Source organism: Coregonus clupeaformis, chromosome 27 (assembly GCF_020615455.1).
Source record: "Coregonus clupeaformis isolate EN_2021a chromosome 27, ASM2061545v1, whole genome shotgun sequence".
Taxonomy (NCBI): Eukaryota; Metazoa; Chordata; class Actinopteri; order Salmoniformes; family Salmonidae; genus Coregonus; species Coregonus clupeaformis.
In genome coordinates, this window is record NC_059218.1 from 52,232,784 (window position 1) to 52,301,279 (window position 68,496).

The 68,496-nt window shown below is 42.2% G+C and overlaps 2 protein-coding genes across 5 annotated transcripts; both read left to right on the forward strand.

The window, feature by feature from the left end:
- Window positions 1–19,126: 19,126 nt before the first annotated feature.
- LOC121553487 (adenosine kinase) lies at window positions 19,127–59,662 on the forward strand. 2 transcript variants are annotated; one of them, XM_041866621.1, is made up of 11 exons: window positions 19,127–19,329; window positions 33,732–33,806; window positions 40,917–40,970; window positions 46,913–46,991; window positions 47,125–47,297; window positions 47,460–47,568; window positions 52,961–53,131; window positions 54,561–54,596; window positions 54,676–54,790; window positions 58,187–58,276; window positions 58,405–59,662. In XM_041866621.1, exons 1-11 carry the CDS (start codon window positions 19,223–19,225, stop codon window positions 58,527–58,529), a joined length of 1,134 nt encoding a protein of 377 aa, XP_041722555.1. In that variant the 5' UTR covers window positions 19,127–19,222; the 3' UTR covers window positions 58,530–59,662. The 2 variants fall into 2 exon arrangements, with proteins under 2 accessions (XP_041722555.1, XP_041722556.1); XM_041866622.1 differs by lacking the exon at window positions 19,127–19,329 and adding an exon at window positions 32,007–32,128.
- On the forward strand, window positions 48,705–52,954 carry LOC121553486. Of its 3 annotated transcripts, none has more exons than XM_041866620.2 (3): window positions 48,705–48,990; window positions 49,303–50,093; window positions 50,597–52,954. In XM_041866620.2, the coding sequence occupies exons 2-3, from the start codon at window positions 49,384–49,386 to the stop codon at window positions 51,813–51,815; spliced, it is 1,929 nt and encodes a 642-aa protein (XP_041722554.2). In that variant the 5' UTR covers window positions 48,705–48,990; window positions 49,303–49,383; the 3' UTR covers window positions 51,816–52,954. The 3 variants fall into 3 exon arrangements, with proteins under 3 accessions (XP_041722554.2, XP_041722553.2, XP_041722552.2); XM_041866619.2 differs by having other exon boundaries at window positions 48,705–48,966; window positions 49,231–50,093; XM_041866618.2 differs by having other exon boundaries at window positions 48,705–48,966; window positions 49,470–50,093.
- Window positions 59,663–68,496: the final 8,834 nt, after the last annotated feature.

A 68,496-nucleotide genomic window follows, 5' to 3' on the forward strand; every position in this document is an offset into this window, starting at 1 on the left:
TATCAATAGTTCTAATTCTGTTTTTGTTACACAGATTGCTGCCCCTGAACTGTGAAGAAAGCACAAAGGTTCCTAGAATTCCATAATGGGATACAATTATTTCCTTGAGGGTTGAAATTAAAATGTTATTTGTTATTCTGTTGTTTTTTTTGGCCGCATGAATCACGGTGTGAGTCATGTGTCCAAAGGGGGAATGGTAAGTGCTTGTAGAAAAGAATGGTAGCACCCAAATATACCACGATCACTGCACAAATCTGTGGCCAATGTCTAATTTGTCAAGAACATAATGCAGGAAAGCAAGTTGACCTCTTTGTCTAGCCTACCAGTCCTCTGGGGCCCTTTTGTAAATATGCAAATTGATTTTGTTCACATGCCTTTAAAATAAAATAATATATGTTGGTAATGGTTGACAGCTACTCCAAATGGATTGAAGCCTTACCCACATCAAATGAGGAAGCAAAGACCATTACTAAGTGCCTGTTACAAGACATTGTTCCATAATTTGGTGTACCACAAAGTCTAGATAGCGACAGGAGGACACATTTCAACTCGAAGATTATGAAAGAACTGTGACATGATGCAAGTTAAGAGAAATGTGCATGTACCGTTTCACCCGGAAAGTTCTGGACTTGTAGAACGCAACAATGCGTTCGGGAAAATTAACTGGCAAAAATATGTGCCGAAACATGACTCACCTGGGTGGATGTGCTACCCATAGCCTTGTTTTCAATGCGTTCCACCCCATTCAAGAAAACTGGCCTCAGTCCACATGAGGTACTGATGGCCCGTCCCATGAGGACCTCCTCGTCACCACCAGCTGCAGTCCCTGATCTGCATCTGTTGGATGACACTATGATGAAGTACTGTATAGCTCTGACTAACTGTTTTCGAGCTGTTCACTCACAGGTCTCTGCTGCCCAAACTCCCCCAGACGACCATCCCCATCAGCCTGGAGATTGGGTAATGGCCAGGATGCACGACAGAGGTAAAGAACCTTTGAAAACCATGTGGAAAGGACCACATCAGATCGCCCTCACCACCCCAACGGCGGTAAAGTGCTTAGGGAAAGACACCTGGATACACGCCTCCCGCTGTAAGCAAGCAGCAGAGCCAGAAGAAGATGTTACTCCTTTTACTCCTACAACCCAGTAGGGGCACTCTGCTTACCCTGGGACTCACAGCCATTGTGGCGGTGGGAATCCTCTGGGTGGTAGCAGACTATGAGCATGTGGCTGGTGAACGTGCTAGCAACCTCTCTGCTCCGACAAGGCCCGGCTTCCACAGGGGGAAGCCCAGAAGTAGATGACACCGTTGACCTGAAGAGAAGAAAAAGAGGACATTAACTTTATGGGATTTTCTCCTGGTCAAATACTTTCTTACAATTAGCTAGTAATGTAATGGGTGGAGGGATAAGGTGTTTTATATGAGAAAATGTGATCTTAATAATCCCACCTCTCTACCCAAGCAACCCGTCACCCTGGCCTACTCTCCCCCAGGTTATTTGTGTTATATAGCAAATGGAACCTGTCTCCAGTTGCGGGAAAGTCCTTGTAAGTATAACCTTTCTGTCTACAATAACATAACCCTGCCCTTACTGTTGAGAAATGGAACATTCCACCCTAACATGTCATTTGTAATACATTGTAAACTTAAGAATGTCAGTGTGTATGCTAAAGCTACTTCCTCAGTAAATTGAACTATGTATCTGTTTTGGGGGAAAGCCTACTATTATCTGCCTACGAATTGGTCAGGATCCTGCTATGCTGCCTATGTTCCTGCTATGTGTGCTACCCCAGTACCCCCAAATCACATTTTCTCCCATTTGTATAGGAGGACCATTGTAGCTGGCCCTGCAAAACGTTTTTTTCTCTGCATTAATTCCCAATTATGGCATAAGAACTGTGCTTGATTCTATTCGAGAACTAGCCAATGAAGTAGAAATAATGGTACTACTACTGCCACTGCTTTGGAAGAATTAACTGCTGAACTTGTGGCCCCACGTACCATGGTCTATCAAAATAGATTGGCTTTGGATATTCTCCCAGCGGATAAAGGGTTGTGCAGTGGTGGGGGCAGAATGTTGTACTTACATTTCAGATTCCTCCATTGGGGTTGCTGAGTTTGTTGCCACTATTCTGGCTTAGGAAGGCCACCAAAAATTCAGAAATTGTCACACCCTGGCTCTGGGACTCTATATGTTGAGCCAGGGTGTGTGCATTCTATGTGTTCATTTTCTATGTTGGGTGTTCTAGGTTGTCTATGTCTATGTTTGCATGTGTGACTCCCAATCAGAGGCAACGAGTGTCAGCTGTCGGCTGGTTGTCTCTGATTGGGAGCCATATTTAAACTGTGTGTTTTCTCTTGGGTGTTGTGGGTTTTTGTTCCTTGTCGGTATGTTAACCGTTGGACTTCACGAGTCGTGTTTTGTTTGTATTTAGAAACTTTAATTAAATAAAGTCATGTTTCTTTCACACGCTGCGCCTTGGTCTACTTCGCTACAAGACGATCGTGACAGAAAAACCCACCATACAACGACCAAGCAGCGTGTCCAGGAGCAGGCAGACTGGACATGGGAGGAAGCGCCGGGAAAGGAGATGGAGAGGCTGGCGATGGCCCAGGTGGGCAAAGTGTGGTCCTGGGAGGACATGCTCGGGGGCAAGGGACCTTGGGGTAGGATCAAGGCCCTGGCGAGAGAGGAGCAGCGGCGTCAGCAGTGCCATCGTCGGACGGACGAGAGGCACCCCCAATAATTTTTTAGGGGGGGGCACAGGGCATGGACGACGGGGCTGACGGAGGCAGAGAAGGGGCGTATTCAAAAGGCCACCAGGTTACGGGGGCCACTGGTCAAAGTAGGGAAAGGAGGTTTAGAGGCACGGCGAGAGGTACTGGGGTGTGTTACCAGTCCGGTCCGGCCCGTTCCAGTTCCCGGAGTAGAGCCAGTGGTGTGTGTCCCCAGTACGGTCCGGCCTGTTACGGCCCCTCGCACCAAATGGACGGTGCGCGTCTCCAGCCCGGTCCGGCCTGTTCCTGCCTCTCGCACCAAGCCTACGGTGTGCGTCGCCAGTCCTGCCCGGCCTGTTCCTGCTCCACGCACCAAACCTACGGTGTGCGTCGACAGCCCTGCCCGGCCTGTTCCTGCTCCACGCACCAAGTCTACGGTGTGCGTCGACAGCCCTGCCCGGCCTGTTCCTGCTCCACGCACCAAACCTACGGTGTGCGTCGACAGCCCTGCCCGGCCTATTCCTGCTCCACGCACCAAACCTACGGGGTGCGTCGACAGCCCTGCCCGGCCTGTTCCTGCTCCACGCACCAAGTCTACGGTGTGCGTCGACAGCCCTGCCCGGCCTGTTCCTGCTCCACGCACCAAACCTACGGTGTGCGTCGACAGCCCTGCCCGGCCTATTCCTGCTCCACGCACCAAGCCTACGGTGTGCGTCGCCAGCCCAGTCCGGCCTGTCCCTGCTCCACGCACCAAGCCTACGGTGTGCGTCGCCAGCCCTGCCCGGCCTGTTCCTGCTCCACGCACCAAACCTACGGTGTGCGTCGCCAGCCCTGTCCGGCTTGTCCCTGCTCCACGCACCAAGCCTACGGTGTGCGTCGACAGCCCTGCCCGGCCTGTTCCTGCTCCACGCACCAAGCCTACGGTGTGCGTCGCCAGCCCTGGCCGGCCTGTCCCTGCTCCACGCACCAAGCCTACGGTGTGCGTCGACAGCCCTGCCCGGCCTGTTCCTGCTCCACGCACCAAGCCTACGGTGTGCGTCGCCAGCCCTGTCCGGCCTGTCCCTGCTCCACGCACCAGGCCTACGGTGTGCGTCGTCAGCCCAGCCCGGCCTGTCCCTGCTCCACGCACCAAGCCTACGGTGTGCGTCGTCAGCCTGGTCCAGCCCGTTCCTGCCACTCGCACCCAAGCCAGGGGTGCGAGTCGTCAGCCTGGTCCAACCCGTTCCTGCCACTCGCACCAAGCCAGGGGTGCGAGTCGTCAGCCTGGTTCAGCCCGTTCCTGCTACTCGCACCAAGCCCGGGGTGCGAGTCGTCAGCCTGGTCCAGCCCGTTCCTGCCACTCGCACCAAGCCAGGGGTGCGAGTCGTCAGCCTGGTCCAGCCCGTTCCTGCCACTCACACCAAGCCAGGGGTGCGAGTCGTCAGCCTGGTTCAGCCCGTTCCTGCTACTCGCACCAAGCCCGGGGTGCGAGTCGTCAGCCTGGTAAGACCGGTCAGCTGCTCCACAACGGAGCGTAAGCTATCCGCTCCGTCTATGTCCTGTCCAGATCCAGCCAGCGGGGTCAGACCGGACCAGGGGCGCTACGGGGGTATTATGGAGGGGTGGTGGTCAAGGCCGGAGCCGGAGCCGCCTCCGAGGAGGAATGCCCACCCAGCCCTCCCCCGTTTGGGGGTTTGTTAAGACGCGGTCGCAGTCCGCGCCTTTAGGGGGGGGTACTGTCACACCCTGGCTCTGGGACTCTATATGTTGAGCCAGGGTGTGTGCATTCTATGTGTTCATTTTCTATGTTGGGTGTTCTAGGTTGTCTATGTCTATGTTTGCATGTGTGACTCCCAATCAGAGGCAACGAGTGTCAGCTGTCGGCTGGTTGTCTCTGATTGGGAGCCATATTTAAACTGTGTGTTTTCTCTTGGGTGTTGTGGGTTTTTGTTCCTTGTCGGTATGTTAACCGTTGGACTTCACGAGTCGTGTTTTGTTTGTATTTAGAAACTTTAATTAAATAAAGTCATGTTTCTTTCACACGCTGCGCCTTGGTCTACTTCGCTACAAGACGATCGTGACAGAAATGTCCATCCCCAACTACAACATTTTCCGTCTCGATAGAACTGCCAAAGAGGGTGGGGTTGCAATCTACTGTAGAGAAAGCCTGCAGAGCTCTATCATACTATCCAGGTCTGTGCCCAAACAGTTTGAGCTTCTACTTCTAAAAATCCACCTTTCCAGAAATAAGTCTCTCACTGTTGCCGCTTGCTACAGACCCCCCTCAGCCCCGAGCTGTGCCCTGGACACCATATGTGAACTGATTGCCCCCCATCTATCCTCAGAGTTCGTACTGCTTGGTGACCTAATCTGGGATATGCTTAACACCCCGGCCAACCTACAATCTAAACTAGATGCCCTCAATCTCACACAAATTATCAACGAACCTACCAGGTACAACCCTAAATCTGTAAACATGGGCACCCTCATAGATATCATCCTGACAAATTTACCCTCTAAATAAACCTCCGCTGTCTTCAACCAGGATCTCAGCGATCACTGCCTTATTGCCTGCGTCCGTAATGGGTCCGCGGTCAAACGACCACCCCTCATCACTGTCAAACGCATTTACAAAATAGCCTCCAACACTCTACTCAGAAATTGGATGTAGTCTATCACAGTGCTATCCGTTTTGTCACCAAAGCCCCATATACTACTCACCATTGTGACCTGTACGCTCTTGTTGGCTGGCCCTCACTACATATTTGTTGCCAAACCCACTGGCTCCAGGTCATCTATAAATCACTGCTAGGCAAATCCCCGCCTTATCTTAGCTCACTGGTCACCATAGCAACACCCACCCGTAGTCTGCGCTCCAGCAGGTATATCTCACTGGTCATCCCCAAAGCCAACACCTCCTTTTGCTGCCATTCCTTCCAGTTCTCTGCTGCCAATGACTGGAACGAACTGCAAAAATCTCTGAAGCTGAAGACTCTTATCTCCCTCACTAACTTTAAGCATCAGTTGTCAGAGCAGCTTACCGATCACTGCACCTGTACACAGCCATTCTGAAATTAGCCCACCCAACTACCTCATCCCCATATTGTTATTTATTTTGCTAATTTGCACCCCAGTATCTCTATTTGCACATCATCTTTTGCACATCTATCATTCCAGTGTTAATACGAAATGTTAACTATTTTGCACTATGGCCTATTTATTGCCTTACCTCCATAATTTACTACATTCGCACACACTGTATATATATTTTCTGTTGTATTTTTGACTTTATGTTTTGTTTACCCCATATGTAACTCTGTTGTTTTTATCGCACTGCTTTGCTTTATCTTGGCCAGGTCGCAGTTGTAAATGAGAACTTGTTCTCAACTGGCTTACCTGGTTAAATAAAGGTGAAAGAAATCAGACAGGTGGTTGTTACTGTAAACAAGCAAAATAACGAGTGGGGTTGGGATCTGTTTGCATGGGTGAAAACTAGCCTGGGGAACATTGGAACTCTCGTGGTGCAATGTCTCCTAGGACTGGTTGGACTCCTTTTACTAGCTTTCTGTCTGTTCTCATGCCTGACGACCTCAATGAGGAGATTGTGTGAAACAGCAGTATCTCCTCCCCACCAGATGGTCATGACCACAGAAGTAAACTTGAATGACCTGACGGATCTCGCCACTGTTTCACCCTTTATTGGGGATCCAAATGTCCCTATTGGAGACGATAGTGCCCACTACCATCGAAATGACCCCGATCCCTACGAACTGCCCTTTTCCCCGGATTGTTATTATTAAATGACCTTTTAGGAGTTCCATTCAGACCACCCCTTTCTGTGTAAAATGACAATTTCCCAGAAACCAGAAGGTTTTAAATTCTGTCTGACAACAGCTCAGATATATAATGTATGGTGATGCCTATGGTTACCATGGCATCAAAGGGGGAATTGTGGTGGCAGAATTTGGGGTGAGCTGTTGTAACTTCTCAAGGGATATGTTCTGTGTTGGATTGTGATGTTATGCCTTTCATAGACTCCTGGTATGTCTGCACCTTATACACGAGGCCATTGTGTTCCGGAACGGTTGCTTGTATTGAAAGAACTGTTGTGTAAACAATATGATTGTTTAATCACCTCCCACTATATAAGTAACCATTTATTCTTTGAGTTCTTCCCTGTGAAATCATTGATAGATCTCCCCTGCAGCTGCTTGATTAAAGATTGTTCTATTATACCATTAAATAGTCTCTGCCTTAATCTTTGGATAGAGTTTTCCACAACAGTAGGTCAACTTATCCCTACATGTGGGCAAACCGATTCCCACTATTGGAGACCAGACAGATTCAGTATTATAGGAAAATAGTTATTCCAAATTGAACCCCAACATTTTGTGGATGAGGAGGACAAGATCTTTTACCATTAAGGCTCGGCTGGAAAACAGACAGTCCCTCACAGAGATTTTTGAATAAGGTCTCTTACCTTCTGAATTGTGGCCAGAGGGATGTCTGGGTCCAAGCCAAGCGAAACGGGTCAAAAACTCAAGTTGCTCCCATCAGGGTCACGGCACCAAATGTTGTGGAAAACCCGATCCAAAGATTAGGCAGAGACTTATTTAATAATAGTGAATATTTTAATGCATACAAGCAGCTGCAAGGTAGATCTATCTCTGACTGCAGTCAGGGAAGGAGCTCAAACAGTAAATGGTTACATGTCCCTTACAATATATAGTGGGACGTGATAATACAATCATATTGTTTACACAACAGTTATTTTATACAAGCAGCAGCTCCAGAACACAATGTCCTTGTGTTAGGGTGCAGACCTAACAGGAGTCTATGAAATGAATAACATCACAGTCCAACACAGAACAATAACTTAACCCTTGTGAAGTTACAACAGCTCATCCCAATTCTGCCACAACATGTCTGACCTCATAATTGAAATAATTGTAAGATTGTATTATTTATTTATTTATCATGGACTATGTTGTATGTTTGAGTATTGACAGAAGGACAAGGCCTGCCGTTTTTTGTTTTATGTTAATTAGGCTACCTTTTTAATGTTATGTTGCTTGTTTGTGTTTGCATTGTAGAGAAATGGGTTCAACTAAAAAAGTGTGTTCCATCTCAACCTGCAAGTGGGTAATGAATGTTAGCAGCAAGAACTGCCCAAAACGTGGCTGCAATCAACCATTTAAGCAAAGGCAGACCAACCGGGTGTTGAAATTTAAGGCCCAAAGTGCCCAGTGAAGAAGGTGAGGGAAGGGAGGAACACGTCGCATGTGTTTCACGACTCAACGGTTTGGCCAAGACCCAAGTATTATCCCAGTGCACTTATCTAACCATATTGTATCAGAAGAGTTTAGTCTGATAAGACAATGATTTTTAAAAGTGAAAGTACATTTTTTGTATACAAATGTTTATTTTTAACGTTTTTTTGACCACTAATGGACGGTTTCCTGGGAAACAGATTGAGCCATGTGGTGTAGTTGAAAGCACGCTCAGTGCGATTTTCCATTGAGTAGACTTTTCAGTCTAGGACTAGACTTAATCCGGGAAACCGTAAACCGGCCGTAAGTGTTTAAGCGGTTCATTCTTGTATCTGGTATTATAGAGTGGTCAGTGGAGTCCTGATCCTAGTAGGGACCCAAATGGATGCAACTTTTTGCACTAGGCCAGCACTAACACTGATTCAACTTATCAAGTTTTCATCAAGCCTTTTGATTAGTTGAATCAGGAGTGGTAGAGCTGAGCAAGAACAAAAATGGTCATCCCTTTGGGTCCTTTCTAGCTACGATCAAGATTGAGAAACATTTGTGTACGAGGCAAACAACTTAATTTTATATCTCAGGTTGAGAAGTTGAAGTCTCTGGACCACAGGCCCCTCCTCCTATGGGGGAAATGTGACGAGGGGGTGGGTGGGACAGTACGAGTGCCCCTCCCACACCATACCAGCTGGGGCCCAGGCAGTACTGGACAAAATTAATATTATTTTTGCGATGTTCCTCAAAAGGTATATCATTGTCACATTGAGATGTGCTACACAAATAAATATCTGCTTATCATGAAATAATGGTCACATTAATGGTAACCTACTATTCGAAAGCTCACCCTTTAAAAGGTATTGCCCATGCTACATTATATTAGCTTTATATCCATACAGTTAAAGAATGCAGCATTGCAACTTTCTATCTGACGTATACACACTACCATACACACTACCCAAAGATACCTGGAGGCCAGTGTTTGCAACAACTTAAGTAATAAGTATTGAAGAATAAATAGTGAATCCATTAGATCAACTGTATTAGATAACATAACTGCCTATGGTTTACATTTTTCAATATTGTTTCCACAGGATGGACCCATTTCCAAGGAGGGGGAGATGAGGTAGCAGGAGAGATGGGGAGAGAGAGGAGGCAGGAGGAGAGCAGAGCGAGGAGAAGGCAGGAGTGATGCGGAGAGAGGAGGCAGGAGGATGGCAGACCGAGGAGGTGGAGAGCACAGGAGAGATGGAGAGAAAGGAGGCAGGAAGAGAGCAGAGAGAGGAGGGGGCGGAGATAGCAGTGGCAGGACAGGAGTTTGAGGAAGAGAGGTCAAAAGAGGACCGACCAGAGGGCTTCCAAATAAATTGTTTGTCAGTCATTCAAATGTCAGAGTGTACTGTAGTGGCGTCAGGTTTGTCATTGTTGGGGTGATCTGCTCATTAAATGTTGCATTCTATGGGGACTTGATTGCTTTAGATCCATACAGTTAAAGAATGCAGCATTGCAACTTTCCATCTGACGTATACACACTACCATACACACTACCCAAAGGTACATAGAGGCCAGTGTTTGTAACAACTTAAGTAATAAGTATTGAAGAATAAATAGTGAATCCATTAGATCTACTGTATTAGATAACATAACTGCCTATGGTTTACATTTTTCAATATAAGAGAGGAGGCAGGAGGAGAGTAGAGAGAGGAGGCCACAGGAGAGATGGAAAGAAAGCAGGCAGGAGAAGAGCAGAGATAGCAGTGGGTGAAGAAGAGAGGTCAAGAGAGGACCAGAGGGCTTCCAAGTAAGAAATACCGTACACTATGTACTTTGTGACTGAAAGTAAAAAAATATTTTTACAAAACCGTTTGGCAAGTGATTTGTTAATGGGGGTCTACTTTTAGAAGATCAGCCACAGCCAGTGTGCTCTTACTCAGACCCCAAAACAAAAGTTACTTTCAGTTATCCTGCCTTCTCCCTTAAGGGTGTTAGTTCACTCCCACTGTGCTTAAAAAGCATTGGATTGGTACAAATGGTTTGCTACTTCTTTGAAGTGCTGCTTTTAGTGGCCAGTGTAGTTGTTGTTTTAACTGTGGCTGACAAGTGACGGTTACAGTGTAGCTTCCTAATAACACCATCTAATGGTTTTGAATTATTGAATTGGAGTGAATGAGTGCATAGGTAAGGGAAAAAGGTAGCCTTGAAATTCAAACTGAATCATGCTATCATGTTATGGTTATTAATATTTCGCTTCACTAATTCAGTCTGGCATTCCCATCTGTAATGTGGGCTGTTGTACAAAATGCATTCATAAGCAATTGGCCGCTTCTTGCTTTTATCATCAGACCAATGATGTGAAGTTGTTATTATCTTTAGTTTTAAAATATATTCTAACGGGTTTTGAACGTATGTGAATATGCAAATGTTGTGTTGCGCTGTCTCTGCCTTTAAAGGTAGAGTCAGCGAGATGACAAAGATGCAAAAAGTAAACAGTAGAAGTGTGTAATGCCTTCTCCCGCTCCCCCCCCTCCCTGGCGCTCGAGGGCGCCAGGCTGCCCATCATTAGGCACACCTGTCACTATCGTTACGCGCATCAGTGCTCATTGAACTCACCTGGACTCCTTCCCTTTGTTAATTACCTCCCCTATATCTGTCTGTTCCTCTGGTTGATCCCGGTGTCAGCATTAATGTTGTTTCGTTTCCGTTGTCCAGACGCTGTTGGTGTTTTGTTCCTGTCCGTTTTTTTCATTAAATGTTCACTCCCAGTACTCGCTTCTCGTCTCCCAGCGTCTGTCCTTACAGAAGTGGGTCAATTTCCGCAACAACTAACAGCGTTGAAGCGCAAGGCTTAATTTGTCAGCTGTTTTAGTCCCGTAACTACCACGTTGTGTTAGTGTGACGCGAACCTGTGCAAAGTCTTGCATCGCGATCATTGCAATATAAGTGGTGCTGCTCATGGCAACATCATAACGTGGAGTCTACCTTTAATTGTCCCCCAAGATGAAATCGGAGAGGGGACTGGGGATCTGTCTCCGTCCGTCAATTCGTACGTTAATCACAAGCGATATCTCAGACAGCACTGGCCCGTTTTTGACGAAAATTGGGTGAATGATGCATCTTGACGTAGAGATCCGGCATTTACAAAATTACACTGAAATGTGTTAGTCACACGCAATATCTCAATTGGCCCAAGGGGAGGTGCTGCATCATTCGTGGCGATGACATATTGCCTTGTTATTCAATGTAATGATTACATTTTAGTCATTTAGCAGACGCTCTTATCCAGAGTGCATTCATTTATTTTTTTCATATTGCCCCCCCGTGGGAATCAAACCTACAACCCTGGCGTTGCAAGCGCCATGCTCTACCAACTGAGCTACATGGGACCTGATGATATCAGCAAGTTATCTATTATTTTGTCATTATGTTACGTAGGATGGTGAATGGTAGAGCCATATCTATGTGGGCGAAAATGAGGAGTTATCAGAAGAGAACGGAACAAGGTGTTCTTATAAATCATTGGGGGGGTAATAGGTGAGGAATGCGTTCTCAGTCAAATGACCTGGTAAAATAAGGGTAAACATTTTTTATATATATAAATATACACACACACACTACCAGTCCAAAGTTTTAGAACACCTACTCATAAGGGCAAAAAAAAAAACGGCCTCACTGTCAACTGCGTTGTATGAACATAACAACATTCAACAACTGAGACATAAACTGAACAAGTTCCACAGACATTTGACTAACAGGAATGGAATAATGTGTCCCTGAACAAATGGGGGGTCATCAAGGCAAAGGGTGGCTATTTGAAGAATCTCAAATATAAAATATATTTTGATTTGTTTAACACTGTTTTGGTTACTACATGATTCCATATGTGTTATTTCATAGTTTTTATGTCTTCACTATTATTCTACAATGTACAAATAAAGAAAAACCCTTGAATGAGTAGGTGTGTCCAAACTTTTGACTGGTAGTGTATATATACTGGGATTGATACATACAACAAGCCTTACAGATATCCGATTGGAAATGTAAACACTGAAAAAGACAACATAAATAAAACAAAAATAAACTCAGCAAAAAAAGAAACGTCCCTTTTTCAGGACCCTGTCTTTCAAAGATAATTAGTACAAATCCAAATAACTTCACAGATCTTCATTGTAAAGGGTTTAAACACTGTTTCCCATGCTTGTTCAATGAACCATAAACAATTAATGAACATGCACCTGTGGAACGGTCGTTAAGACACTAACAGTTTACAGACGGTAGGCAATTAAGGTCACAGTTATGACAACTTAGGACACTAAAGAGGCCTTCCTACTGACTCTGAAAAACACCAAAAGAAAGATGCCCAGGGTCCCTGCTCATCTGCGTGAATGTGCCTTAGGCATGCTGCAAGGAGGCAGGAGGACTGCAGATGTGGCCAGGGCAATAAATTGCAATGGCCGTACTGTGAGACACCTAAGATAGCGCTACAGGGAGACAGGACGGACAGCTAATCGTCCTCGCAGTGGCAGACCACGTGTAACAACACCTGCACAGGATCGGTACATCCGAACATCACACCTGCGGGACAGGTACAGGATGGCAACAACAACTGCCCGAGTTACACCAGGAATGCACAATCCCTCCATCAGTGCTCAGACTGTCCGCAATAGGCTGAGAGAGGCTGGACTGAGGGCTTGTAGGCCTGTTGTAAGGCAGGTCCTTACCCGACATCACCGGCAACAACGTCGCCTATGGGCACAAACCCACCGTCACTGGACCAGACAGGACTGGCAAAAAGTGCTCTTCACTGACGAGTCGTGGTTTTGTCTCACCAGGGGTGATGGTTGGATTTGCGTTTATCGTTGAAGGAATGAGCTTTACATCGAGGCATGTACTCTGGAGCGGGATCGATTTGGAGGTGGAGGATCCATCATGGTCTGATTTGGTGTGTCACAGCATCATCGGACTGAGCTTGTTGTCATTGCAGGCAATCTCAACGCTGTGCGTTACAGGGAAAACATCCTCCTCCCTCATGTGGTACCCTTCCTGCAGGCTCATCCTGACATGACCCTCCAGCATGACAATGTCACCAGCCGTACTGCTCGTTCTGTGCGTGATTTCCTGCAAGACAGGAATGTCAGTGTTCTGCCATGGCCAGAGAAGAGCCCGGATCTCAATCCCATTGAGCACGTCTGGGCTGGGACGTGTTGGATCGGCGGGTGAGGGCTAGGGCCATTCCCCCCAGAAATGTCCGGGAACTTGCAGGTGCCTTGGTGGAAGAGTGGGGTAACATCTCACAGCAAGAACTGGCAAATCTGGTGCAGTCCATGAGGAGGAGATGCACTGCAGTACTTAATGCAGCTGGTGGCCACACCAGATACTGACTGTTACTTTTGATTTTGAACCCCCATTTGTTCAGGGACACATTATTCAATTTCTGTTAGTCACATGTCTGTGGAACTTGTTCAGTTTATGTCTCAGTTGTTGAATCTTATGTTCATACAAATATTTACACATGTTAAGTTTGCTGAAAATAAACGCAGTTGACAGTGAGAGGACGTTTATTTTTTGCTGAGTTTATATATATATATTAGTTTAAGAAGCAAGACATTCACAGTAACTCTCTGCCATGAATGTAAAATAGTTTTAAGATCATCTTTATTTGAGACAACTACTGATTATGTAAAAGTCGCACTACTATGCTGTGCATAACAAAACTCACTCATTTGCTTTCTTGAACCTGTAGAGTTTCTTGTTGCCATCAGCTGAAACTGCCATCATGTCTTGGGTACAGGCCGGACAGATGAATGGCCCAACGTTGCAAAGCTTGTCCTCCTCAAACTTGCAGTAGCTGTACTGCAGGAAGCTCCTTTGAAAAACATCTGCATTCACTTTGTCAATCTGGAAAATAGAAGGATTTGTCAAACTATTAACACTATCCAAGGAAATGATGGTTTAGATCCCTCAAAATCAAATCTGGACTTGGAAGCCAGTTCCACTGCTTTATTTCATTCTACCCCTGGTTTAGATGGCAGTCACATTTTTCTCATTCAACTTTGTGTTTGTACTCACCCTCCCAAAGCCCTTTGTTCTCTGGTCAAGCATTGAGGTGAACGCTCGCCTAGACATCCCTGGAGCAGTGGTCTTCATAGCTTCAAAGGATTGAAAGACATCTTGGTGGAACAGCGTCTGCATTTGCATGGTAGCCGGCCAGTACCCACTCCTCGTGTCCTTTGCTTCTGGGGTCCATTGTGTCTGACATAGGTGGCATGTCAAGACAGGCAGACGGAGATCATAATGGCCTGAAAACAGATAATAAGAGATGTGAAGTGAGCTAAATGAGAGCAAATCCAAAAACAACAAGAAATGTATTGCTTTAATGTGGTTGATATAAGTCATAAAAATTATTCCTTCATACCATTTATGCAAACAAATATGCTGGCTCTGCCAGCAGACACTGCAATGTTAACAGGGTCACAGGAGCAAACCTTTTGGGGTAGTGCTCTAGGCAAGAGGCACACCGTGGGGAGGGACAGGGGGGTCATGTCAATTTATGAAAATACACTTATATCAATTCAAGGTAAACATATACAATTGAGGAACCTACCCTGGTTGCAAATGGTGTACTTTCCATCATCAAGGAGAACAAACTGTGTTGGGGCGATGAACTTGTAAAATCCATCTACAATCGATTCCATATTGTGCAGAGGATGCTTCTTATGCAGAGATCACACTCTGTGCAAAACCACTCAAACGACATGCTATCTCTACAGCGGATGACTGCTTCTCTGCACCCATAATGACTACATGCCACGTCATGGACATTCTCAGCACCCAGCAAACTGTCAAGATTATGTGGCCTTGCTTGCCACCAACATTCTTTGGCAGTGCTTTGATGCAAACTCCAGCTGGACAATATGGATAGTTGAGCACTGCGATCCAAATCTTGAATATCCTGTAGTCTCTCCATCTCCTGAAGAATCTCCTACCGTCTCTTGCACAATTGGTGGCTGACTAAATACTTTTTTCCCCCACTGTATGTTTAAACATATTGTAATGCGTCTGCTAAATGATGTAAATGTAAATGAAACAGGCAGGGAGCAGGTCTCGAACCGTCTACCTTCTAGCCCGAAGTCCAGCGCGCCATCGACTGTACCACAAAAGCATGCTCGCGTGGCAGAGTCGATATCTGCGCTTATAAACCCAGGGTCGTTACAATATGTTGAAGCTCTACATCGTCACATTCTTGTTGTTCTTAAACAATGGAGTAATACCTTAAAATTTGGGCATTCGTGATAAAGAATAAGACAGTTGTGCTTGCCTCTGATGGCATTTACCAGTTATATTCTTCAAGAATGAAAGGGTAAATAAGGCTATATCAAGAATTGAAATTACACCCAGATCCCAGATTGTACCTTTATGGTTCCCAAATCCCAGAGTGTACCTTTATAGCTGGTATCAGGACAAGTTAGCCATTTACCTAGCAAGCACATGCTAGCAATGTTGCAAGTTCTAACAGATCGTAGATCTGCATAGTGTTAAGTTGCGTCAATTCAAATCTGGTATTGGGAACAAAAGAGGTCAACACGACTTCTAAGATATACTAGTATTTTAATTAATGCAAACACTTCAATGGTAAATATGATGTTCGTATATACGGGTCCACTGAAATACCACGCAGGGCACTCAGAGAACTGATCCATTGTTCTAAGTTCTTCTTCAAATACTCTGACAGAGATAGTTCCCGCTCCCTGCTGGCCAATCAGAGTAGAGACTGAGCGTGGTTTAGACTTACTCAGCCTATCGTTGGCGCACAGGCTGGTCCCAGCCCCTTGGCGCTTCACTGTTGCACACTGTTGCCAGGCATAAGTTGTTATCATCACAACTTGTAGAGTCAGCACCTTTTTGCAGTACACGTCCTTGAGCACGGTTTAACAAAGAGGCAGTGTGTATGTGTCTGTGAGAAATACAAGTCTGTCTCACCCTACTCCCTAACATTCCTCACATGAATCACAGCTTGTTATGTTAAACAATTTATATCAGTACAGTACAAACCTATTATGTTTAATCATTAATGCATTCTTTCTAAGCTAGGCATCACATCCAGTTATAAGAAAATAGAACCCCACAATAGCAATTAACTCAACCACGATCAGGGCTCTCCTGATTTGTAGAACTGATTCTGAACCAGTGTTTCAGCTGCTGCTGCTTCCAGCTAGCTAGACACCAAGCCACGCTAGCCACTTAGCTAGCTAGTTAATTCGTTTAGTGCTGCTTTCTAGTGGTAGATTATGTGGTAAATACGTTTGTACCCAAGCTGAACCAACGAAATATTTTGAGAAACTATCAACTCATGATGCTTAAAATTCAAATAATGACCATATATGGTTATGAACTGTAAATTAATAGTTTGCTCATTTGTGCTAGGCTAACCTTACCTTGATAGCAATCCAGTCTCCGTTCAATTTCGGAGCTCATCAGTCTCGTTTAAATTTCAGAACTCATCCGGGAAAGCAGTTTGTGCGCCGACGACACCAACGTAGATTTGACTGTGGGCACGCGAAAAGTGATTTTGACGTGTGTATTTAATGAGGTTTGAAAATTATTTCTGCCTGGTATACATACGCCGTATGAGCGACTGGGTTGATCACAAATGATCGTTACCTGCTTGGCAGTGGGCACTAATGTAACTGTGTGGCACTGAAAGAGATATTTGATATTTGACGACATGATAATGCTGGCAAAGTTGTTTTCTACTAAAATATTTCACTACTTTAGCAATGTCATCGTATTTCCAGGCACTATAGTGTAATTTAGAGGAAACAGTAGTTAGCATCCATCCAGACTGACTGGGTTTATCACCACTATGCAGTGTTGCCAGGTCTAGCTAAAATTCCATTACAATCACATATGAAAACCCGCCCCACAAGGCCTGAAAACTGAAGAAGAAAAAAAAGTGCAGCAACTGAGTTGCCACATTTATCCATGAAACCCTTTTTCCATAATGTTATCGAGCAAATTAACAAGGAATATCTATGTCATTTATAATGAAGTAGGCTAAGCAGCAAAATTCGGTTTTACATCAAAATAATAATTATTGTGAGTTTAAGAATGTCGCAAGAGAAAAGGTAAATCACCCTTATTAAACTCTCCAGATCATTTTCCGTCAATGGATGTCGATTGAACTTGTTTGGACTGCTATGATTAAACAATAAGGCCCTAGGAGGTGTGGTATATGGTCTATATACCACAGCTAAGGGCTGTTCTTTGGACATAGCCTCTAGCCATGGTATATTGGCCATATACCACAAACCCCTGAGGAGCTTTATTGCTACTATAAACTGGTTAACAATGTAATTAGTAAAAAGTATATATTTTTGTCATTCCCCCCATGGTACACAGTCTGATATACCATGGCTTTCAACCAATCAGCATTCAGGGATCAAACCACCCAGTTTATAATTGTAACTCCGCCTTGCATCATGCTTAAGAACAGCCCTTAGCCAAGAACAGCCCTTAGCCATGGTATATTGGCCATATACCACACCCCCTTGTGCTTTATTGCTTAAATAAATCCTGTTTGTGCATGTGCATAACTATAGATAAATCTGACAGGAGAGTTTGAATGATGAAAGTTGGACATTGGATCTCAATCTCTGTGCAAGAAACACTTGGACGAACTTCAAAAAACGAATGTTAGGCTATTTTCTGGCAATTGTGCCTTCATTATGTGCCAGATGTTAAGACTACAAACCGTTATAAATTGCCTATTTGCGAGACTTATTTGCTCTTTCAATAGGCATAGGCTACTGACTAAAATATGGGTTTAAAATTGCAATTCAACTTTGCCATGGTTTACTTAGTTAGATGCAGGTAGCCTATAGATCCTGAAAGGCCAACATCTCATTTCAGGGATAAGTGGAGAATGATACATTCGCGACAGTGCTGTGACCATGATCACAATTGATAACTTCCCATTTAATTAACTAAACATGGCCATTAACAATTGCATAATAACACAAGGCTACAACAAACAACGAAGTTATAGGCTATTTATTAGATATGTTTGCCAGCTCCGGGTAGGCTACACAAGTGGCACAAATTGATTTGCAATGACTCAAGTGGTATCGTCATTTCAACAGTTATTGTACTGTATTGTGTTGTACTGTATCAAATGGTAGACTCCAGTAGCCTACACTAGCATATTGATGAATAGCCTACTTGATGGCCAACAGATGCAAATGTAGCATATCATTCCACATTTAATGTAATTTTAATTGTGGACTTTTTCCCATAACAGAAGCACGCGAGGGAGTTCCAGAACTTCCATTTCACATTTCCACTCACGCAGCGCTCCAGACACTAGAACTGAGCACGAGTAAAACCCTTCGCTTGATTCGATTATCCATAGGAAAAATAGACATTAGAATGTAGTTTACTTTAAACCATCTGAGCGAATTTATCTAGAGCTCTAGTGCGCCTAAAGTCCTTTTCCAACGCGTTGTCATCGTTATATCAGTTCTAGCGCGTTTAATATGTTTTATGGAAAAAGGGTGTCTCCATAATGACCAATCTAAATTGCATACCTACAACTGGTAAAAAGTTGTCACGATGTGCGCGCGTGATGCTCTGGCTCCGTGACTCTGCTGCAACACTCTCTCAACTAGTGATGATTGTCAGCAGCAGCAGGTTACAGTTATATATATATATTAGATAAATGCCCAGCGGCCGCGGTGCAATTTAGAAGTAGCCCAAAAACCCGCCACCCACGACCAACACATTTTCACCCGCGACATAGTTTTCAAAGTAGCCCAATTTGGAAGGAAAAAACAAATATAGCAACTCCTGCCACTATGGCATGGTAAATCAGGCTTTTGTGTGTATTCATAGGTTGCACCTCCGTCACACCATGCCATGCCATGTGACGGAGGTGCAACCTATGAATACACACAAAAGCCTGATTTACCATGCACACTTATGCTCTCTTATCAGCACAAACACACTTTACATAAAACCTTTAAACATGAAACCTTGACATGAGTGAATATCTGTGTGTAACATGCTCTGACCGAAGGGCGCACAACTAAGTTATCAACTTCTGACCAAAGTAACTGTCTTTCTGGTCAGGCGCAGTCTGTGGGCAGCTACATTTGGGCTCCGGCTGTTGATTCTGATACCAGTTTCCCCCTCTCTATCTGCCTCTTGGTTCATATCCACGATAGCTATCTTTATTCAAGGAGGTCGCAGCGTGTTCCTTCAGAACCATGGCGTCAGGCGAACCAAGAGCGAAGAAACTCCGACTGTCAGATGAGAAAAAGGAGAAGAAAACTCCAGAAAAGAAGACTCCAGAGAAAACCCCGACCAAACTCGGGTAGCTATAGCTAACTAGTTAGCTGAATGCAGATCTGCTGAGCATGGCTACTGACTACACTAGTCTGGTCTGAAGCTTTAGCTTTAGCTAGTTAAATACTGTACACGTGCTTAGGCTTTATATGTTTGCCAAAACCTTGAGGCGAGGTGCTAACTTGTGAACTCTGAATCAATGAGAACTCGATCAAGCATTTAAACTGTAGCATCATTCATTCATTCATTCATAGTCTTGACAACGTCAATGGAAAGAATGTAACATCAGCTAGCTAGTTTATGCAATGCGTACATGTGTTGTCTGCTAACTGTGTGTGTGGAAGCATTATTTAGTGGTGTCAAGCCGTACTCTGCAAGAAGCTAATAGTAGGCCTACTATTGAAACAGATAAGTTAGGCTGTCAACTGAGTAAGAAATCCACAGGTTTCAGATGTTCCCTTTTTTTTGTTCAGGTTTTCGCTCTGTCACACTTTTGTTTAAAAATGGAAAAACAACAAACTTGGATGTTCTAAGTCAGTGGTTCCCAACCAGGGGTACTGGCACCCCTAGGGCTACTTGGCCTATCCACAAGGGGTACTTGAGAAGACTCATGAGACCGTAGGCCTACTGGTAAAATGCATTTGAGGGGGTACTTCAGAGGTAATCTGGGCAGAGCACAATTCAGTTGGTGGTACATTAACCGAAAAAGGTTGGGAACCACTGTTCTAAGTCCATAACAATACTTAAACCAAATCAGGAGACCACTTTTGAGGTCTGAGAAAAATGTATGAAATGTAGATTTGAGTGAGGTTACCCTTTCCCTTACAGAAAAAATCTAAAGCAATCCTATAAGTTTATCATAGACATTTATTATAAGAATATTATAGTACTCGGCTCTGCCTCTTCCCGCTGCGTTGTCCATTATTTCCAAGGTAATGTACAGAACGTTGGCATTTATCCCTTATGGATTCATACGCCTATATAGCCTATAGGCTACTGACATTACAAATAAAATAAAATTTTATTGGTCACATACACGTGTTTAGCAGATGTTATTGCGGGTGTAGCGAAATGCTTGTGCTTCTAGCTCCGACAGTGCAGTAATATCTAACAAGTAATATCTAACAATTTCACAACATATACCCAATACACACAAATCTAAGTAAGGAATAGAATTAAGAATATATACATATATGGACGAGCAATGACAGAGCGGCATGGACTAAGATACAGTAGAATAGTATAGAATACAGTATATACATATGAGATGAGTAATGCAAGATATGTAAACATTATTAAAGTGACTAGTGTTCCATTTCTTAAAGTGGCCAGTGATTTCTAGTCTATGTCTATAGGCAGCATCTAACATGCTAGTGATGGCTATTTAACAGTCTGATGGCCTTGAGATAGAAGCTGTTTTTCAGTCTCTCGGTCCCAGCTTTGATGCACCTGTACTGACCTCACCTTCTGGATGATAGCGGGGTGAACAGGCAGTGGCTCGGGTGGTTGATGTCCTTGATTATCTTTTTGGCCTTCCTGTGACATCGGGTGCTGTAGGTGTCCTGGAGGGTGGGTAGTTTGCCCCCGGTAATGCTTTGGGCAGACCGCACCACCCTCTGGAGAGCCCTGCGGTTGTGGGCGGTGCAGTTGCCTGACAGGATGCTCTCAATTGTGCATCTGTAAAAGTTTGTGAGGGTTTTAGGTGCCAAGCCAAATTTCTACAGCCTCCTGAGGTTGAAGAGGCTCTGTTGCACCTTCTTCACCACACTGTCTGTGTGGGTGGACCATTTCAGTTGGTCAGTGATGTGTACGCCAAGGGACTTGAAGCTATCCACCTTCTCCACTGCGGTCCCGTCGATGTGGATAGGGGGGTGCACCCTCTGCTGTTTCCTGAAGTCCACGATCATCTCCTTTGTTTTGTTGATGTTGAGTGAGAGGTTATTTTCCTGGCACAACACTCCCAGAGCCCTCACCTCCTCCATGTAGGCTGTCTCGTCATTGTTGGTAATCAAGCCTACTACTGTTGTGTTGTCTGCAAACTTGATGATTGAGTTGGAGGCGTGCTTGGCCACACAGTAATGGGTGAACAGGGAGTACAGGAGTGGGCTGAGCACGCAACCTTGTGGGGCCCCAGTGTTGAGGATCAGCGAAGTGGAGGTGTTGTTTCCTACCTTCACCACCTGGGGGCGGCCCGTCAGGAAGTCCAGGACCCAGTTGCACAGGGCGGGGTTCAGACCCAGGGCCTCGAGCTTAATGATGGGCTTGGTGTTGAATGCTGAGCTATAGTCAATGAACACCATTCTCACATGGGTATTCCTCTTGTCCAGATGGGATAGGGCAGTGTGATGGCGATTGCATCGTCTGTGGATCTATTGGGGTGGTAAGCAAATTGAAGTGGGTCTAGGGTGAGAGGTAAGGTAGAGGTGATATGATCCTTGACTAGTCTCTCAAAGCACTTCATGATGACAGAGGTGAGCGCTACAGGGCGATAGTCATTTAGTTCAGTTACCTTTGCTTTCTTGGGTACAAGAACAGTGGTGGCCATCTTGAAGCATGTGGGCACAGCAGACTGGGATAGGGAGAGATTGAATATGTCCGTAAACACACCAGCCAGCTGGTCTGCGCATGCTCAGAGGACGCGGCTAGGGATGCCGTCTGGGCCGGCAGCCTTGCGAGGGTTAACACGCTTAAATGTCTTACTCACGTTGGCCATGGATAAGGGAGTCCTTGGTAGTGGGCCGCGTTCGTGGCACTGTGTTATCCTCAAATAATTATTGAACAGTTCATCAAGCAAAGAAGATTCAATTACTGAATAAATAAATATATAGGCCTATCAATGACAATGTAGATTATACGATTTGGCTTCATTGTTGTTCTTGGACCTCGTTATCTGTGGGTGAGTATTGGTTTAAGTGGGACACTTAAGCTTTGTAATGGATATCTTTACATGTGTACAATAACATAACCAACAATCAATGACTGTGTGTTAGTGAGGAAGCATGTGATGATAAAAAACGGATTCAATAGGTGTGCTGTCATCATTGTGGGCATGGCATCCCGTGTAATGACACGTGTCTCTAGAGTCATGGTATGGAAAATGACAGGGTTCTGAGGTAAATAATGTTAAGGTTATAAAAAACTAAGGAAGGATATTCAGTGTCTCATTACAACATATTTTGTAATGGGATGTAATTGTAAGTCAAAATGACTAAATGGTTTCCTTACTACTCACACCTTTTTAGAATATTGACATTTTGACTGTCCCAGTATGCCATTCGCCTACTGTCAAACCGGGACACTCCTCTAGGCCATTTGAATGCAGAAAAAATATTTCAGAGGACTTTGAAATACCAGTGCTGTATATTCATGGATGCCAAGGGAAGCCAGGCTTCCCAAAAAATTGACCAAGAAAGAAAGAAAAAATTGAAAATAATGTATTTTTCGTCTCTGTGTTTTCATAATCTTCCTTCAATTCGCAAGAGGCTGAATGTATCTCACCGGTGAAAGCATCAGAGCGAGCGAAACAGTGCCCCTCTGTCTCTGTAGGTGTAGGCCATCTATCTGATTCTGTCTGGTCATAAAAAGTATGACATTGTTGCCGCCCGTAGCATTGAATGCAAGAGAAGCAAGCCAGCGAGCATTTGGCCTCCCTTGATAAAAAAATTAAGTATAAAATAATAGTCAATCATCGTTGAGCTAAACTGAGTGTCAAGGGAAGCCAGTTTGGATTTGGCTTCATTCCTATCACATCGAGAAATACGTCATTGACAGAAACAACTTAAATTGTTGCATCTCGTTGTTGTTGTCCTTGTATCTTTTAGTTGTCACTGTATTAGACTAAGCATAGGTGATTGATAGTGTTGAAATGGTGCTGGAGTAGTGGAGGCAGCTCCTGGTTTCTTTGCGACTTGCGGTAACTCTCCGTGGTTCTAAATCAATAGTTGTTTAGGAGTCCAAAAATGTCAGAAACATTAACTTGCTTGGCCATGCTGTAGGTCATATAACTGGTTGTTACATGCAATATGCTTTGTGGACTTCACCAGACAGAGGTTGCTCTCTGGTTTTCTTATGAAAAAAAGGTGTGGTTGAATTTATTCTGCCACTGTGTCTTGTTAATGTCTCGGCCTTAGGCCTATATATCACAGTCACAAGGCATATGAACTAACAGGTTATAGAGCAAACAATGCATTTATCACAACACACAGGTTGTAATATAGCTTTTTCTTCTGGCTTGGCTTCCCCAGTGATTTTACCCACCACTGCCACTGTGAAATACATGTTTTCGTAACAGAAATCAATTTTCTAAATACACTGAACAAAAATATAAACGCAACATGCAACAATTTCAAAGATTTTACTGAGTTACAGTTCACATAAGGAAATCAGTCAATTGAAATAAATTCATTATGCTGTAATCTATGGATTTCACATGACTGGGAATACAGATATGCATCTGTTGGTCACAGATACCTTAAAAAAAAAAAGTTAGAGCGTGGATCAGAAAACCAGTCAATATCTGGTGTGACCACCATTTTCTTCATGCAGCACGACACATCTCCTTCGCATAGAGTTGATCAGGCTGTTGATTGTGGCCTGTGCGAAGTTGCTGGATATTTGAGGGAACTGGAACAAGCTGTTGTACATGTCGATCCAGAGCATCCCAAACATGCTCAATGGGTGACATGTCTGGTGAGAATGCAGGCCATGGAAGAACTGGGACATTTTCAGCTTCCAGGAATTGTGTACAGATCTTTGCGACATGGAGCCGTGCATTATCATGCTGAAACATGAGGTGATAAATGGCAAGACAATGGGCCTCAGGTTCTCGTCACGGTATCTCTGTGCATTGAAATTGCCACCGATAAAATGCAATTGTGTTCGTTGTCCGTAGCTTATGCCTGCCCATACCATAACCCCTCCACCACCATGGTGCACTCTGTTCACAACGTTGACATCAGCAAACCACTCGCCCACACAATGCCATACACGCTGTCTGCCATCTGCCTGGTACAGTTGAAACCGGGATTCATTCGTGAAGACCACAGTTCTCCAGCTTGCCAGTGGCCGTCGAAGGTGAGCATTTGCTCACTGAAGTCGGTTACCACGGCGAACTGCAGTCAGTTCAAGACCCTGGCGATGACGACGAGCACGCAGATGAGCTTCACTGAAACGGTTTCTGACAGTTTGTACAGAAAGTCTTCGGTTGTGCAATCCCACAGTTTCATCAGCTGTCCGGGAGGCTGGTCTCAGACGATCCCGCAGGTGAAGAAGCCGTATGTGGAGGGGCTGGCGTGGTTACATGTTACACTGTCTTAAACTTTCCAAATGTTGACAAAACAAAATAGGCTAGACAAGGTGGGATCTTTTTGTGTCTGTAAAATTTATTATGCAAGAATTGGCTGTGGAAACACCTTTATGTGCAAATATTGATATAATAACCATCATATTGAAGTAAACTTGGAGTCATGCAATATGTTGTTTTAGCCTAGGCAGCCGATAGTGGGCGCTAGGATTGATGTGCCCAGCCGTTAATACACTCCTGTCCCCCGTGGGCCGGCTCGTACATAAAGAATCCTCCATTCAGGCTGCAAAGGCATCATTTCCCTCCTTAACTAGCTTTAATGGCGGGCCGTCTGAAAAAAACTGGAAAAATATGTATACTGTCTTAATAAAACACTATTTACCACCACCATTTAAAGATTTTCGGACAATTTAGGATGTTGCACACCGCGTTGAGGCAAGGTTGTGAAACATCCTAAGTTGTCTGAAAAATCCGAAAATGGTGGTGGAATTTTTTTTAAAGATGGTACACGTTTTTTAAAAAAAAATCAGACGGCACGCCATTAAAGCACGGTATTTGTGAGCTGTTGGCTAGAGCACATGTGCAAAGACCAGAGTGCAGAAAATAGGGAGAAAACGATCAGTAACTTGAAAATGCGATGGAAACCCATTTCCTTGTATTTTCTATTCGGTACATGGGAATTTAACTGCCAAAGTTATTTTGATGTGCACTACTAGCTATTGAGTATCATAATGGTGGAGAACGAGCGGAGGGGGTTGCGCTGTTATTCAAAAACATTTCCCAATGTTGACAGGTCTGCTATTTGTATGTTGAAACACATCTGTGTAGGCTACATTTTGTTGTTGGTGACCCTGCATGCAGAAAACACAATCTTTAAGCTAAGACTGAAAGGTTTTGAACTTAAATTTACAGTAGAGGGCAGAGACCCGTGTGGGACAGAGTTAAGGTTTTGCTTCATGGTCCTTAAAGGCATTGGCCTTCTTGCCTGTAAGTGAGGATTTTGCCATAGTCTCTCGGCTATAGAGGGTACCCATCAATTCCAACACCTTTTTGGGGTTGAGCCTTGCCACAAATTTTATTTATTTATTTGGATTTTGGAGCCCTCTTCCAGTTCATCCTATAGAAAACATATAGGCCTATCATACATCGTATGTTCAGGCATGAGGTCACCTTTCCAATAATGAGAATAAATGTATCCTTGTTAATGTTTTTAAACGTGTTTATGTTATTCACAATGCACCTATTCACAGTTGGCTAGTTAATATAAAAATCATGGAAATGAGGGAGGAAAAGGATTAGGGATAGGTCAATTTCAACTATCTCATATGTATTGTGAATGTAAGAATTACTTCTGCCATTCACAATACTGTATGCACAATAGGGATGAGTAAGATAGGTGACTGATGCTTACTCAACATTTTTTTCCTTTCCCTCCCAAGCACCTGCACTTCTTTGAGGACTGATGGATGCTCTACAAAACACAATTGTTAGATTTAGTAATAATAATATATAGTAATTTTAAAACTGGTGAACACATTGCATTTTGGAGAAACTGACTAATAAATGAAAGACAAAAGTAGTGCATCAGGCTACAATAACATTTGAAGAAATTCTATTCATTATACCACAGCATTGTTGAATACTCGATTCTGATTGGCTAGAAGGGCATTCTAGAATGCACATTAAAACCAGATTACCGGAGAGTTGGAAAAGATATCAGGACACCTTGCAATCATGACGCAGTATGTGTCTACACATGCAGACTGTACTTGCTACAAAGTTACAGAAAGCTAAACCCACAACTACACAAACTGAAATTGGATACATTGTAAACGCAGGTCCAACGAGGAAAGAATTTAGCTAGCTAGATTAGATTTGTTTTTCCAGAGACCTATTTTTTTGGAGCATCTGATGATGACCTAATGTGGTGAGTGATGAACATGAATTTCTCTGGTCCCTACTGCTGCAGTCATGACACAAGTGGCACTATGCTATCAAATCAAATTGTATTTGTCACATGCGCCTAATACAACAGGTGTATACCTTACCGTGAAATGCTTACTTACAAGCCCTTAAACAACAATGTAGTTTTAAGAAAATATAGTTAATAAAATATTTACTAAATAAACTAAAGTTAAAAAGTAACACAATAAAATAACAATAATTAGGGACCAGCTGTTTTCAGCAACAGGTATTTTTTTGGGGTTGTCATATTGGCAGGTTTGCTTGCAACAAACTATTTAGCTAGCTTCTAGCCTAGTCTTTGATATGCAATGCGATCTCCTCCTAATTAACAGTCAGTGTTGACGAGTTTCCTGACGAGAAGGCAAACTTTTCTAGCTATGCCAGACAAAATCGGGCAGTATCAGCTCATTGTTATGGATGTATCGTAATGAATGTCAATAGAAAACACCTACTTTGTTGTTATTCTGGCTGCAGAGGTCTTGACTGTGTTAGCCGTAGCTAGCTGGCTAGCTAGCAAGCAAGGGATAGGAATGTTGCCAGCGAGCATGGCAACGGAACATAAAGAACGGACAACGTGGTCGCGTCCATAAATATTGAACTAATCGAACAAACGACTGGGTTGCGTTTCTAGCAACCAAAATATGAGAAAGTTTGAATTCGCTTATGTAAATGAAAATATCAACAACAAAATTATACAGGTAAAAATGTGCTTAGTATTGTTTTCTTTGGCAACTGTGGTATAAGCGGGACAACCAGCTTAAACAAACGCAAGGGAATAAACTTTGCTGTTATTCTGGCTGCAGAGGTAGTGACTGTGTAGCCGTAGCAAGTTGGCTAGCTAGCAGCAAGCAAGGGTTAAGAATGTTGCCACTGAGCATGGCAACCGAACATAAAGAATGAACAACTGGATCGCGTCTGTAAATATCGAACTGATCGAACCAAAAGACGAAAAAGTATGAATTAACTTATGGAAATGGCAACGAAAAATAATTATTTATACCAGTAAATGTGTGCTTTCATATTGTTTTCTTTGGCAACTGTGGTATAAGTGGAATAAACACCTCCGTTCTGTACATTACCTTGGAAAAATGAACTCTGCAAAGGGACTCGGCTCCAAGGTAATGTACAGAACGCCGGCGTTTATCCCTTACTTATCCTACATAGTGATTCAAGATGAAGTGCTACATGTGCCTGACTAGGCTACTCTTATACAATTCTAAATAGCCAAAATAGCTACTAAAAACAATTTGTATAAAGGTATTAATTATCATCTTATCTCATAAATACATTTTCATCATGTAATTCTCAACATATCCCTAACAACAGCAAGTTACAATGTTCCCCTTTATACACTCTGTGTGAACATTCATTGGAGTCCGCTCTGTCGCCACGACTACGACTATGAAAGCCAAATGACCAATATTCTAGAACACGTATGTGCATACACATACACGTTTTGGACTCTGATAAACCCTTTACACTTCAGCTTTATTGTATTTTCCCCTACTGTAGGGGAAATTAATCGATTATGCATAAGTACAATAGCTTTGGTCCAGTTTTTTGCAAGTACTCATTAAATTGTTGCTAGTGGTTGTACTAAATGACCCTCTAATTACACAAGTTGCATTTGTTTACATTGTGAGCCTAGCTAGTTAATGTAGCTAGCTAGTAGTAGTAGCTTCTTGACTTCATAAATCTTAGTAAAATAACCAGTGGTGTATAGTCGAGGCCATACAGTGAGGGAAAAAAGTATTTGATTCCCTGCTGATTTTGTACGTTTGCCCACTGACAAAGACATGATCAGTCTATAATTTTAATGGTAGGTTTATTTGAACAGTGAGAGACAGAATAACAACAAAAAAATCCAGAAAGACGCATGTCAAAAATGTTATAAATTGATTTGTATTTTAATGAGGGAAATAAGTATTTGACCCCTCTGCAAAACATGACTTAGTACTTGGTGGCAAAACCCTTGTTGGCAATCACAGAGGTCTGACGTTTCTTGTAGTTGGCCACCAGGTTTGCACACATCTCAGGAGGGATTTTGTCCCACTCCTCTTTGCAGATCTTCTCCAAGTCATTAAGGTTTCGAGCCTGACGTTTGGCAACTCAAACCTTCAGCTCCCTCCACAGATTTTCTATGGGATTAAGGTCTGGAGACTGGCTAGGCCACTCCAGGACCTTAATGTGCTTCTTCTTGAGCCACTCCTTTGTTGCCTTGGCCTTGTGTTTTGGGTCATTGTCATGCTGGAATACCCATCCACAACCCATTTTCAATGCCCTGGCTGAGGGAAGGAGGTTCTCACCCAAGATTTGACGGTACATGGCCCCGTCCATCGTCCCTTTGATGCAGTGAAGTTGTCCTGTCCCCTTAGCAGAAAAACACCCCCAAAGCATAATGTTTACACCTCCATGTTTGACGGTGGGGATGGTGTTCTTGGGGTCATAGGCAGCATTCCTCCTCCTCCAAACACGGCGAGTTGAGTTGATGCCAAAGAGCTCGATTTTGGTCTCATCTGACCACAACACTTTCACCCAGTTCTCCTCTGAATCATTCAGATGTTCATTAGCAAACTTCAGACGGGCCTGTATATGTGCTTTCTTGAACAGGGGGACCTTGCGGGCGTTGCAGGATTTCAGTCCTTCACGGCGTAATGTGTTACCAATTGTTTTCTTGGTGACTATGGTCCCAGCTGCCTTGAGATCATTGACAAGATCCTCCCGTGTAGTTCTGGGCTGATTCCTCACCGTTCTCATGATCATTGCAACTACACGAGGTGAGATCTTGCATGGAGCCCCAGGCCGAGGGAGATTGACAGTTATTTTGTGTTTCTTCCATTTGCGAATAATCGCACCAACTCTTGTCACCTTCTCACCAAGCTGCTTGGCGATGGTCTTGTAGCCCATTCCAGCCTTGTGTAGGTCTACAATCTTGTCCCTGACATCCTTGGAGAGCTCTTTGGTCTTGGCCATGGTGGAGAGTTTGGAATCTGATTGATTGATTGCTTCTGTGGACAGGTGTCTCTTTATACAGGTAACAAGCTGAGATTAGGAGCACTGTTCAAATAAACCTACCATTAAAATTATAGACTGATCATTTATTTGTCATTGGGCAAACGTACAAAATCAGCAGGGGATCAAATACTTTTTTCCCTCACTGTATGCAACCAAAATCAATTTCATTTCTCATTATTTCAATTCACAAGATGGGATGAATGTATGCGTGTTTTAATCGGCATATGCTTGCTTCAATTATGACCTCACGCCGATTTTCAGATCATCAGAGTACAGTGTTTACATGACTAATGCCATACTCGGCCTTCTACCATAATCAGTTTAATATTAAATGATTAGTGTGCATTTAAACGTACTCAATTGATTTCAAAGGAAGCATTTCCTCAACGGCTGACGGCAATGGCGGACGCCCGATGGCTATATAGTGTAGCAGGGCTGTTAGGCTGGTGCAGCCCATGTGTATTTTGATATGTAGCTGTGCGTGCTCTGACATGCACCAGCCACGTTGTGTGCGCGAGCGTTGCAAAATCAATTTACACATGTTATTCAATAATTTCATCCAAACTTCTCGCGAGCGTTAACGAGCGTCTGCGTAGCCAGGCACTAAAATAGAACTTAGTTCTAGTTTAGACGCTTGACGCGCTGCAAGTCCCGCCTCTTCTTCTTCTTCATGATATCATAGGTGTCCACAAACAAACGTTTAAAGTGCATACCACCACCTACTGTGCTGGAATGTACGATCAATAATGATTTGCCCAATTCTGTACTACCATGAAAATATGATTCAAAACCCAATAAATCCCTACTAACTTCTACCACAAACTCCCCCCAAAAAACTTCCCAACCCCCCACCGCATTAAACTGTATCTATATCATGCTGAAACTCTGCACCTGGCATCCACCAAATGCTGCACTGTTGTCACCTCCACAATTACAGCACCTTCACATTGCTTCCACATTCACCGTAATCATATTCCCCTCCACACTTGCCACATTTTATTTCCTTTACACTGAGCAGCTACGTGTCCCATGCTTTGGCATTTAAAACACTGCGGTGCATATGGGACAAATTCTCTAACATTTAAACTATGAAATCCTATTTGTACTTTTCCTGGCAAAACTTTCTGAAACCTTAATCACTGATAAGCTTACACTTCTTTGACCCTCTTTCCTACTGATCAACATTTTGGCCTCAATCACTCTGCGTCCCTAAACATTTTCTTTAATATCATCTGTGGACATAGATGTTAGGACAAGTCCAGCCTCTCCCATCTCGTTATTGGTTTTTAGGAGCATATACCCACGTGGGTGATTGAAAGATGAACAAGGTCCACACTCCAGTCCAGTTGGTTGCAGTAATGCACCTTATAGTTGGTTGCCAACCACCATATAAAATTCGCAGAAGAAGATTGAACAAGGAGAGCTTAATAGAAATTAACTAGGTTTTCCCTTTTCATCTGTGGATTAATTGTTGGGAGTAGAGAACGCTTGATTTTGTGTGGCTCAAAATGGGTCGATATTCTACAAAGATCCATAATTTTTATTTTATTTCAGGTAAAATAACAACCCAATGTTTATATCCCAGGACAAATTAGCTAGCAACAGCAAGGTAGCAAGCTAAATGTGTTTCTACCAGTCCCCAAATTAATATAGTTGGTTCAGAGTTGGTTTTGATATTTCAACCTGCATGTCCTGATCACATAAGATGTGGATGGTCAAAATCAAAATGCGCACGCGCGTGGCCGGTGTAGTCAGCATGTGAAGTTATCTGCGATCATAGTGGGTTAGGGGTCAGAGGTAGGGGCTCAATACCCTGTCACCAAAGTCTCGGTCTGTCTGTGACTGTAAATCCTTGAAGCACCGACGAATCTAATGTTTAGTCTGAGGCTGAGTAGCGCTTTCCTCAACACAAGTTCAATGTCACTGTCGTGTCATCGGGAGCTACTCACACCGCTAGCTCGGCGTCTAGGCTTGCTAACGTCAGCTAATTATAATTACAGAAAATGTGTCTTCGGAGTTGGTCTGATAACGACTTGAACAAAGGGCCTACCGTTATTTAGTAAATACATGCATGCATGCCTCCCGCGTGTTCACAATTGAATCGTTGCATCATTATTATACGCTATTTTCTAAAGACAAACATATCCCTCTAATTTAGCCAGCTAACGTTAGCTATTCTGATACTTTGTGTGGGAGTTCTCCTATCGGGAAAGTGTCTGAATATGATATCTGTGCACATTTGTCTCACACATTACGCTGTAATAATGAGCCCCATGGAGACAAAATAGTGAAGCTCACCAATCACAGAGCCAGACAGCAGTACTTTGTCCCTCCCTCTTCTCGCATAGCCTATCAGACCAGCTCGAAAGGAGGGGTCGGGCTTTCAGACGAAAATCGATTCAAGCATTCATCAAGGGAGGTTGAAACCCGAGGTTTGGGGACGAAGAGTCCTTTTTGGCTGGTTAGTCTGAGGCGGCCAACAGGTCTGTTACACAGAGTTAAACTGTTTCTGAGACAAACAGACGTACACCATGCCAGCAGCAAGGTAAGGACACACTAGACTTTGGAGAGGACCTGATGTGCATTGTGTTATATAGTCTGTACAGTGCATGGTTCAATGCTGAGGTGTTGGTCTATATAGTGGATGGTAGGATGCAAATGTGGTATAGACTATGCATAGACTGTTCAGTGGATAGTAGGTTGTGGTTGTCTGTTTAGTGGATGGTAGGATGCTGAAATAATGGTGTAGCTGGTATGGTGGTAGGGAAATTGGCTCACCACTGTAATCATAAGGGAGCATATAGAGAGCTTGTTCAGTAGGAACCTGTGTGCATTAAGGGTGGGGCGTCAGTGAAACACTGATCATTATTTTATTAAGAACGGGCCAACTCCCTAGAGGCCTATTAACATAGTGTATTAATGAAGGCTAGAGTAAGTTAGAACATTTTATTAAAGTGTCACTCCACAATGATACAATTGAGAATACAAAATACAGATTTTTTTAAACTACATTATGGACCACTCAAATAGAGTTTTGAGACACTCAAAAACAATCATAATCAAACATGGTGCATATTTCCTTTAGCGTCATCTATAATACATTTTATTCTCTATAGTATACATTAGTATCAGTTATTATACATTATGTCATTTATACACATGTATGCAAAACAAAAACAAAAAGTACAGTAGATAAAAGGACATTTAGGCACTTGTAAAGAAACGTCTCCGTTGGAGGATCGTGTTACCTGATACATTTTCACACTTTCTACAAGGCTATATGCAGGAAGCAAACAGTCAAAACAGGGGGGGAATAACCTGAACTTGTCCATCAAGAAACATTTGTTTTCGTTGCAAAACGTTTTCTGTTGCAAAACATTTCGCTATGGTGTGCAGTGTGCACTAATGAATACACCCCAGATGTACAGTAGCGAGAGAGAGTTCAACAAGGTTCACCCTGACCCTGCACAGCCTGTCCACTTTTATTTGTTTTGGTCTTGAATATTATACCTAAGCCGTGTGTGTGTGTGTGTGTGTGTGTGTGTGTGTGTGTACTGAAGCCTGATTTAATATGCGTATCACTCTGACACTGTGTCCCTCAGCAGTGTCAGTCTTTTGACCCGCAGCTGAAACTCTCTCACACACACGCAGGCAGGTCTGTTTGTTCAAGTCAGTTCTGTTTTACTATTGGGTCCCAGAGGGGGAGGAGAGGTGGGTAGGAGAGATGTTGGTTTAGAAACATATTTGGGATAACGCTTGTCACAAGACTACAACTGTTACAAAATCAAGCTTTGTGTTCAACTCATCCCTGGAAGACACACACAAGCATGCGTGCACACACACACACTGCTGTCCTCCTGATGGTGCCTTTAAGTGAAATATGTCATGTGATGATGCATGAATGAATATAGGTCTTCTATCACATCTCTGTTAACACCATCTGTGTTCACAGTCCATATTCTCACCTATTGACGTTATGTAGCGCGCCAGACTGTTTAGGCCTACCTATTATCCTGCCGTCGCGTGAATGGTACACATATCTATGCGGTCAATGGAACGCATAGACTGTTATTCCACCATTTTCTGATGATTTGTAACAATACAAAAGTAATGTGATTGATATTAATCTGTATGTGTGTGTTTTACAGCCCTAATTCTCTGTTCGGGATGGGGAACCCCCTTCTGGACATCTCAGCCGTCGTGGACAAGGACTTCCTGGATAAGTGAGTCATTGGGTACGGGGCTTAGGTGGCTTTCACAGCTAGATCGTTTGTACCCCCTATGTTTGGTTTGTTTGTACAGGTGTGAACACTATCCACATTCTGATGTGCACCAAACAAGTGCAGAGTAGTTGCATTATTATATTAAAAGAGTAGTTCACTCAAAAAGTGTTGTCTCAGGCCAATTCCATTCGTACCATGGTGCCGTTCGCTGCAGGTCAGAACACAGCCCGGACCAAACACAGGAAAACAACCAAGCATTTAATGAAATGCACATAACTTGATTTCTCTAAAACATTTTATGTATTTCTCAACACCAGTAGGCCTATATATTAATAGAAAGACCAAGGTCTTTGGTTGAAATGGGCACCCTTTTATCATAGATTATTCTAAAATGGAGTTCTTAACACTGGGAGCGCCGGAATTCCATAACTACTAGAATGGCCATGACAGTCATTCTGACCGTTAATGTTTCAATTGTGTAAATTTTCTATAATAAATTGCAAAATTAATGCATTTATTATGTTAAAATAGGTCATGAGCAACCTCAGGACACCAAATCTAAATTGTAATCAGTCAGAAAATGTATTGATTTATCCAGAAGCGCATAGACTGTAAATACTAAAATAAGATGATAGTGTATTTTCTGACTGTAAGACAACAGTTGCCTACCCATAATAATAATAATAGATGTGGCCTAAAGACCAGAATAAATTGACAAAAGTCTGATGGGTGACAATCAGGGTCGGAAATGAACGTTTTGGTCCACAAGCCACTGTGGCAGGTAGATTTAAAAAATCTACCAGCCACTCAGATTTTTCACCAAACAAAATATATGTTTCGCCATAATTACACAAAATATCACACACAAACCGATGAGCATGCTTTCTAATGTTTCAAAAACAATAAATGTATTACTAGTAAGAAGTAATGGGGTGCTCTCCCGAGTGGCGCAGCGGTCTAAGGCACTGCATCGCAGTGCTTGAGGCGTCACTACAGCCAAGGGTTCGATCCCAGGCTGTGTCACAGCCAGCCGTGACCGGGAGACCCATGAAGTGGCGCACAACTGGCCCTGCGTCGTCCACTGTTAGGGGAGGGTTTGGCCATCTGGTATTTCCTTGCAACGTCAACAGTGAAGAGGCGACTCCGGCGCAGTGAAGGCCATATCTCAGACTGGCCAATAAAAAGAAAAGGTTAAGATGGGCAGTCTGAGATATGGCTTTTTCTTTGCAACTCTGTCTAGAAGGTCAGCATCCCGGAGTCGCCTCTTCACTGTTGACGTTGAGACTGGTGTTATGCGGGTACTATTAAATGAAGCTGCCAGTTGAGGACCTGTAAGGCGCCTGTTTCTCAAACTAGACACTGTGTTTGTCCTCTTGCTCAGTTGTAATGGGGTATATTGCTTACTTTCATTTAATTTTTGTGACCTGTGTCTTTTAAAGATGCACTAAGCAGAAATCGCTCCACTATTTCCTGGTTGCTAAAATTCTAATAATTTGCCTAATTTCAGTTTGTGACAAAAAAAGCAATTATAGTGTAGAGAATCAATGTACCATCTAAATCGCTGTGAAATATATTTTCCATAACCAAAAATATTGTTTTTTTCAGCTGTTTTGAAGCTTGTGTACAAAACCAAAACAGTGAGGGGAAAAAAGTATTTGATCCCCTGCTGATTTTGTAAGTTTACCCACTGACAAAGAAATGATCAGTCTATAATTTTAATGGTAGGTTTATTTGAACAGTGAGAGACAGAATAACAACAACAAAATCCAGAAAAACGCATGTCAACAATGTTATAAATTGATTTGCATTTTAATGAGGGAAATAAGTATTTGACCCCCTCTCAATCAGAAAGATTTCTGGCTCCCAGGTGTCTTTTATACAGGTAACGAGCTGAGATTAGGAGCACACTCTTAAAGGGAGTGCAAATGGAAGAAACACAAAATAACTGTCAATCTCCTGCGGCCTCTCACCTCGTGGAGTTGCAATGATCATGAGAACGGTGAGGAATCAGCCCAGAACTACACAGGAGGATCTTGTCAATGATCTCAAGGCAGCTGGGACCATAGTCACCAAGAAAACAATTGGTAACACACTACGCGGTGAAGGACTGAAATCCTGCAATCCTGCAGCGCCCGCAAGGTCACCCTGCTCAAGAAAGCACATATACATGCCCGTCTGAAGTTTGCCAATGAACATCTGAATGATTCAGAGGAGAACTGGGTGAAAGTGTTGTGGTCAGATGAGACCAAAATCGAGCTCTTTGGCATCACCTCAACACGCCGTGTTTGGAGGAGGAATGCTGCCTATGACCCCAAGAACACCATCCCCACCGTCAAACATGGAGGTGGAAACTGTATGACCAACGTGGCTGGTGAAATATACATTTTTACCTGCCAATGACAAAATCTACCCGCATTTGGCGGGTATTCATTTCCAACCCTGGTGACAATATTATCAATTATCAAATTGAGAATGAAGAGACTGATGACCAGCGCAGCATACATTGACTAAGAAGGGAACAGAGCTTACCAAATAGCACTTCTTCCATATCCTACAGAGGTCCATGCAGGCCAGACATTTTGATTGCTATACCCTATTGGAAAGAGAATATTCCAAGGTTTCTAATGAACCTATTTTTGCCAAACAACTCTACAAATTGTGCTGATGGTCTCTGTTTCAAAATATAACTTTTTCCTAGAATAACCACGGATCCATGCCCATGTGAGTACAGGTGACAATCAGCAATATAGCCTTTTGGGAAAAATATCATTTCAATTTTCTTCTGTTATATTCCATTATATTCTTACTGTAAAATATGTGTTGACTGGTAGGGCATAGCCTGTGATGTCTGCTAAATGAACAAGTTGATTTCATTGGCATGACACAGCCATAGCCTGCTACTAAGCACAGATAAATACAATTATGTCAGCACTAATTGTGAATGAAGAACAGGGTGGGCCATTCTACTGTATTAATCTTTTTAAAGTATAATCTCAAAACAGTATATACCCTATATCAGTCCACCGAATCCAAGCAGTCTTATTAGTCTACTCTAGGCCTACTTGGAGTAGGCTACACAGTGAGAGCGTGTGTAATTTACAATGACAAGACCAAGACTAATGGATGGACATGCTGCGTTAGCGTTACTACAAGATCTGAATGAAAACTACTTTGATGGCAGGGAAGAAATGGATCTCTGATGATTATTCTGAATCATGCTGAATGGCTTTCCATATCTGGGAAAAGATCCATATCAGACAGCAGTTGATCGAGTGTCGGCTAATGTGGTGAAGATGCTTGTGGAACCTTACATTGGCAAGGGGAGAAATGTCACCATGGACAATTTCTTCACTTCACTGTCATTGGCGAACAAGTTGCTCGCAAAGAAAACAAGCCTGGCCGGCACCATGTACAAAATAGATGGGAGCTCCCTCCCTTTACGCAAAATAAGGCAACTGCACAGTAGCAGTTCTCAATAACAGTGGTGCTGTTCTCCACAACAGTGCTGAAGACAACACTCACACTTTACCAATGCAAGGCAAGAAAAAACGTCTGTGTCATGAGCGCCATGCATCCGACAGTTGACAGTTGCCATTGATCGGGACACAGCAAAGAGAAAACTGGAGACTATTACACACTACAACAAACGAAGGTATGTCACTATTACATAATACACATTGCCATATATAGATACACTTATGCAATGCTCTTCTGTATCAAACGTGTTGTTTTTCCTATGAGAAAATTATCCTCACCTTTTTTTATTTTGTTCCATAGGTCGGTGTGGATGTTTTGGATCAGACGACTGTACTCGGTGAAAGGTGGAACTCGCCGCTGGCTTGTTGCTGTGTTCTACAACCTGCTTGACTTGGCTGCTATCAACGCACATGTGTTGTTCAAGCAGTAATTGAACAAAACCATGAGCAGGAGAGACTTCATCATGAGTCTGGCACACGGGCTACATGAGAGACATGAGGGCCAAGGCAGCAGCAAAGATTCCACGCGAGCCATTGCGCAAGCATAATTGCACACAGCTCCCGGGGAGGAGAAACTGCCAGGTGGGCAGATGCACACAGAACAGAACCCGCGACACCTGTTTCAGCTGCAAGCGACTTGTTTGTGGGAAGTGTTGCAAGCAAGTGAAAGTGACAAAGATTTGTGTGGTGACTGTTAGGACAAGGGATAACAGCTGAATGAGATCCAACTGTTGCGTGAAGACGCACACCATAATGTAAGCATGAGCGAAGCCACAAATAATGTGTCCAATAACTGACAATAATGTACTATTTTGACCTGTCATATGGACACTTAAATTCATTATAAATCCATTATAACGTTTGTGCTGATTTTCACTATTCACACGCACACTTGGCGCTTATACTGATGTTTAGGCTACTGATATTTTCTTCATTGACTGCGCCTCTTGCTGACCGTGCGTCTTGGTGGTTTGGGTATTTTTATTTGTTTTGTTATAAAAAGAAGCTTTTACTGTGTTCCAACGTATATTTTTTTGGTTTCATAGTTGTAACAAAGGCACTCCACAAATAAAATGTATTTGACACTTGAAATTCTGTGTTTTTAGTGTTTTTGTTTTTACATATAGCCAGCCTATAGTAACGTAATGAAAAAGTTGTTATTTCAAATATAAATGTTTCTGTATTCTAATGTTACCTAAGACCTTTATAAACCCAACCAAATGATTATTTTTTCCAATAGCATATATTTATTAGACTGTTAGAATGCTGACATCCAAAAGACGTGTCATTGGCATGAAGAGGGGCTGGCTGCTATTTTTACTCTTCGAGGCCCTGCTATTCTACTGTTCAATATGCATACGGTCATGTCATGGCTATTTTGAGTTTTTGTCTTTTATGATATTTATCTCAAAGTACTCCTATAGTGTAATACACATATTGAGGAAAAGTCAGGGACGGGTAGGTGAAAGGTTTTTATTGAAATTACTAAATTGAAAATGGTCAGATTGACCATCTTGGCGGTTCTAGTGTTAAAGGAATAATCCACTCAAACTATCTTTAGGTATTCTTTTCATTAGTCCACTGTTGATACAGTCCCAAAATGTTTTGCATGTCATCAGTCAAGTTTTCAAGATATAGGATTTTCATTTTCACTGTGTTTTTCATCATGATGATACATTTTGCTTTATCATGATACTGTGGCAAGTGAAACTTTGCTTCTTGAAAACCCTATATCTTGAAAACTTGACTGCTGACTTGCAAAACATTTTGGGATTGTATCAACAGTGGACTAATTAAAAAAATACCACTAGATAGTTTGAGTGGATTATTCCTTTAAACCTACCAATCACACTGTCCACTTGAAATGAATGTAGCCAACAGAGTCTAACACTAATCAGGCAATTTATTTTGATTGAACAATATTCATTATTCAACAGTTTATACTTTGTTAGTATTACTTTTTATATAACCATTCCGAATTAAGCATAAAGGCTAACTATGATGCTATAATTTCTACATGGCTTGACCTAGCATTTCGGAAATAGGTTTGAAATATAGCTCTCCCTTTGCTTTTTTCAACAAACATAATTGTTCATGGATAGCCTCCAATAATTCAAACAATGAAAATACCAAGACATGCCTAATTTCTTTACTTCCACCACCTATAAAAACAGAAATTCCCCTCATCTCAATGTTTTGAGATGCTAACATGAATTGACCAGGTAGATAACCTCTTGCAAAGAAGTCACACATTTATATCTTACAATTATTTGGCTACAAAGCACTCTAGATTGGGAGGAATAGGCTAAGTACTGTGACAACCAGACGGGGTCTCCCCTATTCACAGCAATCAGCGGTTATTGCATTTCCTCCCGCATGTTGTTGCTGTCTGTTATATTAATTCCCAACCTTTCGGACGCGCACCTGAGTGGCTGGAAGCGGCACTGGTCAGCCACTGAGTAGGGTAGCAGATTATCCATCCTGAAGGGCACAAACTGCAGTAGGTGGCCCCTTCCCTGAAATATATTTTCTTAGTAAACAAAACGTTAGAAACAGTTAGCCTACATGTTACACAGACCTTTTTTGGGCAGTTTTGGAAATGCTATATTGTAAAACTGAATAAACAGAAACTAACTGGAAGTTTGGAACAAGAACCCTTCGGCTCACTAAAGCTACATGCTCTGCCTCAGTTGAGCCCTGCTAGCTACCACTGACCCAGTCAACCCTGACTGAGACCACGCCCCAGTGCTCCACTCATTGTGCGTGGCAGGAAGTGTCCTGTACTGACACGTAGGGCTGACAGTCCAATCATTCCACCGTCCAAGGCCAAACTATTTCCCTGGCCTCATTTCTCACCACTCTCCCCTACTCCTAACCCATCTCGCCCTCTCTTCACCCTCCCTCACTCCTGTCCTGACAGTGGGGTCTTGGCTGGCATGGGCACAGAGATGTCACATGTATGTGTGAGATATAGCTAGCAGGCTGGCACAGAGATGGCCATAGTAAGAGATCAGATTGTGTGTGTGTGTCACTCCTCTAGCCTGTCCCATCATGTCACAGTGCTATGAAGTTGTATGTCACCAAATGAAGAGAGGAGGGACGAGAAAAGGGGAAATTTATCTGGACTGAAGCAGTGGGGGTTACTGACCTGCTACACTAGACCTGTAGCTTTTGCAGAGCGTGAGACGCTCCTCGATGCCCTAGTGTAGCTCCTATGTTGGGGTAGTAGCTGTATGTAGTGAGAGCACGTTAAGGGTTAGTGGGGTTCGGATAAAGTTTAGTTGGGTTAGTTAGGTTTAATTAGTGTTTAGTAGTGGGAGCGGATCAAAGGGCTCTGCTAGATTACAGCCCAGAGACCAGTCTGTCTCAGACCACTTACGTAAACAATGGATTAGAACTATAGAATAGGACCAAACCTTGAACATTCTTTGGTTTTAGGGAACAATAATAGTAGTCTACACTCACATTCAACACACACACACACAAACAAACAAAGCTGATAAATCCAGAGAGAGCTGTGGTGTAAAGTAATCCACTTGATCCTGATTAAAGTGGAGTGGGTTTTAATCATCTCGGTGTGCACATATGTATATAATCAGATAATCTCATGCTCTCTCTCCTCTCTCTCTCTCAGGTATGGTCTGAAGCCCAACGACCAGATCCTGGCAGAGGACAAGCACAAAGCATTGTGGGTACCTCCTACCACTTCCATTAATTCAAACAATCATTCAACATCATCCGAGGTTAATCTAGTCTCAGTAGCCTCACATTTGCCTTGTTTCTCTGTTGCATGAAGAAGTGTTTTTCCATTTTAGACTCCTGATTGACTGTAGGTGCGCTGTGTGGTCACTGTTCAGACACGCACGCACACATGCAGGGTCCGTAAATTCACACACTGAGCTGTTCTCTTTCCTGGAGTGGGCTGGACAGAACAGACACGTTCTAGAATTCACCAGGACGAGTCTAGCCAATGATGGGGCAGGAGGTTCAGAACTAGCCAATAGAAGAGCAAGAGGCCTAACCTCCCCCTCCCTCCGGGCCAAAGCGGTTAGAGAAAGAAAGTCTACATTTAATCACAGAGAGATAAGAAGACAGCAGAGTGGAAGGTTTTCCCAAGGTTCAGTAGGATACAACCAAGGTTGTATTCAGATCCGTATATCATATGAATGTGGTACCCTAAAACATTGAGCACTTCTCAAGGCGTTGGGAGAATAATTTGGCATGTAGCTAGCTAGCTAAGCAAACAACGTGTCATTTAGCTTGCTTCATCAGATATTAGGCTTTTGGAAAGAGCTTGACATCGCCAAGTTCTCGTCCTGGCAAAGTTGTCAGTCGGACTACTGTCATCACCATTATAGATGGCAAGCAAATCAAACAATATTTGGATATAGCCATCTAGTTTATTTCCTGAAAGTTAGCTTGTTAACTATATTGACGTGATCTGTTATTAGCTAGCTAGCTAATTTGACGTGGTCCAAGTTGGTTAGAGAAAAAGTACATTTGTTCTACTTACCACTATGTTTAGCCAACTATACAACGTTTCTACCGTTAGCTTGCAAAGTAAACATTATCAGCTAACAGTACATCGGCAAATGCGCCCTTCTGCTGCTTGACAGGCAGAGCCCACAAAGGATGGAAAATTAACCTAAACCACTCATGCTTGTCAGGTATAGATCACTTTTATTTTATATCACTGAAATATCAAATGAATGGTGGCTGATATCTTGAGGCTACCCTCACGTATCTGAAATTACATGATCAATTGATATGTACTGATCATGAAAGCATGCAGTTACTTGCTGTATAACTCTGACGATAGAGCTACATGTGTGCAATTGTTACCGAGGTAAAGACAGATTCAGGTTGGATATTCAACGGATATTCGCCTGTAGTTTTCCTTACGTCCACCAACAGCAGTTAGGGACGTCAACATGGTGACAAATCAACATTTTCACATTTCAATAGCTTTTTAACGATTAAAACTTTCAAAACTGGTTCTAGCTAACCCGATGGCAGAGAGACATATTGCACAAACTTTTTTTTGTTGATTTACATCTCGCACTATTTTAAATTATTTGTTTTAATTTTTGAAATTCAATAGCGCCTTGGTCATGTGACCCACACACCAAAAACAAGGTTCATAATGGCCTACACATTGCACATCCTTTTGTATGTCCATTTGCATCTCATGAGATTTTACAATAATTTTTACAAGTTTCACATTTCAATAGCTCCTTAGTCATATGATCTACACCCCTCAAACTACTTTCAGAATATCCACTGAGTAGCCTTATACAGTGAGGGGAAAAAAGTATTTGATCCCCTGCTGATTTTGTACGTTTGCCCACTGACAAAGAAATGATCAGTCTATAATTTTAATGGTAGGTTTATTTGAACAGTGAGAGACAGAATAACAACAAAATAATCCAGAAAAACGCATGTGAAAAATGTTATAAATTGATTTGCATTTTAATGAGGGAAATAAGTATTTGACCCCTCTGCAAAACATGACTTAGTACTTTATGGCAAAACCCTTGTTGGCAATCACAGAGGTCAGACGTTTCTTGTAGTTGGCCACCAGATTTGCACACATCTCAGGAGGGATTTTGTCCCACTCCTCTTTGCAGATCTTCTCCAAGTCATTAAAGTTTCGAGGCTGACGTTTGGCAACTCGAACCTTCAGCTCCCTCCACAGATTTTCTATGGGATTAAGGTCTGGAGACTGGCTAGGCCACTCCAGGACCTTAATGTGCTTCTTCTTGAGCCACTCCTTTGTTGCCTTGGCCATGTGTTTTGGGTCATTGTCATGCTGGAATACCCATCCACGATCAATTTTCAATGCACTGGCTGAGGGAAGAAGGTTCTCACCCAAGATTTGACGGTACATGGCCCCGTCCATCGTCCCTTTGATGCGGTGAAGTTGTCCTGTCCCCTTAGAAGAAAAACACCCCCAAAGCATAATGTTTCCACCTCCATGTTTGACGGTGGGGATGGTGTTCTTGGGGTCATAGGCATTATTCCTCCTCCTCCAAACACGGCGAGTTGAGTTGATGCCAAAGAGCTCCATTTTGGTCTCATCTGACCACAACACTTTCACCCAGTTCTCCTCTGAATCGTTCAGATGTTCATTGGCAAACTTCAGACGGGCCTGTATATGTGCTTTCTTGAGCAGGGGGACCTTGCGGGCGCTGCAGGATTTCAGTCCTTCACGGCGTAGTGTGTTACCAATTGTTTTCTTGGTGACTATGGTCCCAGCTGCCTTGTGATCATTGACAAGATCCTCCTGTGTAGTTCTGGGCTGATTCCTCACCGTTCTCATGATCATTGCAACTCCACGAGGTGAGATCTTGCATGGAGCCCCAGGCCGAGGGAGATTGACAGTTTTTTTGTGTTTCTTCCATTTGCGAATAATCGCACCAACTGTTGTCACCTTCTCACCAAGCTGCTTGGCGATGGTCTTGTAGCCCATTCCAGCCTTGTGTAGGTCTACAATCTTGTCCCTGACATCCCTGGAGAGCTCTTTGGTCTTGGCCGTGGTGGAGAGTTTGGAATCTGATTGATTGATTGCTTCTGTGGACAGGTGTCTTTTATACAGGTAACAAGATGAGATTAGGAGCACTCCCTTTAAGAGTGTGCTCCTAATCTCAGCTCGTTACCTGTATAAAAGACACCTGGGAGCCAGAAATCTTTCTGATTGATAGGGGGTCAACTACTTATATCCCTCATTAAAATGCAAATCAATTTATAACATTTTTGACATGCGTTTTTCTGGATTTTTTTGTTATTCTTTCTCTCCCTGTTCAAATAAACCTACCATTAAAATTATAGACTGATAATTTCTTTGTCAGTCGGCAAACGTACAAAATCAGCAGGGGATCAAATACTTTTTTCCTTCACTGTATGTAGCACAACCTTTTGTTTGTCCATTTTCCTTTCAGGTGATTTTACATGAATTTGTCTATGTTTTTCATTGTTTCCAATTTCAATAGCTCCTTGGTCATGTGATCTACAACCCTGAAACTACTTTCAGAACATCCACTCACTAGCCTTATATATTGCACAACCTTTTGTTTGTCCATTTTCCTCTCAGGTGATGTTACATGAATTCGTCTATGTTTTTCATTGTTTCGAATTTCAATTGCTCTCTGGTCATGTGACCTACAACCCTCAAACTGCTGTCAGAATATCCACTGACAAGCCTTATATATTGCACACCCTTCGTCCATTTTCATCTCAGGTGGTGTGCAATATATAAGGCTTGTCAGTGGATATTCTGACAGCAGTTTGAGGGTTGTGGGTCACATGACCAGAGAGCTATTGAAATTAGAAAGTTAAAAAAATTCATGTAAAAATGTGTGAGATGAAAATGGACAAACTAAAGGGTGTGCAATGTGTAGGTCCAATGAGTGTACATTCTGAACCTTGTTTGAGGTCAGTAGGTCACATGACCAAGGAGCTATTGAAATTCGAATGTAAAAAAAGTTTGTATTTTGTTTACGCTCCTTAACTAATTCAACTAGGAATATGGAATGCTGCTCAAATTTCCACATGTTTATTAGCTTTGGAAAGCAAAGTAATGTCCATAACATGAAAATAAATGTTGTGCGCAATTATTCCAACATCATGACACTTATTTGGAGTCTGGCTCAAGTGGTATGAAAGCTATTGAGGTTTGAATGCGCGAATATCCAACCTGAAACTGTCTTTACCTCAGTGCAATTGTTTTGCATGGAATAATTGGAAAATTGTAGTTCTGACTATGCTCTTCAAGAGGTGATGATATTCCAACTAAATATTTAACATTTATTTAACAATCCCTTGAAAACGACACGCAGTTGTCAATAGTTTTAGCGTAGCTGGGGTTCTCCTTGCCCAACAGCAGGCAAATTGAACACTGCACCTTATTGTGAAATGTTATTGATAACGACCTATTAACTAAGTGTCTCAGAGAAGGAATGCAGATTTTTGCCAATTCAATCACAATTAATATGATTACATGGACACGGGGAACCTGATCCTAGATCAGCATTCTTAGGGGACTTTCACGTCGAATTGGTTTGGAGCGTTTTTTTACAACTGTAGTGCGTTTCCCCTCTAGTTCGGTTTGGTTGGACTGGTGTGAACACTATCGCACTCGGGAGCGCACTAAACAACGCACCGTGATTCGCTGCAGGTGAGAACGCAGTCAGGTCCAAACACAGGAAAAGAACCAGAGTTGCGCAGTATGATTGGTTGCAAAATGCATGCAGCATCATAACTTGACATCTCTGAAACATTGTGAGTAGCAGCGCATTTATGAGTGTATCCGATTAGGGGAGACAGGGGCTATAATGGGGATATAGGTTACTGAATAGCCTATTCACATTGCAGTTGGAGTGGTTATTGCTCAGTTTCCTCCCGCATGTTGTTGGAAGACCAAAGCGAAAGTATTATGAAGATTGGAACACACAAGTGATGCTTCATGATGCTCATAGATGGATTTAACGTGAGCATTTATGTCCAATAAGCAAATGACTTGCATGGACACGTGGTTTTTGTTTAGGAATTTTAGTTTGTTTGACATTTGGCAATATGAAACCAACCGGACCAAAAATAAATAAATAGAGCTATAGCTCAAAACTATGTGGGAAAAGCCCTTACTCTGAGACTTGATTCATACTGCCCCAGAAAATATGTACATAGTTATTATATCTGGAGCATGTCCAGACTGAAGGAGCAGAGAGAGGTGTGTAAAAGGCAACAGTCTCAGTTTGTTGTAGCCTTGGGAGTTTCCCTCCGCTCTAATCCAGGCATTCCCATTGGTCGAGGAGAAACGTCTCACTGCAGGAGGCGTATTGAGACTAAGAAGTGTAACATTCAGGACGTTGCAGATATAAATTAGTTGATTTATTCTACTTGTCAGACAATCATATCTGCTCTACACAACTCATTTCTATCTGAACGTTCTGTAACTTTGTGTCATACTGAACGGACCCCATGTGTAGGTGTTTGAGCTGTGTCCTAGGTGTGCTGTCCCCCTTCCCCCCAGCCCATTCCTGTCCAGATGTTTGAGTTGTGACCAATACTGACCTCAGCTGTTCTGTTAGCCAACAACCACCCTGCTCTAGTTGAGTCAGCAGACAGACTGGGCAGTAAACAAACCACTAAGGTTGGGAAATAGCTGTGCTGGAGGGCGAAGGCCTCTGATTCACTCCTCTGCGTCTCTCTAAGCCAATGGCGCAAACAGTCTCGCAAAATCTCAGCCTCACCTCCTTGGCGATGTGATCTGCTGGGCCAGCCCTATTTTAGTCTGTTTAACATGCATTCCACCCCCCCACCCCCCCCTTACATACATACACACGCGGACCAGCACATGCACGCACGCAAACACCTCCCTCTCTCCCCCTCTACCATCCCCTCTCACTCTCTCTCTCATTCCATCTGTCGGTCTGTGTGTGTTATCAGAAGGTGATAAGGCTGCTAAGTATAGAGAACAGAACATGTAACTTGGGCCATAACGGTCTTTAGCTCTGTCTCAGAAGAAAATATAATGTTTCTCAAACCATATGTACTGAATCGTAGTAAAGCTTGAAACCATATAACAAACTTTTCCCTGTTGTCTTAAACATTGTACGTGCATGTGTGTTGTAGGTTTGAAGAGATTGTCAAAAAGTTTAAAGTAGAGTACCATGCCGGAGGAGCTACACAGAACTCTATAAAAATCGCCCAGGTATGACACACACACACACATTTAGTCATTACACTATCCCACAGTACCTTCTCCGAAATGTATGTTTCATTCACACACACTGACACACACCACACACTCTAAACTACTCTAACACACACCCACTCCTCTCCAGTGGATGATCCAGGATCCCCACAAAGTGTGTACGTTCTTCGGCTGTATCGGGGAGGATAAGTTTGGGGAGATTCTGAAACAGAAGTCAGAGGAGGCCCACGTGGACGCCCACTACTATGAGCAGACAGAGAAGCCTACAGGGACCTGCGCCGCATGCATCACCGGGGACAACAGGTAAACACGACATTCTCTCGCTCTCATAATACACACATACACACACTTTCTCACTCATAATATACACACACACTCCAAGGACAACAGGTCAAGATTCCACTCCATCGAACGCCAAAGTGTCCCTCTCATCAACTGCAATCTTTCTTTTGTTCCCTGTATCAGGTCTCTGGTAGCTAACCTAGCGGCAGCTAACTGTTATAAGAAGGACAAACATCTGGACTTGAAGGAGAACTGGAAACTGGTGGAGAAAGCCAAAGTCTACTATATTGCTGTGAGTAACAAAGACCACATACACTACCAGTCAAAAGTTTGGACACACCTACTCATTCAAGGGTTTTTCTTTATTTTTACTATTTTCTACATTGTAGAATAATAGTGAAGACATCAAAACTATGAATTAACCCATATGGAATCATGTAGTAACCAAACAATAGCCATCCTTTGCCTTGATGACAGCTTTGCACACTCTTGGCATTCTCTCAACCAGCTTCACCTGGAATGCTTTTCCAACAGTCTTGAAGGAGTTCCTACATATGCTGAGCACTTGTTGGCTGCTTTTCCTTCACTCTGCCGTCCAACTCATCCCAAACCATCTCAATTGGTTTGAGGTTGGGGGATTGTGGAGGCCAGGTCATCTGATGCAGCACTCCATCACTCTCCTTCTTCTAAAATAGCCCTTACACAGCCTGGAGGTGTGTTGGGTCATTGTCCTGTTGAAAAACAAATGATAGTCCCACTAAGCCCAAACCAGATGGGATGGCGTATTGCTGCAGAATGCTGTGGTAGCCATGCTGGTTAAGTGTGCCTTGAATTCTAAATAAATCACAGACAGTGTCACCAGCAAAGCACCCCAGAAGCATAACACCTCCTCCTCCATGCTTTACGGTGGGAACTAAACATGCAGAGATCATCCGTTCACCCACACCGCGTCTCACAAAGACACAGCGGTTGGAACCAAACATTTCAAATTTAGACTCCAGACCAAAGGACACATTTCCACCGGTCTAATGGCCGGTTCACACAGTCCCCTCTGAACAGTTGATGTTGAGATGTGTCTGTGACTTGAACTCTGTGAAGCATTTATTTGGGCTGCAATTTCTGAGGCTGGTAACTCTAATAAACTTATGCTCTGCAGCAGAGGTAACTGTGGGTCTTCCATTCCTGTGGCGGTCCTCATGAGAGACAGTTTCATCATAGCGCTTGATGGTTTTTGCGACTGCACTTGAAGAAACTTTAAAAGTTCTTGACATTTTCCGTATTGACAGACCTTCATGTCTTAAAGTAATGATGGACTGTCATTTCTCGTTGCTTATTTGAGCTGTTATTGCCATGATTGTGTTATTTCATAGTTTTGATGTCTTCACTATTATTCTACAATGTAAAAAATAAAAATAAAGAAAAACCCTCGAATGAGTAGGTGTGTTCAAACTTTTGACTGGTAGTGTACATATACACTGAGTAGCATTGATTATAACAGGCTTACTAGCATTGATTATAACATACTGTGTAGCATTGATTATAACAGGCTGTGAATAATTTATTATAACATGCTTAGTAGCATGGATTATAACAGGCTTAGTAGCATGGATTATAGCAGGTTTATTAGCATGGATTATAACAGGTTTAGTAGCATGGATTATAACAGGTTTAGTAGCATGGATTATAGCAGGTTTAGTTGCATGGATTATAACAGGTTTAGTAGCATGGATTATAACATACTGTGTAGCATTGATTATAAAAGGCTGTGCAGCATTGATTGTAACAGGCTGTGAATAATTTATTATAACATGCTTAGTAGCATGGATTATAACAGGCTTAGTAGCATGGATTATAGCAGGTTTAGTAGCATGGATTATAACAGGTTTAGTAGCATGGATTATAACAGGTTTAGTAGCATGGATTATAACAGGTTTAGTAGCATGGATTATAGCAGGTTTAGTTGTATGGATTATAACAGGTTTAGTTGCATGGATTATAACAGGTTTAGTAGCATGGATTATAACAGGTTTATTAGCATGGATTATAACAGGTTTAGTAGCATGGATTATAGCAGGTTTAGTTGTATGGATTATAACAGGTTTAGTGCATGGATTATAACAGGTTTAGTAGCATGGATTATAACAGGTTTATTAGCATGGATTATAACAGGTTTAGTAGCATGGATTATAGCAGGTTTAGTAGCATGGATTATAACAGGTTTAGTTGCATGGATTATAACAGGTTTATTAGCATGGATTATAACAGGTTTATTAGAATGGATTATAACAGGTTTATTAGCATGGATTATAACAGGTTTAGTAGCATGGATTACAGCAGGTTTATTAGCATGGATTATAACAGGTTTAGTTGCATGGATTATAACAGGTTTAGTAGCATGGATTATAACAGGTTTAGTTGCATGGATTATAACAGGTTTATTAGCATGGATTATAACAGGTTTATTAGCATGGATTATAACAGGTTTAGTAGCATGGATTATAACAGGTTTAGTTGCATGGATTATAACAGGTTTAGTTGCATGGATTATAACAGGTTTAGTTGCATGGATTATAACAGGTTTAGTAGCATGGATTATAACAGGTTTAGTTGCATGGATTATAACAGGTTTATTAGCATGGATTATAACAGGTTTATTAGCATGAATTATAACAGGTTTATTAGCATGGATTATAACAGGCTTAGTAGCATGGATTATAGCAGGTTTATTAGCATGGATTATAACAGGTTTAGTAGCATGGATTACAGCAGGTTTATTAGCATGGATTACAACAGGTTTAGTTGCATGGATTATAACAGGTTTAGTAGCATGGATTATAACATACTGTGTAGCATTGATTATAAAAGGCTGTGCAGCATTGATTGTAACAGGCTGTGAATAATTTATTATAACATGCTTAGTAGCATGGATTATAACAGGCTTAGTAGCATGGATTATAGCAGGTTTAGTAGCATGGATTATAACAGGTTTAGTAGCATGGATTATAACAGGTTTAGTAGCATGGATTATAACAGGTTTAGTAGCATGGATTATAGCAGGTTTAGTTGTATGGATTATAACAGGTTTAGTTGCATGGATTATAACAGGTTTAGTAGCATGGATTATAACAGGTTTATTAGCATGGATTATAACAGGTTTAGTAGCATGGATTATAGCAGGTTTAGTTGTATGGATTATAACAGGTTTAGTGCATGGATTATAACAGGTTTAGTAGCATGGATTATAACAGGTTTATTAGCATGGATTATAACAGGTTTAGTAGCATGGATTATAGCAGGTTTAGTAGCATGGATTATAACAGGTTTAGTTGCATGGATTATAACAGGTTTATTAGCATGGATTATAACAGGTTTATTAGAATGGATTATAACAGGTTTATTAGCATGGATTATAACAGGTTTAGTAGCATGGATTATAACAGGTTTATTAGCATGGATTATAACAGGTTTAGTTGCATGGATTATAACAGGTTTAGTAGCATGGATTATAACAGGTTTAGTTGCATGGATTATAACAGGTTTATTAGCATGGATTATAACAGGTTTATTAGCATGGATTATAACAGGCTTAGTAGCATGGATTATAACAGGTTTAGTTGCATGGATTATAACAGGTTTAGTTGCATGGATTATAACAGGTTTAGTTGCATGGATTATAACAGGTTTAGTAGCATGGATTATAACAGGTTTAGTTGCATGGATTATAACAGGTTTATTAGCATGGATTATAACAGGTTTATTAGCATGGATTATAACAGGCTTAGTAGCATGGATTATAGCAGGTTTATTAGCATGGATTATAACAGGTTTAGTAGCATGGATTACAGCAGGTTTATTAGCATGGATTACAACAGGTTTAGTTGCATGGATTATAACAGGTTTAGTTGCATGGATTATAACAGGTTTATTAGCATGGATTATAACAGGTTTAGTAGCATGGATTATAACAGGTTTAGTTGCATGGATTATAACAGGTTTAGTAGCATGGATTATAACAGGTTTAGTAGCATGGATTATAACAGGTTTAGTAGCATGGATTATAACAGGTTTAGTTGCATGGATTATAACAGGTTTAGTAGCATGGATTATAACAGGTTTAGTAGCATGGATTATAACAGGCTTAGTTGCATGGATTATAACAGGTTTAGTTGCATGGATTATAACAGGTTTAGTAGCATGGATTTAACAGGTTTAGTAGCATGGATTATAACAGGTTTAGTTGCATGGTTTATAACAGGTTTAGTTGCATGGATTATAACAGGTTTAGTAGCATGGATTATAACAGGTTTAGTAGCATGGATTATAACAGGTTTAGTAGCATGGATTATAACAGGTTTAGTTGCATGGATTATAACAGGTTTAGTAGCATGGATTATAACAGGTTTATTAGCATGGATTATAACAGGTTTAGTAGCATGGATTATAACAGGTTTAGTAGCATGGATTATAACAGGTTTAGTTGCATGGATTATAACAGGCTTAGTTGCATGGATTATAACAGGTTTAGTAGCATGGATTTAACAGGTTTAGTAGCATGGATTATAACAGGTTTAGTTGCATGGATTATAACAGGTTTATTAGCATGGATTATAACAGGTTTAGTTGCATGGATTATAACAGGTTTAGTTGCATGGATTATAACAGGTTTAGTTGCATGGATTATAACAGGTTTAGTTGCATGGATTATAACAGGTTTAGTTGCATGGATTATAACAGGTTTAGTAGCATGGATTATAACAGGTTTATTAGCATGGATTATAACAGGTTTAGTAGCATGGATTATAACAGGTTTAGTTGCATGGATTATAACAGGTTTAGTAGCATGGATTATAACAGGTTTATTAGCATGGATTATAACAGGTTTAGTAGCATGGATTATAACAGGTTTAGTAGCATGGATTATAACAGGTTTATTAGCATGGATTATAACAGGTTTAGTAGCATGGATTATAACAAGTTTAGTAGCATGGATTATAACATGTTTAGTAGCATGGATTATAACAGGTTTAGTAGCATGGATTATAACAGGTTTATTAGCATGGATTATAACAGGTTTAGTTGCATGGATTATAACATGTTTAGTTGCATGGATTATAACAGGTTTAGTTGCATGGATTTTAACAGGTTTATTAGCATGGATTATAACAGGTTTAGTAGCATGGATTATAACAGGTTTAGTAGCATGGATTATAACAGGTTTAGTAGCATGGATTATAACAGGTTTAGTAGCATGGATTATAACAGGTTTATTAGCATGGATTATAACAGGTTTATTAGCATGGATTATAACAGGTTTAGTAGCATGGATTATAACAAGCTTAGTAGCATGGATTATAACAGGTTTAGTTGCATGGATTATAACAGGTTTAGTTGCATGGATTATAACAGGTTTAGTTGCATGGATTATAACAGGTTTAGTAGCATGGATTATAACAGGTTTAGTTGCATGGATTATAACAGGTTTAGTAGCATGGATTATAACAGGTTTAGTTGTATGGATTATAACATACTGTGTAGCATTGTTTATAACATGCTCTGTAACATTATTACATGCTGTGTAGCATTGATTATAACAGGCTGTGTAGAATTGATTATAACAGGTTTAGTAGCATTGATTACAACAGGCTGTGTAGCAGTGATAACAGGCTTTATTATCTTCTCTGTAGGGTTTCTTCCTGACAGTGTCTCTGGAGTCCATACTGAAAGTGGCCAAACACGCGTCTGAGAATAACAAGCTGTTCACTCTGAACCTCTCCGCTCCCTTCATCTCCCAGTTCTTCAAAGACGGCCTCATGGAGGTCATGCCGTACGTGGACGTGCTGTTCGGCAACGAGACGGTACACACACACACACACCCTCATTCACTCATTTATCCGGTATCTAGGTCCTTCTAGAGAGAGAGACAGACAAACAGATGGGTAAAGTGAGAGTGTGACAGGGAGAGAGTGACGGAAAGAAAGGGAGCAATGGGCAAATAGGCAGAGAAAGGGTGACAGACACAGGCAGACAGATAGGGAGCGAGAGGACGATGGAGAGAGACCGACAGGCAAACGAGGTAGAACGATATGGCGAAATACACTGAATGTACAAAACATTAGGAACACCTTCCTTTTGCCCTCAGAACAGCCTCAATTCGTCGGGGCATGGACTCTACAAGGTGTTGAAAGCGTTCCACAGGAATGCTGGCCCATGTTGACTCCAATGCGTCCCACAGTTGTGTCAAGTTGGCTGGATGTCCTTTGGGTGGTGGACCATTCTTGATACACACAGGAAACTGTTGAGCCTGAAAAACCCAGTAGCGTTGCAGTTCTTGACACACTCAAACCGGTGCGCCCGGCACCTACTACCATACTGATATAGAAATTAAAATATATACAGGTTAAAAGTAATGACTAAATGTTCCACCCTTAAGTTAGTTGTGAAATGTTCTTGTTTTAAGTATGATTAGTACTTTCTTAGTAGTGACTAATTATTATACTCTGAAACTGTGTGAGATGTGTTAGAATCTACTACCTGGTAATGTGTGAGTGTAGGACCAGTAAAGATTATGACATTGTGTTACTATTTAGCAATGTGAGTAGGAGTTAGACCGGACGGTGAAGAAGAAGGAGAACTGTTAAACATGGTGCAGAATATTGTGAGAACGGTGATAACTGAGGAATATAGGGAGGAGAGAAACTGTTAGGCTTGGAAGAGTGTGTGTGTGTGTGTGTGTGTGTGTGTGTGTGTGTGTGTGTGTGTGTGACCTGATGGTCAGGAGAGCAGTTTTCCAGTGGAAAACTACAGCCCGCCTAAAGAGGGGTGGGATTTTTCCTCTGACGTGTGCATATAAAAATATTGTACGACCATTTTGTTTTAGAACGTTCTCATTAATAAAGCCTGATGATTGTATGCTGGGCTGCTTGGTCTGATTATTAGAGATTTACAACCTCTGGGATACAGACTGAGTAATAAGTTCATTTTTGAAACATTGGGATAGAAATTCTCGTAACACATACCCCTTTCAAAGGCACTTAAATCTTTTGTCTTGCCCCTTCACCCTCTGAATGGCACACATAAACAAACCATGTCTCAAGGGTTAAAATTCCTTCTTTAACCTGTCTCCTCCCCTTCACCTACACTGATATGAAGTGGCATTTAACAGGGGACATCAATAAGGGATCATAGACTGACCAGGTGAAAGTTATGTCATGAAAAGAGCAGGTGTTCCTAATGTTTTGTACACTCCGTGTATACGGAGACTAATGGGACATTTCTGTTTTTCAGGAGGCGGCTACGTTTTCAAAAGAGCAAGGCTTTCAGGTGAGTGGACTGCGATTTCAAACACAAACACTCTTGTATATTAGAATAGCTTGTTTGTGACTACGATGTGTGTTTGTAGACTGAGGACATCGAGGAGATTGCTAAGAAGGCCCAGGCTCTTCCCAAAGTCAACAAGAAGAGACCGAGAATTGTTGTCTTTACTCAGGGGAAGGACGGAACCATCATGACCAATGGTAACTACACATATACACACACGTTGACAGGCACACACGCTGACACTCGCACACTGATATGAGTGCAGAAACTAGCCTGCCTTCAGCAACTCGTGGGAATTGGCCTATATGTATAGGGCTACATTTAAATGTTTCTTACACAATAAATATGAAAAGCATATGCATAACCATGGTTGCAATTGAACGGGAACATTTTGGAGATAATGGGGAAATTATTAGACCAAAGGTGAGTACACAACAGTTCACAAGACTGAATCCAAACATTACACTTTTGATTTTATGTGCATTTTACATTTACTGTACTTTTCGCCACATTTGTTGATAATGAATTCTGAAAATACTGATTCAGTAACATAAAACTATTCCTGGAAAATGTGGGGTAAGTGCAACATAAGACAAAAAAATTACAAGGGTTTGAGTGAGAGGACTAACTGGTGTCTCACATCTCCAAAGTGTGTGCAGTTCCTAAGCAAATTCAATGCACTTTTAATAAAATAAAATCAAAATGTATTTGTCACATGCGCCGAATACAACAGGTGTAGACCTTACAGTGAAATGCTTACTTACAAGCCCTTAACCAACAATGCAGTTTTAAGAAAGAATACAAAAAAAAATATATATATATATATATATACAGTGGGGAGAACAAGTATTTGATACACTGCCGATTTTGCAGGTTTTCCTACTTACAAAGCATGTAGAGGTCTGTAATTTTTATCATAGGTACACTTCAACTGTGAGAGACGGAATCAAAAATCCAGAAAATCACATTGTATGATTTTTAAGTAATTAATTTGCATTAAACCTCTTGGACCTAGACTTGGCGCTACGGTACCGCTTGCCGTGCGGTAGCGGAGAGAACAGTCTATGACTAGGGTGGCTGGAGTCTTTGACCATTTGTAGGGCCTTCCTCTGACACCGCCTGGTATAGAGGTCCTGGATGGCAGGAAGCTTGGCCCCAGTGATGTACTGGGCCGTACGTACGCACTACCCTCTGTAGTGCCTTGCGGTCGGAGGTCGAGCAGTTGCCATTACCAGGCAATGATGCAACCAGTCAGGATGTTCTCGATGGTGCAGCTGTAGAACCTTTTGAGGATCTGAGGACCCATGCCAAATCTTTTCAGTCTCCTGAGGGGGAATAGGCTTTGTCGTGCCCTCTTCACGACTGTCTTGGTGTGCTTGGACCATGGTAGTTTGTTTGTGATGTGGACACCAAGGAACTTCAAGCTCTCAACCTGCTCCACTACAGCCCCGTCGATGAGAATCGGTGGCGTGCTCGGTCCTCTTCTTTTTCCTGTAGTCCACAATCATCTCCTTTGTCTTGATCACGTTGAGGGAGAGGTTGTTGTCCTGGCACCAAACGGCCAGGTCTCTGACCTCCTCCCTATAGGCTGTCTCATCGTTGTCGGTGATCAGGCCTACCACTGTTGTGTCATCGGCAAACTTAATGATGGTGTTGGAGTCGTGCCTGGAGTGAACAAGGAGTACAGGAGGGGACTGAGCACGCACCCCTGAGGGGCCCCCGTGTTGAGGATCAGCATGGCGGATGTGTTGTTACCTACCCTTACCACCTGGGGGCGGCCCGTCAGGAAGTCCAGGATCCAGTTGCAGAGGGAGGTGTTTAGTCCCAGGGTCCTTAGCTTAGTAATGAGCTTTGAGGGCACTATGGTGTTGAACGCTGAGCTGTAGTCAATGAATAGTATTCTCACATAGGTGTTCCTTTTGTCCAGGTATGAAAGGGCAGTGTGGAGCGCAATAGAGATTGCATCATCTGTGGATCTGTTGGGGCGATATGCAAATTGGATGGGTCTAGGGTTTCTGGGATAATGGTGTTGATGTGAGCCATGACAAGCCTTTCAAAGCACTTCATGGCTACAGACGTGAGTGCTACGGGTCGGTAGTCATTTAGGCAGATTACCTTAGTGTTCTTAGGCATAGGGACTATGGTGGTCTGCTTGAAACATGTTGGTATTACAGACTCAGACAGGGAAAGGTTGAAAATGTCAGTGCATGCTCGGAGTACACGTCCTGGTAATCCGTCTGGCCCTGCGGCCTTGTGAATGTTGAGCTGTTTAAAGGTCTTACTCACATCGGCTGCGGAGAGTGTGATCACACAGTAATCCGGAACAGCTGATGCTCTCATGCATGTTTCAGTGTTACTTGCCTCGAAGCGAGCATAGAAGTAGTTTAGCTCGTCTGGTAGGCTCCTGTCACTGGGCAGCTCGTGGCTGTGCTTCCCTTTGTAGTCTATAATAGTTTGCAAGCCCTGCCACATCTGACGAGCGTCGGAGCCGGTGTAGAAGAGTCTTCAACTATAAGGTACTTTTTTGAGCTCTCCTACCTGTGCCGTTGAGGAACTAGAGCAAACACACTTAAGTAATTGTTTTGTTTGGAACACAGCCCTGCAACCCAGCCATCAAACAATAACTGTTGTTGTTTACGCAATCCCAAAACGGTCGATTATAAATCACAATCTGGGTCAGGTGGGTATGATTTGAAAGCTTGTTCTATTGCCAACATTACTAGCTAAGTTATAAAATATGATCTTACAGTGTTAGGCTTTCACAAGGCAATTCAGAGAAACAGATTGTAATTGGTGCTCATAGAAAGGATTCATGAGTGCATTGAGGTGCGTGTGCCGCAGTGAATTTTCTTCACAATAAACAAACATGGGCTCATTCTGTTCAGAACAACCCAGAGTATGAAGCCATATCATCATGTAACTGTACATCAAACATTGATCATAAACATTGACACTGTATATGACATGAGTTTGAGTCACAGGTGTTTGGCTTGCTTGTATCACATCAAAGCAGTATTTATTGTAATCCTCTTATTCTCAACGTCTCATCTTTCAAAATACATTGAGTCATCGCAATTTACAGCATTTCCCTCACTGACAACAAAAGAAATTGCGCACAATGCTTAAGTTCAGAACGGCCGTCAGTCAAAACCCATACAGATGTAGGATCTTAATTTGATCACTCTTTTGTTGCTGCGAATTTTCCTGCACAGCAGGAAATGCATACTTGTAGTGTATTAGAGGTTTAAAACGTCTTTTGAAGTTTATTTCCACTTTAAAATGTTAGACTTGATTCGCCCAAACAGAAAATTTATTAACCCCATACAAAAAATATCCATTAATTATAATACTCATAATAATTCACATTTCCTGTTGCTGCAGGAATATTTTCCTGTTGCAGCAAATGGCTCAAATTAAGATCATATATCTGTACAGCGCTGTGAAGCGCAGAGCCAGAGTTCTGACGTCATGTATAGCATGTTACTCTACAGCCACTACATTCCAATTTAGGCGCTTATTAGTGCCCAAATCTGCTATTTTCAAGCCGTATACGGGTATGAGTGTAAAAGGGGTGTGTGTGTGTGTGTGTGAAGGAGGTGACAAGGTGGAGACGTTCCCAGTGCTGAAGATTGATCAGAAGGACATTGTGGACACAAATGGAGCCGGAGATGCCTTTGTAGGAGGTACATGTCCCTGAGTGTCTTTATTTATGTGTTTATCTATGTGCATGAAAGTTTTGGGTGGCTTTCTGTAGGGATATCTGTCTGGTCCTTGAGAAAGTTGAATCAGTGTGTGTGTGTGTGTCATGCAGGATTCCTGTCAGAGTTGGTCCAGGACAAGGAGTTGGAACAGTGTGTGAAAGCAGGACACTACGCTGCCAACACCATCATCAGACGAGCAGGATGCACCTTCCCCGAAAAACCAGACTTCCACTGATTACCTCTAACCTTAATTGCTGACCTCTTACCCCTAACCCATCCACCCTTACCTCTGACCCTTACCTTCCAACTTAACGAAACCAGGTCTCCCGTCCTTTTTTTTTTCTCCAACCATCCATCCATGCTTTAATTCGATCCATCCATATATCTATCATTGCTTTCATCCCTCCTTCACTTGTCTTTCTGCAACCAGACTTCTGTGCCTGTTCTTCTTGTCCTCCACTAGGGGACGCTCTCAGGCCACACTGCCCGATACAGCAGTATCTGTTTATACTGATCTTCAAATGCCCTCCCTAATGACTCTGCTGAAGTCTACTGCCCTCAGTACACTCAGTTAGACTGATGGTACTCACTTAATACTGCCCGATTCACAGTTAACTATCAGCCTCTCAGTAAACTGTCATGTTTACACACACAGCAGGTTGCTGCTGGAAACTAACTGCTGTCCAGTCTTCTCCTTGGAGACCGAGCTAAAGCCAAGTTAGTGGGTCAGGGTTAGGTAACCGGTTAGGGGCATGGTTAATGGGTTAGTTACGGATGGGTGGAATACTGTAATTTGATGGAGGATGTTTCTTTTGAGAAGGTTGAAGATAATCTCTAGGAAAGCAGCTCTATCAGAGATATTAAGAAGACTACACTTAGAAATGAGATAGGCAGTGTCATTGTGATTGATGTTTGATTGTGACTGGAGGCTTATTGAAGCGGAGAAGTGTTGTTGCAGGCCAGTGTTGCTGTAAAGCCAAACGGATTCCTTAACCTTAAAGCGCACAGTAAACGTGTAAAGTTCTCTGTACACTTTGTAAACGTGTCAAAGCCTCTTGAGTCTGAAGTGATTTTTATGGCTGTTTTACAAAATATTCCTATTTAAATAATTGTAATTTTAACATGATGCAGGTGTAGCCTGTGATATTGGCTAATAAACACATTTCAGTTGGTCTAAAACACAATGTTATAACAGGCTGTTTATAATTGTCTCATAACACTCTAGAAACCTTTGTGCAAATGTTTAGTTTGTAAAAGGGGAACCTTTGTAAATGGGGAACTTGGTCTGCAGGGGGTGTGAGGCTTAGGGCAGAAGTAAGCACCTCTCCTCTCATGTGTATGGTTGTTGAAATCATTGATTTGAACCTCCTGGAGTCTGTGTGTGTCATTTGTGTGGTATGGTGACTTGCTGCTTCTACTTGCATCAGTGTTTTCACAGAATACTTCACTCACTGTCCAGTGACACTGGCTAGTGTTAATTCTTTCATAAAATTACTGTTATGATTCAGGAAAGGATCCTACGGATCCTCGATATGAGCTGCTAACCCAAATGCTGACCTCAAAATACAAAGGATATTTAATTAACAAATGTATTTTTGTCTTAATTTCACCAGGTAAATTGAGAACACATTGTTATTGATAGGAGCCATCACCATATTGCTTTCACCAGTCAGTCTATTAACATCAAGACAATATGGTTGATTTGTAATAGTGTATTTACTGTGTAATAACTTAACATTATGGCAATACACACATTTAAAAAAAGAATGGGGTTGAAAATACAACCAGTGAGCATTCAGACAGAGTATATACTGTATTATAGTTTCTACTTCCATTCATGTTGTTATAGTCCCATCTCCTGTTTGCTTCTCTACTGATGGATGGATGGATGGATGTGTGTGTGTCAGTATCTTAGTATGTCCTCCTGTAGTTTTATATCCAGGTCTCTCAGTTGTTTCAGGAAGCCTCGATTGGGCAGAACGTAATGTTGCTGTCATACATGCTCAATAGCGTCGACCAGTGCCCTCACTCGATCATCATGTATCCCAGGACCAGCGTCACTGACCCATCACACAGTGCACCAAGAACTTGTCTGATACACACACAGAATCGATATGCACTCACAGGGGCACGCACCCTCAGTGAGTCAGAACTTTTTGGTCACTGTACCGCTTCCCCTTAAAACAACCACCTCTCTTGGTTACAGCGCCTACTGATTCCATCTCTCTCTACTCCCCAACTGGTGATTTTATTTGGCCCCCCAAGTTTTCTGGACATAAAAGTCTGTAAAAACACCAGCCAATCAGCTCCAAGTCATTTTAATTTCAGAAATCTGTTCCAAAGTATTGGGACAAATTCACTTACGTGTATTAGTAGTAAAAAGGTAAGTATTTGTGAATAAGAATCAAATGTTTCTAAACACTTCTACATGAATGTGGATGCTACTATGTTTATAGATCATCCTGAATGAATTGTGAATAATGATGACTGACAAAGTTACATTCGCACAAATGCTAACATCCCCTGTTATTGTAATGGTGAGAGGTTAGCATGTCTTGGGGGTATGATATTTGTGCACTTGTAACTTTCTCACTCATTATCCACGATTCATTCTGGATTATCCATAATCATGGTAACATCCACATTAATGTAGAATTGTTTAGAAACATATATTCTTATTTACAATGAAAGTGACTCCAAAATGACAATACATTATTTACCATTTCTATTGGGCACAAAATAATCTGAAACAAACAAAACAAACGGCAAATGCATTCAACAAATGTGTAAAGTCACAAGGTTGATGTAGTCATTGCGTGCTATGAATATGGGACCAAATACTTAACCTTTTACTACTTTAATACACAGAAGTGAATTTGTCCCAATACTTTTGGTCCCTAAAATGAGTGGTCTATGTACAGAAAGTGCTGTAATTTCAGAACGGTGCAACCTATTCGCATCATCGGGGACTAGCATTCCTAGGCATTAGCCACTTTTTTTAGCATGGTGGTGGGAAATGGTGTTTCATAAAGAAAGTACAAATCTTCCCCGTTATTTTTCCCGCTTTCTCGCCATTAAATCCAGTTAAGGAGGAAATCGACGCCTTTGCAGCCTGAAGGGAGAAGGTTTTAGATACAAACCATTCCACGGGGGATTCGAGTATATTGCCAGCTGCATACAATGGGTTTGGACGGAAACAACTCAATATCGCCATCTGCCGGCCTTTGGGCTATGGGACAGAGTGCTTTGCCCTGCAAACAAATCAGATTGAATGAAATTATTTTGAGAACATTTCTCATTAGCTGGCTATACAGATCACCATTTCAGGATATTTAAACTGAGCGGTTCTTCATAATTGACCCATTCCTGAATTAACAAGTTAGTTTAACTTTGATTGTTCGTCTAAACTGACGAGATCGCCTGCTAGCTATATCGGTAGTGTCCAACGTTAGCTAGCTTGGCTAGTGGGTTGATGTCAAAAGCACACACTCGGCGTTGCATGCCCCAATGATCAAATTTGACATGTATATGAAAGTCATTTGTTGAACATTTTAACATAATTTGTTAAATAAACGTTATACTCACATTGCTAGAAAGTCTTCTACCAGGAAATGGCCAAATGAGAATGCCATGATGTCACGTGACAGGTTATCCCGATGAATGGAAATAGCTGACTCATCTGAAGCCACGTTTGTGGATTGTACAATCGACAGGCGGAAAAATTCTAAACACAGAATAGATCCACAAGCACTTTTTGAATGCGCATTCCACAGTTGTAAATGTTAGGGATTTCTGAACATTTGTTCAAATTGTAGTTTTATTTGTGAGCAGTTTAATATATTTTCAGATCATGGTTTGTGATTTCTGATCAGATTTATGGTGAATATTTGTGAAATATTTTTTACATATTCACGGATTATGGTTTAATTTGCGAATTTTTTTTGTGGTTTTATTTACAAAATATTTTAATATAGTCAGATAGTTTTACTTGTGAGTTATGTTGAATATACGCACGGATAGTGGTAGACACATTTAAAGAATAATAGTAGCCGGCTGCGACCCGGAGACTCATGGGCGGCGCACAATTGTCCCAGCGTCGTCCAGGGTAGGGGAGGGAATGGCCGGCAGGGATGTAGCTCAGTTGGTAGAGCATGGCGTTTGCAACGCCAGGGTTGTGGGTTCGATACCCACGGGGGGCCAGTATGAAAAAAATAATGTATGCACTCACTAACTGTAAGTCGCTCTGAAAAAGAGCGTCTGCTAAATGACTAAAAATGTAAATAAAGAAACAAATCTCACTTCATATGCGGCTCCCTTGCAGATCTCGAACCCCAGGTCTCAGCTCGTAGACAAACTCCAGTAGGGTTCAATCATAACGGGCCTACCTAGGCAAGGGTGGTTACACTAGAACAAAAATAGGCTATGTTTTTACACGTCCTGACTACTATTACTATTATTTCAGATGCTGACTACTAGAGACATGAACATAGTGTACTATAGAAGCTGACGATATTCCCACTTTCAACCTCTCTCCCTACTTCTACCCTGCTGCTCACGTCATCCACCAAGCACTCAGTGACACACACAGTACGTACAGTGCCTTCAGAAAATATTCACACACCTTTAATTTTTCCACATTTTGTTGTTTTACAGCCTGAATTAAAAATTGATTAAATTGAGATTGTGTCACTGGCCTACACACAATACCTCATAATGTCAAGGTGGAATTATGTTTACAAACTCATAAAAAATGAAAGCTGAAATGTCTTGAGTCAATAAGTATTCAACCCCTTTGTTAGGCCAAGCCTAAATAAGTTCAGGAGTAAAATGTGCTTAAGTCACATAAATTGCATGGAATCACTCAGTGTGCAATAATAGTGTTTAACAAGATTTTTTAATGACTACCTCATCTCTGTAAGGTCCCTCAGTCGAGCAGTGAATTTCAAACACAGATTCAACCAAAGACCAGGGAGGGTTTTACAATGCCTCGCAAAGAAGGGCACCTATTGGTAGATTAAAAATATCCCCTTTTAGCATGGTGAAGGTACTAATTACACGTTGGATGGTGTATCAATACACCCAGTTACTACAAAGATACAGGCGTCCTTCCTAACTCAGTTGCCGGAGAGGAAGGAAACCTGGATTTCACCAGGAGGCCAATGGTGACGTTAAAAACAGTTACAGAGTTTAATGGCTGTGATGGGAAAAAGCTGAGGATGGATCAACATCATTGTAGTTACTCCACAATACTAACCTAATGGACAGAGTGAAAAGAAAGAAGCCTGTACAGAATAAAAATATTCCAAAACATGCATTCTATTCACAAGGCACTAAAGTAATATTGCAAAAAATGTGGCAAAGCAATTCACTTTTTGTCCTGAATAGAAAATGTGTTATGTTTGGGGCAAATCCAATACAACACATTACTGAGTACCACTCTTCATATTTTCAAGCATAGTGGGGGCTGCATCATGTTATGGGTATGCTTGTAATCGTTAAGGACTTGGGAGTTTTTCAGGATAAAAAACCCCGGAATGGAGCTAAGTACAGGCAAAATCCTAGAGGAAACCCTGGTTCAGTCTGCTTTCCATCAGACACTGGAAGATTAATTCACCTTTCAGCAGGACAGTAACCTAAAACACAAGGCCAAAACTGCACTGGAGTTGCTTACCAAGAAGACAGTGAATGTTCCTGAGTGGCCGAGTTACAGTTTTGACTTAAATCTGCTTGAATATCTATGGCAAGACTTGAAAATGGTTGTCTAACAATGATCAACAACCAATTTGACAGAGTTTGAAAATAATAAATGGGCAAATATTGTCCAATCCAGGTATGCAAAGCTCTTAGAGACTTACCCAGAAAGACTCACTGCTGTAATCGCTGCCAACGATGATTCTAACATGTACAGTGGGGAAAAAAAGTATTTAGTCAGCCACCAATTGTGCAAGTTCTCCCACTTAAAAAGATGAGAGAAGCCTGTAATTTTCATCATAGGTACACGTCAACTATGACAGACAAATTGAGAAAAAAAATCCAGAAAATCACATTGTAGGATTTTTAATGAATTTATTTGCAAATTATGGTGGAAAATAAGTATTTGGTCACCTACAAACAAGCAAGATTTCTGGCTCTCACAGACCTGTAACTTCTTCTTAAGAGGCTCCTCTGTCCTCCACTTGTTACCTGTATTAATGGCACCTGTTTGAACTTGTTATCAGTATAAAAAGACACCTGTCCACAACCTCAAACAGTCACACTCCAAACTCCACTATGGCCAAGACCAAAGAGCTGTCAAAGGACACCAGAAACAAAATTGTAGACCTGCACCAGGCTGGGAAGACTGAATCTGCAATAGGTAAGCAGCTTGGTTTGAATAAATCAACTGTGGGAGCAATTATCAGGAAATGGAAGACATACAAGACCACTGATAATCTCCCTCGATCTGGGGCTCCACGCAAGATCTCACCCCTGGGGGTCAAAATGATCACAAGAACGGTGAGCAAAAATCCCAGAACCACACGGGGGACCTAGTGAATGACCTGCAGAGAGCTGGGACCAAAGTAACAAAGCCTACCATCAGTAACACACTACGCCGCCAGGGACTCAAATCCTGCAGTGCCAGACGTGTCCCCCTGCTTAAGCCAGTACATGTCCAGGCCCGTCTGAAGTTTGCTAGAGTGCATTTGGATGATCCAGAAAAGGATTGGGAGAATGTCATATGGTCAGATGAAACCAAAATATAACTTTTTGGTAAAAACTCAACTCGTCGTGTTTGGAGGACAAAGAATGCTGAGTTGCATCCAAAGAACACCATACCTACTGTGAAGCATGGGAGTGGAAACATCGTGCTTTGGGGCTGTTTTTCTGCAAAGGGACCAGGACGACTGATCCGTGTAAAGGAAATAATGAATGGGGCCATGTATCGTGAGATTTTGAGTGAAAACCTCCTTCCATCAGCAAGGGCATTGAAGATGAAACGTGGCTGGGTCTTTCAGCATGACAATGATCCCAAACACACCGCCCGGGCAACGAAGGAGTGGCTCCAGTAAGAAGCATTTCAAGGTCCTGGAGTGGCCTAGCCAGTCTCCAGATCTCAACCCCATAGAAAATCTTTGGAGGGAGTTGAAAGTCCGTGTTGCCCAGCGACAGCCCCAAAACATCACTGCTCTAGAGGAGATCTGCATGGAGGAATGGGCCAAAATACCAGCAACAGTGTGTGAAAACCTTGTGAAGACTTACAGAAAACGTTTGACCTGTGTCATTGCCAACAAAGGGTATATAACAAAGTATTGAGAAACTTTTGTTATTGACCAAATACTTATTTTCCACCATAATTTGCAAATAAATTCATTAAAAATCCTACAATGTGATTTTCTGGATTTTTTTTCCTCATTTTGTCTGTCATAGTTGACGTGGTACCTATGATGAAAATTACAGGCCTCTCTCATCTTTTTAAGTGGGAGAACTTGCACAATTGGTGGCTGACTAAATACTTTTTTCCCCACTGTATTGACTCAGGGTGTAAATACTTATGTAAATGACATATTTCTGTATTCAAGGATTTCCTAAAAACATGTTTTCACTTTGTCATTATGAGGTATTGTGTGTAGATGGGTGAGAAAAAAATCTGTAGGGTCAGTACAAGGCAGAGTCAGTGCAGATAGTTTGGGTACCATTAATTGCCTATCTAGCAGTCTTTTTGCTTGGGGTAGAAGCTGTCTCGGATCCTGTTGGTCTGAGAGCCGATGCTTCGGTACTGTTTGCTGGACGGTAGCAGAGTGAACAGTTTATGCTTTGGGTGGCTGGAGTCTTTGGCAATTTTTTGGACGTTCGTCTGACACCGCCTGATATAGAGGTCCTGGTTGGCAGGGAGATCGGCCCCAGTGATGTACTGGGATGTCAGCACCACCCTCTGTAGCGCTTTGCGGTCAAGGGCGATGCATTTGCCATACCAAGCGGTGATGCAGCCAGTCAAGATGCTCTTGATGGTGCTGCTGTATAACTTTTTGAGGATCCGAGGGCCCATGCCAAATCTTTTCAGCCTCCTGAGGGGGAAGAGGCGCTGCCGTGCCCTCTTCACGACTGTGCGGGTGTGTGTGGACCATGTTAAGTCCTTAGTGATGTGGACGCCAAGGAACTTGAAGCTCTCGAACCGCTCCACAACAGCCATGTCGATGGTGGCGTGCCCTCCCCTCTTTCTCCTATAGTCCAGGATCAGCTCCTTGGTCTTACTGACGTTGAGGGAGAGTTTGTTGTCCTGGCACCACACTGCTAAGTCTCTGACCTCCTCCCTGTAGGCTATGTCATCGCTGTCGGTGATCAGGCCTACCACCGTCGTGTCGTCAGCAAACTTGATGATGGTGTTGGAGTCGTTCGTGGGCCATGCAGTAGTTGGGCGAACAGGGCCTTCTTAGTCAGATCTAATGCCTTCGACAATGGAGTATCAAGACAGACTGCAGTTCTGGTGACTTCTGGGGTCTAGAGAGAGGGAAACAACACAAACACGGTCACATGGAGTGAATATTTTAGTACAAGCATAGTGCCAACACTGGGGATAAGCTTGTTGTTGCGTATGAGGGGAGTCTGGGAGAGAGGACAGGATATAAATTAAGGATATAAATAACAAAAAGGGTCTTATAGCACATATCTTCCTACGTTGCAGATACTTTCTAAAGCACTGAAGAAGCATTTCCTTGTTGAGAAATGCAGAAACACGCTACTATAATTTAAACCAAAAAGGTCCCTAACCTGCTCTCCAGGAAGATTTTGCAGTGACATAGTCTCCCCATGAGTGACAGAACACTGAGCCAATCACAGCGCAACTAGAGAACATTACCAACCCCTATGCTCTGTATTTTCCACTGGCTGCACCACCACCACAGAAAGCACTGAGCTAGGAAACACCTCCGTTTTGGAGCTGCCTTACTGAAGAAATCAAAAAAGAGACCATGTTTGTATGCAGATTTATTAACTCAATTATTGTTTTGTTTTTTACAATTATTATTTTTTTTTTTACATTGTTTGCAAACTGATATATGACACGTATTATTGCCAAAAAAACATGCAAAAAAATGTGACAACCTTTAATAGTCTAACTTGACCTTGTATGCAGGGATGTGTACATAACAAGGTGTGGTCTAGTAGATTTCCAGACACTTCAGAGGCCTCTTCAGCTCCTGGACAGGGTAGAAGCTGCTCTTGCAGGGCTCAACGTAAAAAAGAGATCAAGAGAGCACATTAGTCAGTCATAAAAAACACAACAAAGCGCCTACTGTATGCAAAGCCCTCACTCAGAAACGTATTCCAGTGTCTGCCTGGTAATAGTTCTGTTCAGAACAAAACGATTGGAAAATTATTTTGGTTCCAACCCCTTGTGCAACCGATTAAGACACCTTCAGCCAGAGTTGAAAGTTGAGTGTTTCAAGCCTCCAACAGACAGTCAATAGGTTGTTATCAATAAAACATCACAATATGGTGCAGAGCGTTCGACTTTCCTGCTGGGGGCAAGGAGACCACCAACTCTAAAACCAATGACAACTGCGTGCCATTTTCAAGGAATTGTTAAATAAATGCTAACTATTTGGTTGTAATATCATCACATCTTGAAGAGCATAGAATATACAAATGCGATTATTCCATGTAAAAGAATTGTGCAAATTTAGCTCTATCATCAGACTTATACAGCAAGTAACTGCATTATTTTCATGATCAGTAAACAGCAATTGATCATGTAATTTCATATACGTGAGGGAAACCTCATGATATCTAAATATTGGCCACCATTAATTGGATATTTGAGTGATATAAAATAAAAGGGAACACTATACCTGACAAGTACACTATATATAGAAAAGTACGTGGACACCGCTTCAAATTAGTGCATTGGCTATTTTCAGCCACACCTGTTGCTGACAGGTGTATAAAATAGAGCACACAGCCATGCAATCTCCATAGTGAACATTAGCAGGAGAATCGCCTTACTGAAGAGCTCAGTGACTTTCAACGTGGCACCATCATAGGATGCCACCTTTCCAACAAGTCAGTATGCAAATGACTGCCCTACTAGAGCTGCCCGGTCAACTGTAGGTGCTGTAATTGTTTTGTACTAGTATTTTTATTGGAATTTCACAATTTTCTCCCATATTAAGCGATACAGTAACAAAGATCAAATAAGAATAACAAAGAAAACAATTGTTTAACGA

Bases quoted from the DNA above. Each gene is read 5' to 3' on its own strand.
- LOC121553486 (XM_041866618.2), top strand. From the start codon at position 48,845: ATGCTTAGTAGCATGGATTATAACAGGCTTAGTAGCATGGATTATAGC. The intron at 48,967-49,469 runs GTTTAGTTGCAT...GGATTATAGCAG, and splicing joins AGTAGCATGGATTATAGCAG to GTTTAGTAGCATGGATTATA. The intron at 50,094-50,596 runs GTTTAGTAGCAT...GGATTATAACAG, and splicing joins AGTTGCATGGATTATAACAG to GTTTAGTTGCATGGATTATA.
- LOC121553487 (XM_041866621.1), top strand. From the start codon at position 19,223: ATGGCGTCAGGCGAACCAAGAGCGAAGAAACTCCGACTGTCAGATGAG. The intron at 33,807-40,916 runs GTGAGTCATTGG...TCTCTCTCTCAG, and splicing joins GACAAGGACTTCCTGGATAA to GTATGGTCTGAAGCCCAACG. The intron at 53,132-54,560 runs GTACACACACAC...TCTGTTTTTCAG, and splicing joins TGCTGTTCGGCAACGAGACG to GAGGCGGCTACGTTTTCAAA.